This window comes from Indicator indicator, chromosome 23 (genome assembly GCF_027791375.1).
Source record: "Indicator indicator isolate 239-I01 chromosome 23, UM_Iind_1.1, whole genome shotgun sequence".
NCBI classification, from domain to species: domain Eukaryota; kingdom Metazoa; phylum Chordata; class Aves; order Piciformes; family Indicatoridae; genus Indicator; species Indicator indicator.
Genome location: NC_072032.1, coordinates 7,239,161 through 7,290,991, shown reverse-complemented (window position 1 = coordinate 7,290,991; position 51,831 = coordinate 7,239,161). Strand labels below are relative to the sequence as shown.

General features: G+C 46.6%; 2 protein-coding genes across 2 annotated transcripts; both read left to right on the top strand.

The window, feature by feature from the left end:
* The first annotated feature begins 12,880 nt into the window (after window positions 1–12,880).
* On the top strand, window positions 12,881–21,531 carry LOC128974927 (neuropeptide-like protein C4orf48 homolog). The gene is made up of 4 exons (XM_054391689.1): window positions 12,881–12,895; window positions 14,994–15,136; window positions 17,176–17,264; window positions 21,460–21,531. Exons 2-4 carry the CDS (start codon window positions 15,013–15,015, stop codon window positions 21,529–21,531), a joined length of 285 nt encoding a protein of 94 aa, XP_054247664.1. The 5' UTR covers window positions 12,881–12,895; window positions 14,994–15,012.
* Window positions 21,532–27,132: 5,601 nt separating this feature from the next.
* On the top strand, window positions 27,133–37,591 carry LOC128974730 (neuropeptide-like protein C4orf48 homolog). Its single transcript, XM_054391426.1, has 4 exons — window positions 27,133–27,197; window positions 27,385–27,536; window positions 32,432–32,520; window positions 37,526–37,591. The coding sequence occupies exons 1-4, from the start codon at window positions 27,133–27,135 to the stop codon at window positions 37,589–37,591; spliced, it is 372 nt and encodes a 123-aa protein (XP_054247401.1).
* Window positions 37,592–51,831: the final 14,240 nt, after the last annotated feature.

Here is a 51,831-nt window from a genome sequence, read left to right as displayed (position 1 = left end):
TGTGACAGAATTCCCCAAAACCTATTGATGAGGCATAGCTTAATATTTCACCATTAACTCTGCTTTCTGCTATCAGCTACTTTTGAAAATACATACTCCTTGAGATTACAAAAAGACCTACTGAAAGAAAACCAGCAGTCTTCTCAGCTTCAAAGGTGAGGAGAAAGGCAACTAACTCATTTAGAGCTAAATCAGAGAACATGTAGTGGTCTGCACAGCTGGGTTGTCTTCAAGCAGTAACTAACACAGAGAGTGAACCTGGTTTCATGAGATGGCACAAGTGGTTTTTAAGCATCAGATTTGAGAAATGCTCTACAAACTTAACAGTGCCAAGTGTGCAGCCTCACTCTCTGTCAGTTCACATGGACTGAATGTTTCTTGTATGGGATTGGGTGCTGGCTCTCTCAGGCAGTGCCAAACTGCATGCTGGTGGAAGCTAATGTTTTCTTTGCTCCTCTGCTTTCCTCAAGGCATCTATTTTTGGATTCTGTCAAGTGTTAGAGCACTGAGCTGCAGGGCCATCTCATCTGAGCGACTGTAAGTACTTCTGTGTTCTTATCTGAAGTATGACTTGAAAAGGGAGCCAATTCTGTGGTGGGGATCTGGAATGGGAGGGGGTTTTGCATAGTCAATTTGGCTCCAGTCCTATCACCTGCAAATTTGTCCCTATCAGCTGTTAAATGAATGGGTCTGCAGATGCTGTGGGGATTAAGTGCCAGCTAGCTGTCCAAGCAAACTTTTGTCCTGCCTAGTTGCTAGTACCTTAATTTCTGTTTAAATATAACAAATCTTTCTTTATTTTTAACCTGAATTTTGTTTGTCTTGATAAGTGATTGTCAGACTAATAGGGCAAAGATAAAAATGCTCATTTCTCAGGGGATTCCTGAAGCTGAGTTAACTGTCTGCAGATGTTTTCTCCTTTAAGTTGCACTCCATACTCAAAGTTGGTTGAGTATCAAGTTGTGGAGAAGAGTTGGAGCATGCTACAAAATAGCCTAGGTGGAGACACTTTAGATTCGTTTGCCCGATTGTGACAGTATTCAAAAACCAAATAAAACCTCAGCCAAACAAACAAACGAAAAAAACCCAAACCAAACCCCAAACCAAACAAACAACAAAAAAACCCAAACAAAACCACCTCAGACGTAGGTTAAGATTCATCTCTTTGAATCAGTTCTGTAACTCGTTTAAGAGAGCCCTGCCAGTATGCCAGGGGCCAGCCCAAGAAGGCAGACAAAGCAGTCTGGGTGGGTATCACCATAGAATACCCCCTCCTGCTGACCCAAACATTTCCATAAGGGTGGATAACTGAGCTTTTCTGCAGCTTTAGTTTTCCTTTCATATTTGTAACTGGAATTCTAAACACCCCAGGTTTTTTTTAGTGCATTCAGTGTTTTCAGTGTATCTCTGTACCAAAAGGAGGAGCTTAAATGGTTATGTGAAACACACAACTATGAATGCAGAGCTCAATTAGCTCCTCAATTACCTCTTAATAAGCAAGAGCACAATCCCTGGGAGCAGTACAAATATCATTAATCAGGCATAACAGTGTGCCACATTAAAAATCATTAGGGAGTTTAAAAACCCACTAGGACCTCAAAAGTGCTGCACACAAATAAACTTGTTCTTTCAAAGTCATGTAGTTGTGGATGCCTGGTGCCTCAAATCATCTCTGCTTATGATGATGTGACAGCGGCAGAGGCCTTGCTTTGCAGATAAGGGGTTCAAGGGAATCTATTCATAGAATCACAGAATGGTTTTGGTTGGAAAGGACCTTAAAGATTACCCTCCTGCTAGACCAGCTTGCTTAAGGCCTCATCCAACCTGACTTTGAACACTGCCAGACTTGGAGGCTCCACAACTTCTCTGGGCCACCTGCTCCAGTGCCTCACGACCCTCCTGGGGAAGAATTTCTTCCTCATGTCTCATCTAAATCTAGCTTCTTGTGGTTTAAAACCATTGCCCCTCATCCTGCCTTTCCATGGCTTTGTCAGATGCCCCTCCCCAGCTCTCCTGTAGCCCACCTGTGGCTTTGGTTTGTAATGATGCTGAACATGTAGGGTAAATGGCTAAAAAAAAACATGGCCTTGACAGATGGGGAAAAAAAAAGTTTGAGGCATGTGGAAGATGAATGCTGAGGGTGGGGAAAGAAATCCTGGCTGCCAAGAGTCTTAGGGGAATTTACAGGTAGGAAAAGGAGTCAGACTGACCTCTGGAAGGATGTGTGTTAGTCTTTCCCACCCCTGACCCAGATTGCTAATGGCATGTTCTGACCTGTGGAAGATAACAGGATACCCTCCACCCTGAGAGGTTAAGCATGACACTGCATGGCAAATCAATGCTCTCCTTAAAAAGAGCAAGATAAAATCAGTTCCTCTCTTCCTTTTCCTGATGGGTGATGTAGCTAAACTCCCTGAAGAAGTGATAACATGTAGGTGGGGGTTGTTTTGCCTCGAAATTCCTACCAACAGCCTTCTTGTAATTCTTCTTCAGCTTTTTGATCTTTATGTGGCAGTGTCTGTGAAGCTGTTGAGTGCTGGGACTGTCAGTGCCTAAGCAATAGAATTCTTAGTGGTTTTCTCATATCTGTGGGCCTCTGGATACTCTTCCAAATGGAACTCCTGAGGATGCAGGGGTGCTCTTTTGGAGTGTGGTTCAGCAGGGGGTGTAGGGTGGCACCATTAGCACGTTGGCCTGCAGGTCTTTCCTGAGACAGGGACATTTTGCATAAGCACCCATGTGTGAAGTGTGACAACAGTGTGGTGTGGCATAAGGCCCTGGCTCAGGTCTGCTGCACAGCTTTGCTCATGGTTGAGTGACTGAGGCTACTCCAGGTGGGAGATGCACCAGAGTGCAGCCTGCACAGGTTGCATAACCAGTGTCCTTTAAGGTGATTTCATGACCAGGCACCCTTAGGGTATGTTGCCCTGGTGTTGCACCCAAGGGACCCTCAGCACCCTATTGAGTACTCCCATAGCTATATCTTGCAGGCTGTCAAGAGCTTCAGATCTCAAGGACCAATGTGTCACTGATACAGGGCATTACAGGCATACCAACGCTGCTTCAGTGGTGGCTGGAGAATTCCTGCCCCTTCTGCAGTAGAGGCAGGCAGAATCCCCCTTTACATTACCTGTATACCAAGGGAAAAGGCTGAGACCTCAGTAGCAGCACTGAGAAACAGAAGGTGAAGTGTCTGGTGGACTTTTCTGCCCCATCCTGGAGCACACTCAGGGAATATGTATGTGCAGTAAATGTACAAAGCCTCTGGCACGTGGGAGCTGAGAGTAACAGAACATTCACAGAACTGAGGCTTCCAAAGGCTTGTCATGTGGCCCAAGTGTGTGCAGTGACTCACAGGAGCAGTGAGAAGCACATCCCTGACACAGAGAACTAAATTTTGAGGCTCTGCATCAAACTAGAAGGTGCACAAACGTTTTAACAGGACAACCTTGCATTTCTTTTATTAAGGTGGGTGCTCTTCCATCTTTTGTTCTCTTAGAGAACAAACAAGCAAACAAAACACCTCTCAGGTCCTCAGCAGTCAGCCAGCAGAGAAAAGCTCACTCCAGCGGTTAAGGTTAACAGTTGTAACATGCTGATTAATGAACCTAATAATACAAGTGCCAGGCTGCCTTCACTATGTGTGTCCATACCAAGAGCCAAACAGGAGTTATGCCATGCAGTAACTTTTTTTTTACAGCTGCTCATCCATGAGATCTTGTACCTTCTGTTTCTGCAGCTGTGTTCCTCAAATCAGTTTGGAATCATAGAATCCTGGAATCATCTAGTTCCAACTCCTCTGCCATGGGCAGGGAGATGCAAACCATTAGTTTTTCATTTTCAGTGATGCAAATCGTTAATTTTAGGTGTGAATTCAACCCTATATGTTTTAAGTGAGAGAAATGATAAATTATTGATTGATAACAAGACTGAAGAAACATGAACTGTGTGAGTTAAGCTCACAGCAACAGTTTAGAACATGAAGGGATGCACCACACACTGGATGGACTTTCACAGATTGCATCGGGTTAGAAGGGACCCTCAAAGGTCATCTTATCCCTGCAGTCAGCAGGGACATTTCGCAGAATCACAGAATGTTAGGGGCTGGAAGGGACCTCAAAACATCATCCAGTCCACCCCCCTTACCAGACTAGGATCACCTATTCCAGATCACACAGGAACACATCCAGGTGGGTTTTGAATATCTCCAGGGAGGGAGACTCCACAACCCCCCTGGGCAGCTTGTTCCAATGTTCTGTCACCCTCACAGTGAAAAAAATTTTTCTCATGTTTCCATGGAACTTCCTATGCCTCAACTTCCACCATTGCCCCTTGTGTTGTCATTGGGCATTGCCAATTCCAACCAGATCAGGCTGCCCAGGGCCAACATCAAGTCCAACCTTAAATGTCTCCAGGGACAGGGCCTCAACCCTGGGCAACCTGTTCTTTGAGGTGGTTGTGTTACAGCAGACAAGCACAGATGTCCTTTAATTGCCAGTGGACAGGGCTGTGCAGAAAATACCTGTTTTCATTGCTGTAACCAAAAGGTGGCAGCATGTTTTCTACTTTCCATCCATCCTAGCTATGAGCTCCTAAATAACCTTCCCAGCAGGGTTTGTTGGAATGCCAGCAAGTCCAGAACAATCATGCTGACTAAGGAATGCTGATGAGAACTTCTGTGATATCAACTGTTTGTCACCTTGAAATAGAAACAGGAATAGATGAAGGACTGGTGATTTTATTCCATAGTTCTAATGACAGCCTGGATGACTTCTGGAAATGTGAAGAAGGGTTAAATCTCTTGTCAGAGTATGAAAACTTTCTTCACTGTAAGGGTTGTCAGACCCTGGAACATGCTGCCTGGGGCAGTGGTTTTGAATCACCATCTTCTGGAGGTATTTAAAAGCCATGTCCAAGTGGTGCTGAGGGCCATGATTTAGCACCAGTCTTGGTGGTGTAGGAGAAACGTTGGGCTTGATTGTCTTACAGGTCTTTTCCAACCAAAACAATTCAGTGATTCTATGATTTTGTGGAGCTTTTTATTAACAGCAATGATTGTCAAGAAGCCTGAGCCAATAGCACCTGGCAGATGCTTCTGATCTGTCAGACTCTAACTCAGTTGTTGCTGCTTAGGTACTTCCTGCTTTGGTAAATAGACAAGAGGCCAGTGGGCAGCCAGTGGAGCAGCCAAGGTAGGACAGATACTTTATGCAGGGCAAACACCAAGGTGGAAAGTACATGAATGCACCAGCTGAATTTTGCTGCATGGGTGCATCAGTTCAGAGCCCTCTGGAAAGATGCCCAGAGACACCCATTTCCCATTTTGGCTGGTAAAGAGAAATAGTTCAGAGCTTGAAAGATAAAGGACTGAGAGCACCTCAGTATGTTCACTCCCTCCATCAGTGTCTGTGCAGCTTGACTAGTAAATTTCAGACCTTTTTAGACCTGGAGCAGACATTCAGCAGAGGTTCTATTCTGAAGGAAATCTCTTTTCCTCTATCCCTCCCCTTCAAAGCATCTGCAGCTCACAGCTCCACTCAAAGCTGACACGTCTGCATGTCAGATGGAAATGCCAACATAGTCTGGTGTGCCATGAGCAGCACCCAAACATTTCCTTAGGGCTTGCTTTCTGCTGGTGCAGCAAAGGTATTTTTTAACATTTGTCTGGCCAGGTGAAGCTGGGGCATTAAGACAATGGTTTTTTACCTTGATAATCATGAATTTGTTCTTGCTTCTGAGAATCATCTAGACTCAAACAAGCTTTAAATTATATAGCTCGAAGGAAGCAATCACCACATGCTGCTGCTTGTTTACAGAGGAGCTTTACTGCTTCCTTCAGGGTGCTATGATGCTGTATCTGAAGTATTCAGCTATGAGGAAGAAATTCTTCCCCAGGAGGGTGGTGAGGCACTGGAACAGGTTGCAGAAAAGCTGTGGAGACTTGAAGTCTGTTCAAAGGCAGGTTGGATGGGGCCTTGAGCAAGCTGCTCTAGTGGAAGGTGTTCCTGCCCGTGGCAGGGGGTTGGAACTAGATGGTCTTGAAGGTTCCTTCCAACCCAACCCATTCTGTGATTTTTTTAAATTCTGGAGTTACCATTTCTGAACCTTTATACCCTCCTCATTATCTCCAGTGACATTTACAATTTAACACTGATTAGAAGATGGAAAAGCCAGAATTCACTGGTTCAGAAACAGCCCACACCACAATATCCACTTTCTTTTGCATCTAGGTAAGAAGTGCTAGCAAAAAAGAGCACCTGCAGCAGCTTTAAAAGGCTGATGTCAAGATAAAAGGTGACTCATGGCATAATCAATCTTCAAAGCCCATTTTAACACAAAAGGTGCCAGCTGAATTCTCAGTTAATTTCCATGTTTGGAAAGAGGCAATTTTCAAATCCATCTTGGAAGGAATTAATTTCCAAACACAGCATTCTACAGCATGAAGATGGGATCTCTCAGCAGAGTGTTTGCTGTTGCTCTTCAAGATACTTTTACACTTAGAGCTCGGTCTGGCCAATAGAACTCCTTATTTTGGTGGTTGCTGTTAGTTAATGGTATGCAGCAGGCTTTTTGAATCGTCTTGCCTGTGCTTAATTACAGCCTTTGAACAAATCCATCTAACACTTTCTCTAATAAATTAACCAGTTGAGTGAGTAGAAACAGTCCAACTAATAACATAATTGATAGAAAAGCAGAAAATATATTTTCCTTTCTCGGTGTATTTACATTTCAGCGTATTCATATGCTTTTATTTCTTTATTTTTCCAGCAAGCCTAGAGCAGAAAAGCAGCTTTGCAGGTCTAAGTGCTAACAACGAGAGGCACTCCAGAGGTTCAGGATAAAGAGGGCTGCACACTGCTGGTCTGCAAGTGCTTCATTTTGCTCTCCTCAAAAAGGAGTGTATTCCTGCAGAAACCTGGCTGGAACCACAATCCTGCTTAACTCCCAGAGGGATGCTGAAAGATTTGACCTCAGTTTAGCATCTCATCCGAAAACCAGTAAGTAGTTCTGACAGTGCAGGTCTCCCTAAGAGCTGTGTGGAGAAGTCAGATTTGGACGTGAGCCCAGCCTCAGTGCTGCACTGAAACTCAAGACTGGAATGATTTCAGATGAGCCCTGCTCTGACAGACAGGGACTGCAGGAATTTGAGACAACAAGGAAATTAATCCTGAAATTATTGGTGAGGAGAGGTGGAAGGTGGAAAAGTGGCAATTGCTTGCTGCTACCAAGACAGGCAAGGCCTATTCAGGGAACAAAGGAAGGCTTCACTTCTTAATCTGGGCACTCTGACACTTCCCAAGAGCTTTGCATTAGAAGGAAAAGAATAAGAGGCTTGCTCCATGAATAGCTCATATATCAGAGTGGAACAATGTGATCAGCTGCAGCTAGTTTGATATTATTATTATTCACCACATATGCCTGAAGACCTCAATCAACACTTCAGCCTTGTGGTGCTGTACCAAGAAGTGCAAACACAGCCCTGCCCTCCAGCTATCACAGCCTGGGATTACGAGAGCTGGCAAGTGGGATGACAAGGGGGGGCTCAGCAGAGGTGTGAGGCAGTGAGATACTGGTCTGAGGAGCACATTTCCATAGCAGCAGCAGTCACAGCCAGCTTCTTTCCCAGGCTCTGCCAGGCAGCAGCGCTTGGCAGCATTCGTGGCAGAGGTAAAGCTTAAAAGAGGATTTGATGGAAGACAAGATGGTACCTTGTGGACATTTTTACCTTGATTTAGAGGGCAGGCTGTGAGGAAGCATAAAAGTGTCTGCAGGAGAAGTGACAGATTCTGTTCTCCTTAGTGAGGAAAGTTTTCTGCTGTGACAAGAGTATTAAATTTAAGAGCCAAGGAGAGACCAAGCAGTGAAGAGGCTTAGATGTAAAGCCTTGAGCTTTTCTCCCAGCCCCCCCAAAATATTTATAGTATCAAAATGTGCTACCAAGATGAAAAATTGGAATTTCAGAAACAGGGCTTTGGTGCTTTGTAGCTGGTGGGGATCTTGGAAAGAAATAATCCATTGTGTTTGACTTCATTGTGAAAAGAAACCATAAATTCTCTCTGTTTACCTCAGCAATGCTCTCCCAGAGCAGCTGGGGAGTCAGCATGTCGCAGCTCTCACCCAAATGTCACTTTTCATGCTCAGCCTGAGGTGCCACATGGCTACAACTGCCACTTGGGGCACATCAGTGAATTCTTGGGCTGTTGTGCCCCTTGCTGTGGAGTCCCAGTTTGTTCTGTGCTTCCAGTTTTGGGGTCTCTGGGGTTAGCATCTGTACCACCCATACTTTGTGCATGAGGGAAATATGAGAAGGAAGACATTTATTTGGTTTGTAATATTCTGGTGGGGATGTGCCCCAATACCCTTAACTTGACAGTCGCTCTCACTCTGCAGTTCCATGAGCTGAGCATGAATTTTGTTTTTACTCTATTAAGCTTAGGTTTAAAAAGGAAATAGTTTTGAAGCAGAAAGACAAAAATTATCTATTTTTAAATTGTGCTAAAATGGAGCCTTTACCTCCTTTGTGGGGTCTTCTTAGTGAACTGATATTTTCCAGCTGAGAAAATAATAGCTTCAGTGAAAAGAAAAGATGATGTTTACAGACTGGGGAGAATTGAATCAAGAGGAAATGTGGTTTAAAATGCTAAAAAGGAAGTTGTTCCTTGCAGGACAAGTAGTGTGGACACAGGGAGCTAACAGTGGCTGGTATGAGATGCTTGGAGGAAAGAATTTGCCAGCTGAGAATGGCTGGAGAGTTTTAAATTTATTTGATGGAGTCAAAAGTCAATTGCCTGGGTCTAGAGCAATGAATCAGTGCTAACACCCAAGCTAGCAGGGTTGGCTGCTTGGTGTTACTGTTGTGACAGAGAAAGGAGAGGTTTGGGAGAACAGGGTAGGATTTGGTGGGAAAACCCAAGAGCATGGGTTAATAAAATTAATATATAGAATATAGAATGTATACCCAGAGCTATGTGTGTGATACCTGTGAACATCTATGTTATTTTCCAGGAAGAGAAGCCAAGGTATCAGATCAACTGGCTGAATAAAGTTCTGCATTTGTAGTTTGGGTATGGGCAGATACTTAATGAGACCAATTCCTGTGTGGTTATCTCTGCAAGAAATGCTAAATCTTGTTTGCCCAAAAGAACAGACTCTAAAAATTATTTTCCTCTTCTTTCTATTTCTGTGATGTTTAAGGGTGGCAGTTCTATAATTAATCCTCTCTTGAGTCTGCTTGTGGATGCTGTAACTCCATACAGCAGCTTAGTTAGAATCAAGGAATCACAGAATGGTTTGGGTTGGAAGAGACCTTCAAGATCATCTAGTTCCAACCCCTCTGTCATGGGCAGGGACACCTTCCACTAGAGTAGCTTGCTCAAGGCTTCATCCAACCTGCCTTTGAACACTGCTAGGCTTGGAGCCTCCACAGCTTCACTGGACAACCTGTTCCAGTGCCTCAGCACCCTCCTGGGGAAGAATTTCCTCCTAGTGTCTCATCTAAGTGGAGTTACTTCCAGTTTGAAGCCATCACCCCTTACTGTGTCATTCCATGCCTTTGTGAAAAGTCCCTCTCCAGCTCTCCTGTAGCCACCTGTGGCTTTGGTCTGCAGTGATGCTGTGTGTAGGGTAAAGGATTAAAAAACCTTGAAAGATTCTGTTGAGTTGCACTCAGCACAAGCACTGTCAGTGATGTTTGGAGCTTAGTGGGGCGCTTAAAGGATGCAGGCTGTAAAAGGGGGGTGAAGGTGAAATTTACTCTGAGTTCAGACGCAAGTTCCCACTCAGAGTTCAGTGTCTGTACTCCTGCAGCTTTTTCTGGTGGCCCTGAGGCTGGGATCACAGAAACAGCCAGGAAAGCAGGCATGAGTGGGTATGATCCCTGTACCTCAGAACCATTCAGATGGCAGGCTGTGGGCTGAGTTAAGTCCTGGCTTTCACCCTTTGGTGTGTCCTGCAGTCCCTGAGTGCACCTCTTGCAATGTGTCCTGCAGTCACTGAGTGCATCCCTTGCAATGTGTCCTGCAGTCACTGAGTGCATCCCTTGCAATATGTCCTGCAGTCCCTGAGTGCACCTCTTGCAATGTGTCCTGCAGTCCCTGAGTGCATCCCTTGCAATGTGTCCTGCAGTCCCTGAGTGCACCTCTTGCAATGTGTCCTGCAGTCCCTGAGTGCATCCCTTGCAATGTGTCCTGCAGTCCCTGAGTGCACCTCTTGCAATGTGTCCTGCAGTCCCTGAGTGCACCTCTTGCAATGTGTCCTGCAGTCCCTGAGTGCATCCCTTGCAATGTGTCCTGCAGTCCCTGAGTGCACCTCTTGCAATGTGTCCTGCAGTCCTTGAGTGCACCTCTTGCAATGTGTCCTGCAGTCACTGAGTGCATCCCTTGCAATGTGTCCTGCAGTCCCTGAGTGCACCTCTTGCAATGTGTCCTGCAGTCCCTGAGTGCATCCCTTGCAATGTGTCCTGCAGTCCCTGAGTGCACCTCTTGCAATGTGTCCTGCAGTCCCTGAGTGCACCTCTTGCAATGTGTCCTGCAGTCCCTGAGTGCACCTCTTGCAATGTGTCCTGCAGTCCCTGAGTGCACCTCTTGCAATGTGTCCTGCAGTCCCTGAGTGCACCTCTTGCAATGTGTCCTGCAGTCCCTGAGTGCACCTCTTGCAATGTGTCCTGCAGTCCTTGAGTGCATCCCTTGCAATGTGTCCTGCAGTCCTTGAGTGCATCCCTTGCAATGTGTCCTGCAGTCCCTGAGTGCACCTCTTGCAATGTGTCCTGCAGTCCCTGAGTGCACCTCTTGCAATGTGTCCTGCAGTCCCTGAGTGCACCTCTTGCAATGTGTCCTGCAGTCCTTGAGTGCACCTCTTGCAATGTGTCCTGCAGTCCCTGAGTGCACCTCTTGCAATGTGTCCTGCAGTCCCTGAGTGCACCTCTTGCAATGTGTCCTGCAGTCCCTGAGTGCATCCCTTGCAATGTGTCCTGCAGTCCTTGAGTGCATCCCTTGCAATGTGTCCTGCAGTCCCTGAGTGCACCTCTTGCAATGTGTCCTGCAGTCCCTGAGTGCACCTCTTGCAATGTGTCCTGCAGTCCCTGAGTGCATCCCTTGCAATGTGTCCTGCAGTCCTTGAGTGCACCTCTTGCAATGTGTCCTGCAGTCCCTGAGTGCACCTCTTGCAATGTGTCCTGCAGTCCCTGAGTGCACCTCTTGCAATGTGTCCTGCAGTCCCTGAGTGCATCCCTTGCAATGTGTCCTGCAGTCCTTGAGTGCACCTCTTGCAATGTGTCCTGCAGTCCCTGAGTGCACCTCTTGCAATGTGTCCTGCAGTCCTTGAGTGCATCCCTTGCAATGTGTCCTGCAGTCCCTGAGTGCACCTCTTGCAATGTGTCCTGCAGTCCTTGAGTGCACCTCTTGCAATGTGTCCTGCAGTCCCTGAGTGCACCTCTTGCAATGTGTCCTGCAGTCCCTGAGTGCATCCCTTGCAATGTGTCCTGCAGTCCTTGAGTGCATCCCTTGCAATGTGTCCTGCAGTCCCTGAGTGCACCTCTTGCAATGTGTCCTGCAGTCCTTGAGTGCACCTCTTGCAATGTGTCCTGCAGTCCCTGAGTGCATCCCTTGCAATGTGTCCTGCAGTCCTTGAGTGCACCTCTTGCAATGTGTCCTGCAGTCCTTGAGTGCACCTCTTGCAATGTGTCCTGCAGTCCCTGAGTGCACCTCTTGCAATGTGTCCTGCAGTCCCTGAGTGCATCCCTTGCAATGTGTCCTGCAGTCCCTGAGTGCATCCCTTGCAATGTGTCCTGCAGTCCCTGAGTGCACCTCTTGCAATGTGTCCTGCAGTCCCTGAGTGCACCTCTTGCAATGTGTCCTGCAGTCCTTGAGTGCATCCCTTGCAATGTGTCCTGCAGTCCCTGAGTGCATCCCTTGCAATGTGTCCTGCAGTCCCTGAGTGCACCTCTTGCAATGTGTCCTGCAGTCCTTGAGTGCACCTCTTGCAATGTGTCCTGCAGTCCTTGAGTGCACCTCTTGCAATGTGTCCTGCAGTCCCTGAGTGCACCTCTTGCAATGTGTCCTGCAGTCCTTGAGTGCACCTCTTGCAATGTGTCCTGCAGTCCTTGAGTGCACCTCTTGCAATGTGTCCTGCAGTCCTTGAGTGCATCCCTTGCAATGTGTCCTGCAGTGCCTGAGTGCATCCCTTGCAATGTGTCCTGCAGTCCTTGAGTGCATCCCTTGCAATGTGTCCTGCAGTCCTTGAGTGCATCCCTTGCAATGTGTCCTGCAGTGCCTGAGTGCACCTCTTGCAATGTGTCCTGCAGTCCTTGAGTGCATCCCTTGCAATGTGTCCTGCAGTCCTTGAGTGCACCTCTTGCAATGTGTCCTGCAGTCCTTGAGTGCACCTCTTGCAATGTGTCCTGCAGTCCCTGAGTACATCCTTTGCAATGTGTTCCCCAGTCCCAGAGTGCAATCCCATGTTTTTTTTTCCTGGTTCTCCATAAAGCAGGTATCATTTGCAGTGGTTATTTTCAGGTGCTAGGGAAGCAAGTTGCTTGCATCAGGCTTCCTGAGCAGACTTCAGGAAAACCTTTCAGGGGACTTCAAGGGAGATGAATCAAATGGCCCAGCTGTAGAAAGCTTGCCCAGAGCAGGTAGCTTACTGCTGGAACTCACATGTCAAAGCAGAGAGATCCTTCCCCAGCCCTGGAAGAGGTAGCCTGTTCCTCTTTAAATCTGTGCTGCGTGCTGCAGTGCTCTGCATTGTTGCTATGGCAGAAATCTCCCCATAGTAATAACCTCTTTCAGAGAAGGTTAAAAAGAGACAGTGCACATGCTCAGAAATGCTGCACTTGTTCTGGGAGCAGTTTGCAGCGGCCATTTCAAAGAGACCAGCACAAAGACCAGGCAGAGATCAGGTACTGGTGTTTTTTTCCTTTGTTAGACAGGGTGACTTTTCTCTTTCGCACAAGTTGATGCATTGCTCTGTGTCTGTTCCCAGGTGCAGTGCAAGAGAGACCATCCTGGCATGGTTATTCCTCACAGGGACTGGGGGCAGTAGTTAGATGAGGTCTGAGGTGGGAGCAGTTGCTTTGTACAGGGGCTCACATCCAAGGCTGAGCTGGTGCTGGGGTGGGTGTTGTGTAAGGTGCCCTGAAAAAGTTTAACAGCAGATCTGCTTTGTTTTGGTGAGCCTTTGCAGCACTCAGAGTCAGCTGTGAGAATAGCCCCTGCTCTGCTGACCAGGAGGCTCCTGCCCTAGGTGCTTTTGAAGGAGCCTGGTTTTATCCTCATTTACTGTTACTTGGAGACACTCTGCTGCATCCTGTTGCAAAGCTGGGTGTCTGATGGTACTTGCTTTGATTGAAGATCACCATGAAGTACAGCAGAAAACCCAAGATGCTTGGTCTGATTTAAATCTCTTTATTTTAAGGATTGCAGAAAACAGCAAAAGGATTATATCAGATCACCTGTAAATAGTAGGAGGAATAGGAAACACCATTCTGAGGTTATAGGAATTACATGACCAGGGCTTTTTTTTGTTTGCTTTGATGTGGGTCCAAATATAGCTGTGGCTCTACATATGTGTGTGTGTCTTGCTTCTGCATCCTCCCCTATTCCTGTGCTTAGGTTGAGGTGCAGATTAAGTGGCTGGGTGTGTTGCTGCTCCTTTTCTGGATGAATTGCACATGATGCAAGTGCTTGTGCAGAATCTGCAGCTGTGTCTGAAATGATGGGTTGCAGATATTGAAGAGCAAGCTTGTTCTCTTCTGTGTTTGTGGCAAGATGGGGAAAACCTTTTTTATCCTGCCTCCTTCTCTTGCCCTTCAAACACAAACTGTGCTGAGCAGTGCTGTACCCTTGCATTCAGTACATAGAATGGCTTAGGTTGGAAGGGACCTTAGAGATCATCTATCTCATACAGATTTGATGTTCTTATGCAACATCCTTTGCTTACTGTGCACCAACTTAAAAATCAGGAAGAGGCAGATCATTATCCTGTCTTCCCATGTTTAACTAAAGAGATTTTTTTGTGGTGATTTTATTGTGCTGCTACAATTTAACCTTATTTGATTCTTTCTCTCTTCCATGGGAATGTCCAGGGCAGAAGGTAAACTTAGCTGAACTAAGGGCCACACTAGCAGTTTGCCAGCAAGCTTGAGGCTTGGATTGAAATCTCTAATAGACAGGTGCAGCTTGAGCCAGTCCAAGTTCCCTGTGATCTGAACAGTTTACCTGTTGGATCAAGAAAACACTTCATTTGAATCCTGTGTACTTACTCAGAAATTGTACCTCTGTGTGAAGGGGAGTTGTTGCTGGACCAGGCTATACCCACCTTCATGGTGTGGCCTGGCTTGATGTTCAAGAACAAATGGATGGCTGGTTTGAAGCCCAGATTGCAAGGGGAGACAAGGTCTAAGAATTTTGTTTTACCACAAGAAGTCCTAGTTATGAATTTTTTTGAGGTTTAACAACCTTCAGCTATTTCATGAAGTAGTAAGGGCTTATGACCAGTGTAGTGTGTGTTTACCTTTAGTTATCATACTTGTGAAAATATGTTGCATCACTAAAGAAAGCTAGAGGGTAAAAGCCTCCTTTCCAGGTTCTGGTCTAAGCTGGCCAGCTCTGTAACCCCTGCAGTTCTGATCTGAGTCTAGCAGTGGAGCAGCTGCCCAGATTCATAGGCTAGTCTGGGGCTGTGTAGTTAGAAAAAGACTGGAGACACAGAGCAGGCAAAATTGCTGGCATCCTGGTGTGCAAGTGAAACCAAAAACTGTTTAGGGACTGCCAATCTTCTGCTTCATGACCAAAGGCATTCTCTCCCAGCTGGGGTTTATGTGCACTGTTGGAAAAGTACAGAGAACTTTTGGCCATGCTCTACATCTTCTGATACATTTTCCTCTTTCAAGGGAAGACTGCCAATGCTTCAGCCAGCAAGAACATGAAGTTCTTTGTAACAAACCCCTTGTATCTGTGATGTTCCTCACTAATTTGTTTATGTCTCTTGATAAACAGAGAAGCACCCACTCCCAAGATGCTGACACCCTGCCTGCTGAGAAGAGTGGTCCTCACAGTTCCTTTAGTCCTTGTGGTTGCACTGCTTCTCGTGGAGCCTATTAGGTCTGACCAAGAAGCAGGAACAGCCATACCAGCTGAAAGTATGTACCACCCCTCTCCAGATGAAATATCTACCCTGTCCTCTCCTACAGCTTCTACTGTTCTTTCAGTGTTGCAGGAGTTCACATACTAAAGCTTGTCCAAATAACTCAAACCATTTTAGACACATCTTGCTTATGTTGTTCTAACCCCACAGCTTCATATCAGTGCTGTTTTGCTCCTGCATCCAAGGCTTTCCACTCTCTTACCCTTGTTTTCTACCTGTTGAAATCTGCCACTGCTCTGCACTTTTTCTTTTGTCCAGCCTTTTCATTGTGTTAGTCCTTTCTGTGCCAAGAATCTGTGTTTGCCTTTCAGAGACATTATTGAGATTTGCTTTTTTTTTCAGCTGCCATTGACTGTTGATGTCATCTTTCAGTCTTTGTAATATCCACAGAATTAAAATCAGTAGTTTTGACTAAAAATATTCACAGTGAAGATGCCAGGAAACACACTTTGTCAACACCTAGCCTTGCAGCCCCCAACCACCTAATTCTTCTCTGCTGGTCTGTGTTGAGTTTATTTTATATCATGAACATGAGGACAGGGCCTTGCACCAAGCTGTCCTCTCCCTTTGGCTGGTGTGAATGTGACAACAATGTTGTGGTGGTACAACAGTGAGAGAGGAGGCCTTTAATTCTGCTCAGTGTTTATTTTTAATCTCTTTGTTTTTCTTAGCCAGTTAAAGAATTTGACAGGCTCCTCTTCTCCAGCAGGCAGGATTCCTGGCTGCTGGTTAGCACATAGATGATGAGCTGGAAGTAATCAGTCAAACATCAAGTAATTGCAAAATAGGCTGACAGATACTGCAGGGTTTTCCAGCACCACTCTGGCTTTCACCCTTCCTTACCATACCTCAAAGAGCAACCTAAAGCTGTGCTCAAAAGTTCTCACTTGCCCAATATGAAGGTGTCAGACAGGCAGAGGCACCAAGGTGCAAATAAGAGCATGTGCAGAGCCTGCTGATTCGAAGGCATTCTGTCATGTCTGTATTTGTTCTGTCTCTACTGCTATTATCAGCCAGGGCACAGCTTTCTGTTAGGTGATGATCAAGGCAGAGCAAGCCTTGTGACCTTCAGTCTGGGTACCTAGATAGGCAGTACTGGCTTCAACACTGCAATTAGTCCAGCACGCAGTCCAGCTTATCAGCACTGCCTCCTAATGACAAGGCATTGTGTTTATCTGCTGCTTGCTTAGCTTTGGACAAAGCTGTCTCATAGCCAAATGCAGAGGGTAAGTGATCTGTCTGTGATATTGTGGTCAATTTTATTCCCTTAGCTTTCCATTTAGAGCTCAAGTGTGTGAGATGAGGAGACAAGATTTTGCAGGGAAACAGGTTCATGGTTTCAGAGGGGATTTTTGATAACCTGAATCACAGAATGTTAGGGGTTGGTCTCTCTCTAAAACACAATCTATCAGCACATTCAGAATTATTAAGAATCATTTTGGAAGTATCTGTTTCATAGAGTGTTAGGGGTTGGAAGGGACCTCTAGACATCATCCAGTCTAACCCCCCTGCCAGAGCAGGGTCACCCAGAGCAGGTCACACAGGAACACATCCAGGTGGGTTTTGAGGGTCTCCAGAGAAGGAGACTCCACAGCCTCTCTGGGTAGCCTGTTCCAGTTCTCCATCACTGAAGATCAAGTTGGAAATGCTCCACCAGGGTTGATAGAGCAAAATGAAAGACTTCAATTATGGGTTAAGTGTTTTCACACTATATGCTGTGACAACAGAAGAACAAGAGGAACAGCAATAAAGGAGGAAGAAGATTTTTAATGCAAATTTGTTGAAGTCATTCTTAAGTCATCGAGAGACTGAGTCTCTTTGGTTGCTGTGGTCCATCATGTTGGTTGAAACTGCAGCCATCATGATAGACCATTTACAATAACCTGGACTGTTGAAGAGTCCCTGCATCAGTACTTGCTCTGTGGGCTATTTTCAATAGCTCTTCCTCATACTCACTGTTTAGTTCTTTTACTTACTACCTGATGAAATATCGTCCTGACTGTTTACTAAATGCTCTACTAAACCCTCTCCTAGGTCGTCCCTGTGTTGACTGCCATGCTTTTGAGTTTATGCAGAGGGCTCTGCAGGATCTAAAGAAGACAGCCTATAACCTAGACACACGGGTGAGGAAACATTCCTTTTCTCTTTGTTTGTTGTTAATAAGGAAAAAAATGCTGTGCATAAAATTACAGAATCACAGAATGGAAGGTGTTAGAAGGGACCTCTGAAGATCATCAAGTCCAACCCCCATGCCAGAACAGGATCACCTGGGGCAGGTCACACAGAAACATGTCCAGATAGGTCTTGAAAGTCTTTAGAGATGGAGACTTTACCACATTTCTGGGCAGCCTGCTCCAGGGCTCTGACACCTTCAAAGTAAAAAAGTTTCTCCTCATGTTTAGATGGAACTTCCTATGTTCAAGGTTATGCTCATTACCTCTTGTGCTGTCATTGGGGAGCACTGAGAAGAATCTGTCCTCATCTTTCTGACACCCACCCTTGAGATATTTGCAAGCGTTAGTGAGATCCCCCCTCAGCCTCCTCCTCTCCAGGCTAAACAGCCCAAGCTCTCTCAGCCTTTCCCCACATGAGAGATGTTCCTGTCCCCTCAGCATGTTTGTGGCCCTGTACTGGACTCTCTCCAGTAGATCTTTGTCCTTCCTGAGCTGGGGTGCCCAGGCCTGGACCCAGTACACAAGTAAATAAGATGAATAGATTTTGCAAGAGACAGTGAACTGTGCTGTCCTCTAAGATGAGGCTGGCTAATTACATTCCATCTCTTCATGCAGTCATTTGTGGATCTTGGGGTATCAGGGGTACTAGGAAGGTTAGGGAAGTGTGGACTGAAAGTCCTCAGCCCTCTGTCCTTCTCCTGACCAGTTCCAGCCATTAGCACTGCTGTTCATTCCAAATGCTGAGCACTCACCTTTGTTTTTGTGTTAGGGAGTGGAAGGAGAGAATCATCGATATTTATGACCCAAAAAGAGACAGCCAGCTCAGATAAACCCCTCCCTGTATGTGCTTTTACCCCTGGGGAGAGGCTAAGGGAGGAAAAGTCACCTCATAGGGATTTATTACATTGCTCTGATTCTATAAGGATGAAAAATACCACAAAGTAGAGCAGCCCAGGGAACCAAACTTGTCTGGCTTGCAGTCAGCATGGAGAGTTTGCCAAGGTTTGTATCTTCCTTCTGTGAGCGAATTCGAATCTGTCTCTTGCTACTGCAACCTGCAATCTGTGCCTAGCTGTATCCCAGCTGCTGTCAGATAGTGGTGCCTGAGGGGTGGCTTTTTCCCCACCTCCTGGGTGTCCTTTAGCTGAAGACACTACATTCCTACACAGATCTGGCAACAGAAGGCACTCCAACTTCCTTTGCTTTTCTAATCTATGGTCAAGGTTGTTCACGGTTCAAAGCCTGTGATCCGACATCTTTGAAAAATGTTTTGAGGTAGCTCCAAGCAAGGCCCATGAGCACCTCACTTATGGGGACAGGCTAAAAGAGTCAGGGCTGTTCAGCCTGGAGAAAAGAAGGTTCCAGGGAGACCTTAGAGCAAGATTCCAGTACTTGAAAGGGACTGCAGGATTGCTGGGGAGGGATTTTTTTACAAGGGCTTGTAGTGATGGGATGAGGAACAATGGATTGAAACTGAAAGAGGGCAGATTCAGACTGGAGATTAGGAAGAAATTTTTTTCAGTGAGGGTGGTGAGACACTGGAACAGGTTGTCAAGGGAGATTGTGGATGCCTCCTCCCTGGAAGTGTTCAAGGCCTTGAGCAACCTGTGCTAGTGGGAAGTGTCCCTACCCATGGCAGGGGGTTGGAAGTGGATGACCTTGAAGGTCCCTTCCAACCCAACCCATTCTAGCATTCTGTGATGTTTAGGGGGAAATAGAGGTGCAGGAATGAAGATGCTTTGCATTGTGACATACTACAGCAAACAAACAAACATTCCAGCAGAGCCAGCTTGGTGGGTAGCACATTTACAGTTAAACAAAATCTGTTCAATAATTACAGGTCAAATGACTTCTTCATGAAGAAATCTTAATGAATACATCTGCTGAGCACTGTGTTGCAGCCCAGACAAGATGTGCAGATGGTGCTGTGAAGTGGTTCTAGCACAGCTTTTCCTTCTTTTACAAATCTTTAAACTTTGCCCCAGGATTTATAAATCTCGATTCAAAAATATCTCAGCCACTAAAATCTTCTCTTGTTTCCTGGCTGTGGCAGTGGCCTTTATGATAGAAGCTACCAAGAGAAGATTTATCAAATACAGCTATTCAAAGCAGGATCTCAAATAAAAGCCCAACACAGCTAAGAATTCTGCCTACATATTCCAAAGAATTCTACAGAGTTTCAATTCTTAGTTTTATTATTCAGCTGTGGCCCAGTTTGATATAAAGTGTGACTTTTAAGACAATTACTTGCAGCCACAGACATCTTTTACACTTGAGTGTTTCAGTCTGTTTTGCTGCTTAGTGGGACAAATGTTTCAGCACCTGAAAATACAATTCCCTTTATTAATATTCCCACTGGAGACACTAATTTCCTTGAAAAACTCTCTTTTGTTTGCAGGCAAGATTTTGAGGTGATGACTAAGCACTCCTAAAGTGTCTTGGAGGGGGAGGGATTCCCAAAAGCTTAGAGAGGAAATTGCCATTTAATTCCTCCTGCAGATCTTATCCTGCACTTCTGTAGAGGGGAAAACATAAGAGCTTTGGAGCTTTCACACTTCATTTGGCCCTATGTTGATCTACCTGGTGTCTCACAAAGCAAACTGACTCTAGCGTGGGTCACATACCTTTGATGGGGTCCATAAGACTGTGTCTGGTTTGGGTTAGAAGGATTCTTAAAGATCATCTAGGTCCAAATCTCTGCCATGGGCAGGAACACCTCCTACTAGACCAGGTTGCTCCAAGCCCCATCCAGCTTGGCCATTTTGTTCTTTACTGCTTTCTGCACTCCCAGTGGTTGTTTGGGATGTTAAAGCACTGTTAGGTGTGCCTATGAAGGTACCAACAGAGGCTTGAGAGTGTTATGAAAGATCTATAAAATGGTAGCAGCCCTGGGGCTTAGCTCCAAAGCACTCTGTCAGCCTCCCCTATTCAGACCATTGCAAATGTCAAGGAGATGGTTAGAGGGTGGTGATTGAGTGTCCTTTAGGTGATTAGCAAAATCTAATCAGATCTTTATAGTTTTGCAATGTGCCTGAAACAATCAAAAGTGACACCTGATTTAATAAAGAACCACAGGGCCATGCCTAGTGATTTATCATCTGGGAGAAAACATCCTGATGGCTTTTCCTGTACTGGTGAGCAGGATGCTTCAACCCAGCTCTGTTCTACCTGCTTTTAGCTGCTGTGGCTCAATGGCTAGCACAGCTTGTAAAGCACAGCTTTTGAAGCACAGCCTTAAACACATGGCAATCCCACCTCGTACAAAAAAACAGAAGGCAGGCAGAGGAAGGATGGATTTCACTGGCATTGAGAGCTGCTAGCCTTCATAATTCATAGATTCATAGAATGGGTTGGGTTGGAAGGGACCTTCGAGATCATCCACTTCCAACCCCTGTGCCATGGGCAGGGACACCTCCCACCAGCCCAGCTTGCTCAAGGCCTCATCCAACCTGGCCTTGAACACCTCCAGGGAGGGGGCATCCACAACCTCCCTGGGCAACCTGTTCCAGTGTCTCACCACCCTCACTGGAAAGAATTTCTTCCTAATCTCCGGTCTAAATCTCCCTTTCTCCATCTTCAATCTCTTCCCTCTTGTTGTGTACAAGTCCTTGTAAAAAGGCCCTTCCCAGCTCTCTTGTAGCCTCCTTCAGGTAGTGGAAGGCTTCTTTAAGGTTCTCATCTCCTGGCTGAACAGCCCCAATTCTCTCAGCCTGTCTCCATAGGGGAGGTTCTCCAGCCCTCTGATCATCTTTGTGGCCTCCTCTGGACCCGCTCCAGCAGGAGCCCTTTTTTAGTGCAGCTGGTTACACCAGTGGGGATTCATTTGGGAGAGGACTTTACACAGCTAGTGTGTCCCATGGCAATAAGGAGAAGTCCTCTCTTGGATCAGATACAACTGCAGCTCACGGTAGACAATGAAGATCTGATACTGGAGGCAAACAGCTCTGTCCTCTATCATACATCTGTTGAAGATGACCTCCTGATGTTGATGAACCCCACTTCAACTGAGGGACCTTGCTTTCACCACTTCAGTGAAAGTCCCCAAGTGCAACCAATTCCAAACCTTAGGACAAAAGGCACCTAATCATCTTTACAGTGCTCACCCTTATCACTTGCTGCTGCTTTTGCTCTCCCTCTCTTGCAGACAGAGACTCTGCTTCTTCAAGTGGAAAAGAGAAACCTTTGCGACTGTGTCACTGCAAATCTGCTGAACTGAATCCTGGAGGCCACCTGAGGAGCAGCACTGCTGAGTGGTTTTTCAAGTGCAGCTGTATAAAACACAGCCTTATGGAGTTCACATGGCAAGCATGTATGCCCTGATGTCCTGAGGGAACTGGGGGGCTGTGTCTTATGTATTTGTCTGTTGTGGTTTGGGTTTTGTTTTTTTTTTTTTTTTTAAGAGTACCCTGTTTTCACACCCACTGGAAGGGCTCAGGTCAGTGAGGCTGTTACTTGTGGGGGAAACATTTGCCTGCTTTAAGTTTATATTAGAGACAGGTGGAACCCCTAAGATAAATGCAGCCAGCAAGTGCTCTGGAGATACCTGCAGCTGATTTTTGTCTCTAATATGAACATATCTCTGTAGCAACTCAACCAGTTACACTAAGACAGGGAAGTGTGCTCTCTGTAGGCTTTGCCTGTCTATTAAAGATGATGGAAGTCCTTTCCTGTCTGTTGTCTGCACTATGACCACCTTCAACCACACTGTAGTTCTCCCAGCTCTAAAGAGGTACATCAGGACATTTAATGTCAAATCCAGACCAACTTTTGAGCAAACCAGAGTTCACTTAGGCAAACAATACTGGCAACATCTGCCCTTTGGTGTGGCTTCTGCACTGAGCCTGGTGAAATATAGCAGTTTCCTTTCCATAAATCCTAGCAGACTTTTAGGTTGCAGTGAGCTTGGAGGTCAGTCTGTTCTCCTTACTGAAACTTCTCAGCTTAATTCAGACTTGGGAGGGGGAGAGTGTCTTAGAACAAAGTAGTAGAAGATAAGGGGCTGGGTCTCTTCTCCTTAGTATCAGGTGATAAAAGGAAAGGAAATGGCCTGAAATTTTGCCAGGGGAGGGTTAGGTTGGAGGTAAGCTAAAATTTCTTTGCTTAGGAATGGTCAGGCATTGGAACAGGCTGCTCAGGGAGGTGGTGGAGTCCCCACACCTGGAGGTGTTCAAGAAATGTGTGGACATGGCACTTGGGGACGTTGTTTAGTGGCCATGGTGGTCTTAGGTCAGTGGTTGAACTCGATGATCTTAGAGGGCTTTTCCAACCCAAACAGTTCCATGATTCTGTGGTACCAGATTTAATGAGGTTGTAACTATTCAGCTCTTGATCACAACCTAAAAAGATGACCATGGTTTCACTCTGAAACTTTTCAGTTTCATATAGGGGACTTTGTTGGGACAGCAGCAGTGTCTCAAAGTCTCAGAGTCTGACCTAGACTTAGCTTATGGTTGGATTCTTGAAAGTTTTTCCAGGAAGCTCTCAGTTGAGGAACTTGTCAAGCAGTGACATGAACAAATTTGTCATTTGGTGAAGGAAACTTTTTTCCCCTACCAAACCTCTGATTCAGTGTTTAAAAAGGATACTGAACCATCAAGGAAAGGGGAACCATCATCTCATGGCATGAGGGACAAGATAAGCATAGGGTGCTTTAATTTTCACTCCTTCTCAGGATCTGAGGTGGCTGCCAAAAAGACAATACAATTTATCCTGATTATGGGCTGAAACATCTACAGTGCCTCAGCCTCTCACCAATCAATTCATCTGCAGGACTGTGAAATAATTATTTAAAGTAGGATTACTTAGATTTAGAGGGAATATTAGGGAGGAATTCTTTTACAGTGAGGGTTGTAGGACTCTGGAACAGGTTGCCCAGGGAAGCTGTTGATGTCCCCTCCCTGGAGGTGTTCAAGGCCGGGCTGAACGAGGCCTTGAGCAACCTGGGCTAGTGGAAGGTGTCCCTGCCCATGGCATGAGGTTGGAACTAGGTGATCTGGAAGGTCCCTTTGAGCCCAACCATTCTAGGATTCCATGATTCAGAAGCTGTGGACCCTGGCAGCTGCCCTGCAGCCCAATATTGCTGACACATCCTAAACCAAGAATATTCTCTAGCCTTAATGTTTGTTTAGACCAGAAAAACATTGCCTTTGCCCTGATGGCTGGGAAAGGAGGAACAGTCCGAGCTTCAGATGCTGCACAAGGGCAATGCATTTCTCCCAGGGGTGTCTGTGTTTATACTGGAATTACAACAGAGAGCTGGGAAGGGACTGCTTGGGAAGCAGAATAAGTCTTGTGATCAGGCAGTCATGAAAACCAGGAAGGGAAAGGTATCCCTAAGACATCACCCAGCCCGTCCCTTGTGTTTATGAAGGGCAAACTATTCCACTGCCATTCCCAAATCATGTCTAAAAGGTACAGTCTTAGAATACTTTTGATTGGAAGCCTTTAAGTCCAACCATTCTCTAACTCTACCAAGGCTGCTGCTAAACTGTGGCTCTCAGCACCACATCTCTGCCTCTTTGAAATACCTCCAGGCATGGGGATTCAGCCACCTCCCTGGGCAGCCTGTTCCACAATTTGAGAACTTTTTCAGGGAAGAATTTTCTTCTGATATTCAGCCTAAACCTGCCCTGGTGCAACTTGAGGCCATTTCCTCTCCTCTTATCAGGGGCTTTGGTGGTGCTGCCTTGATGCAATTTAGATCTCTGGTTATTTCTGCTGCTGTTGATGCCTCAGCCAGTTCCTACTATTTCAATGACCAAACCAGATGCAGTCCTACAGCTCAGACCTTCTGTTGAAGGCACTCTAAGTTCTTGCACTGTTTAAATCCCAGGATGATTACATTTCTTTTGGCAATGAGAGAACACTGGGGACTGGTTTCAGCTCGTGACTCCTTAGCATTTTCCTAGAAGTGCCACTTACCCTGCTGTTCCCAGTTCTAAATATGAGCTGTTGATTATTCCTGATGAAGTGGAGCACCTTGTTCTTATCCTTCTAACATTTTATTCCATTTTTAGACCCTTTTTTTCCTTTTTTTTCCCAACCTGTCTGTGTGATTTAGAATTCTAGTCCTCTTCTCTGGCATTGCTTTTCACCTCCAGGCTGATGTTACATCTTAATCAGAGAATGGTAGGGGTTGGAAGGGACCTCTGCAGATCATCCAGTCCAACCCCCCTGCCAAGGCAGGTTCACCTAGAGAAGGTCAAACAGGAACACATCCAGACAGGTTTGGAATGTCCCCAGAGATGGAGACTCCACCGCCACGCTGGGCAGCCTGCTCCAGTGCTCCATCACCCTTAAACTAAAAAGTCTCCTCCTCATGTTTAGATGGAAGTTCTGATGTTCAAGTTTGTGCCTGTCACCCCGTGGAACAACCAAGGAATAACCCCTTTGCCTAGTCATTATCCAGGTGACCAGTGAAATGTGGAACAACCCTTGAACTGACTAAGTCTCTGCAGACCTGGTGTGATACATCTGTGCATGGTGACAGTGACCCATTGCTAACTCTCAGCAGTGTTGCTGGCCTCAGAGAAGTTTCCTTAGTTTGCTTCTGACACAGCATCAGAAATCTTCCTGGAGTTGATTACATTTGGCTTTCCCTACCTGCAAGGCCTGTTACCATGTCACAGAAGGAAACTAAATTGGTCTGACTTGGCTCTTGACAAATACCTCTTGTTTGCAACTCCAGGTCTTGTTTTCCCAGTGCTCACAAACTGCTGGTGGGGTTCAAAGGCTTTGCAGAGATTGACATTAAACTGCTTTGTGTGGCATTTTCTACTTTCTCTTCCTCCTTTTAAGGACAATCACTGCATTTACCCTTTCCATGGCTGGTATAACTCACATCTCCCCTGAGCTGTCTCAATAGTTGCTGAGTGAGATGATTTTCACCCTCTGCTCTCATAAGACCCCACCTGGAGTCCTGTGTCCAGTTCTGGTGCCACCAACAGAAGAAGGACACCTTATCAGGGGCTGCTGCATTTGTAATCTCCTTTCTGTCCTCTTCTTGAAGCTTTTGTGTGAGAAGTATGACATAGCTGGAGGACCATAATAAGGGTGAGCACAAGAAACATATGTCAGGGGGAATGGAAGTGCAAGGTTTGGATTTTGTGCCAGAATTTCCATTTGGTGTTATTTAAAACTGCAGTTCAGGGCTCGACAGTGTGACCAGCCCTGGATGAGTGTACACTCAGTTGTTGTTCCACATATCCCAACTATTATGGAGCTGCTCCTTTAACAGGCATCTAGGGCCTGCAAAGAGACAAACAATGTTAACTTGGGACATCTCACTTCATGCATCAGAGCTTGGATTGGGAGTCACAGCTCCTCAGAGCCATTTTGGTGCACGTTTGCCCTGACTCACCTTATGGTTGGACTCAGTGATCTTAAGGTCTTTTCCATTCAGGCAGTTCTATGATTCTATGAAGACCTCATTCACTGAGACCTTCATTTGGACCTTCCACACGAGGGAAGTGGAGTTTCAGTAGCACTTTGGGCTAAAGGTTTGCTCAGTATGTCACTCTTGTAGGAACTGCTTCCACAGTTTTGGGCTGTCCCCCTGCAAAGTCCTTTGCTGCATGCACAAGATAATTCTGCTTGGCCAGAAAACGGTCAAGAGCCTGGAGTTTTATAAAATGACTTTTTAACTAATCTGGTCCAAAAGCATAAGCATTGAAATGCTTGAGAAACCTGGTCTAGTGGACAGTGTCCCTGCCCGTGGCTGGGGGGGTTGGAACTAGATGATATTGAAGGTCCCTTCTGATCCAAAGCATTCCAGGATTCCATGAAATGAGGCACGTAAGAGGTGATTCTGAAGACACCACAGAAACAAGTGAAATAGAAGCAGAGTATGCTGCTGGGGACAGTCCCAGGGCTGAAGAAAGCCTGGGATAATTATGTCTCAGCCCAGCAGGCTGATGCCTCCACAGCCTGGCAGGTTACTTGTTCTGTACAGAGCAGGATGGCTTGGAGCCCGCTCCCTGCTGAGAGGAGGCAGAGTGTTCTCCTGTGACAGAAGGACATGACTTGAACAGGTACGTTGCAAGACGAGTCTCTGCTCACACTCTGGGACAAGCAGGTTCTGAGAGAGTGTCCCTTTCTTTTCCAAGGTATCCCTTCCACTTTCTGAAGGCTTGATTTCAGCCAGGTCCTTGCAGAGATCCCCCATCCAGGAGGACTCACACTCGAGCCGGGTCAGGACACAGCCTGTCAGAAACACCCTGGATCAAGAGCTGAGTGTGAAGTGAGCATCCTTTAACTTTTGTGGTGGGCATGTTTTGGCTGGGCTGTTCTCTTGGTTACCCAGTGTGATGCTGTGCAGGATCCATGTTCTCAGCTGGTTTGTGTGCAAGTGGGGGCTGTTGTCCACAAGGCTTTGTTTTCAAGTTAAAAAAAGCCTGTGGAGTCGTCCCCAGAGTGCAGGGTGCCATTAGCAGGCCCTGCATCTTTGTTTTTCCAAGTGTACTTTTGAATTTTCATTTAGTTTGAAACCTCCTGGAATAAAAGTTCACTCTGAGTTACAGCTTAAGGGCAATGGCTAGGGGTGGCATGTTTTAGCCCAGGCCCATTGGGAACAAAAGCAACAAACACAAAAATTGCCTAAGAGCCTCTTCTGTGGGTGTCAGCAGCCAGTGTTCACCAAGGAGAGGACGCAGCCCTCGAGGAGCAGAGGTGGAGGAGGTGACCATCCACCACATTGTGGCCCCTTTAAATCTTTTTCTCCACTTGGCAGCTCCAATTTTTCAGTGTTGCTATAGCAAATCTCCATGGCAATGACCCTCATCAGGGAAAGGGGAGGGAAGGGGGGATTCAGAGGGGACGCATGCTCAGAGTGATTGCTGGAGCCTCTCCTGCTTGCTACAGCTTCTCCAAGGCTCTGGCACACCGGTGAGGAGAAAGAAAAGGTACTTGGCAAACTGCGCCTGGGGGACCCCAGCGAGCCCGGGGTGCGGGGTGGCAGCTCTGTGTGCGTGGGGGTTTGCACGGACATGTGGGGCTGTGCTTAGCACACCTCCCCCACGTCTGTGTGGGGAGCGAAGGGCTGGTGGTGACTGTTTCTCCTTGTTGCAGGCAGGGAAGAGCCTGAGCTGCTGCTGAGAGCCGTGGCGTGGCCGCCTGCCCGCAGCGCCATGCGTGTGGCCATCCCCTTCATCTGGCTGCTCGGCCTGCTCAGCATCAAGCTTCTGGGGGCTGCCCAGGACTCTGGCACTGTCATCCCAGCAGAAAGTACGTACCTGCCCTGGCACTCGTGCCCTCCTGCTGCACCACAGCTGGCTTGCTATCCTCCTCCTACCCCACGGCAGCCACACAGACCTCCTCTCCAGGAGAGGGTTGCATCGCCTGCTTGGCGAGGGAGCAGTGATGGATTTGTGAGGTGTCAGCAGTGCAGGTGAAAAAAATGCCTATAAACCAGCACGCAAGAAAAGGATTAGCTGTTGTTGAGGGAGAAAAAAAAATACTAAGTGCAGGCTAGAATTTTCACAGGAGCTTGTTTTAAAGCTCTGTGGTTGTAGGTCTTTTACATCTGCTTCTCAAGAGTGTCCTTCCCAGGTTTGCCACTCTCTAAACGACACCCCTGCCAGGCTGGATATTAGGAGGAAATTTCTGTTATTTCTGCTAGCTCATAAGTCTTTATGTTAGTGTTTGGAACAATAGGTCAAGTTCAACCTTCTTGTAACTGCTACAGCTAGAGGGGGGAGTTTACACAAACAGGATGTTTGTAAAGCAGATGTAGGTTTGTGAAATCCTCTTACTCTGCAAAGCTAGAAGTTAATAAATCTAACCACCTGGCTGGGGAGAGCTGGGAGCCCTTGAATTTGGATCTCTGCTCTAGCTTAGCTTCTGTCATTTTGAGCAAGTCTCTAGTTAAACTTGCTCAGCTCCAAAATGAGGCAAAAGTTTAAAGATACCAGGGGATGGAGTCAATGTTCTCAGGATGCTTTGGTGACAGCAAGTTGCAAGTAGCCACTCATTAGAAACTTAAAACATCCTCTGGGAGAAAAAAGAAAAGGAAATAATTGCACACAAACCAATCTCTAGTTCTTAGTCATGCTCACCTTGTATCACAGCATGACAACCTAAATATTTAATCCAAGACCTAATTTAGTCATTGCATTTCATCCTCCTGGAATTCCATTACTAGCTTTCAAACACATCTCTGTGTAGCTGCCTCTGCAGGATTTTAATGCTGAATTCTCTTCTTTTTCCATCCTTTTCTTTCTTTGTTTGTGCTATGTTTTGGTCTGTTCTCAACCATCCCTCATCTCTATTTTAATCTGTTTGTTTTCTAGGCATGAATTGATTTTAATAAGTTTTGTGACAAATGGTTCATTTTGTCTCCTCAAGGAGAAAATCATGCTGGAAAAATGAATTACACCATGGCCTTTCTATGTGAGCAGAGGCAAGTCAACATGTTTGGGGCAAAAAGTACATGCTGGTTTCTTCTGCTTCTGTTGTGGAAACTTCCTTTTCATCTGCAGAACAAAACTCTTGGCCAGGTTCTCTGACTCCAGTCTCAGGAGTTATCTTTTGGATATCCTCTGGCCCAGCTGAGCGCCCTGAAGAGCCCTTGAGGAAGATTCCTTCTCTTGTCTTGCTCCTGCTTGTGAGAATGAGGAATAAAGGGCAGGTCAGAGTGGTTGAGGCCAGGCTTGCTGCAGAGACATGCTGCTCTGTCCTGAGTAAGGGAGCAGTGCCACCAGTGTTTATGTCTGAGGCCAGGTCAGCAGGAAGTTTCCCAGATGATTTTTTGAGCTGTAAATTGTTTTGTGCTGCTGCAGGGGCAGAAATTTAAGGCAGCAAGGAACTCAGGATGCTTCACTTGTTGGGAAAGTGCTGCACAGCACAGAGATGTGGTGCTGAGGGCTGTGGGTTAGCACCAGCTTTGGTGGAAGTAGAGAATGGCTGGACTGCATGATCTGAAAGGGCTTTTCCAACCAAACTCTAGCACACATTGCTGACAGGAATATATGATGTACATGGACCTTCTACAGGGCAGACCAGTGTGGTGCTCCATGCTTTTCTTTGTTCCTAGGTGTGTGACATGGGACTGGGAACATGCCCTTAGCAGGATCAATCCCTCACAGACCACACAGCACTACAGCTTCTCTCTCCCACTTGGTGGGAGGAACAAGTACCTCCCGCAGCATCACAGGCAGGAGAGGGGCAGCAGTGCTCTTGTACAAGTGTGGGACGTGCAGAAGTCACAAGAGAAATGCATGAGAGTGAGTCAGAGTTCTTCCTAGCCTGGCAGAGAGACCTTGCCCTGCATGTGGCACCAGTATCTGGCTTGGTGTACCATCACCAGCTCTCCACTTGGCAATCTTTCTGCCAGCCAGGGAGCCAGGCCCAGCTTTTTATGAATAATGCTGATTAGCAGGCATTAATCATGTCCTTGCACTCCACACACAGCACTTTGCATGCACAAAAAAAAGACTGTTCAGGTCTGAAGTGATGTTACCAGTGTTTGCAGATTATTTAAATTCAGTGTAATCCACTTAAAAAAAAAATCAAATAATTTCCCTAGCTTCCTGTTGCATTTACAGCCTGGATCACCCCCTGTGAAAGCTGAAATGTGGAATGTGAAGAACAGAAGCTGGTCAGTCTGTTTCCATCAGCCAAGGTGCATGAAATACAAAGAGTAAACACCACGTGCATGTGGTGGAACATAAATTAGACTTCCACAGTGCTTTCAGTTCCAGCTTTTCACCAAGAAGCCAAGGAGCATATTTTAAGCTCTCCTCCCCCACTTCTCCACACTCACAAAGACATGCAGTCAGTCTCTGTGCTGACAGGGCCCATTTAAAGAATTATAGCTGACTCCTGATAATTCTCATTATGTTAATCCACAAACCTGTTAAGTCTCCCTATGAATGATAGTCTGTTCCCAGCTGTCATCAAGGAATTAATAGCACTCTGCTGTACTTTGCTAAGATGTGACTTAAAGTTTGGTTTCACAATTGCTTTAAGCTGCCCTAAGCCTGCTGCTGCCTCTGCCCTTCTCCTCCCCAGAACCTGTCCTCCTCTTCTTGCCCTATTTCTTGTTATTGCTGCAGAACTGGAGCATTTAGGATCTAATCTGGAGGAGGAAAACAAATAAAAATGAGTGATCCAGCTGATTAAGCAACTGCATGGTCACTCCTGTGAGCTAGGGGGACGGTGTGGGAACACAAAGCCAAGGACAGAGGGCAGGGTGGGATTGCTCCTGTTGGCAACAGCATCTTTAACCTTTGGTTAAAAACTTTGTGAAAACAGACCCTTAGATACCATTAAACTGGGGAAATGTCCACAAGCATCCTACTGAGAACACTGAGCATGAGGAGAGATGAAGCCCAGGTAGGTAGGCCATCTTACCATCTTCAGCCTGGAGGCAGGGAGTGATGGAGAGTGGCAAAGTCATAAGTGGGACAAAGGTGGTGAATATTTAATAACTGTCCCTTCCACTGCAGAAATTAGAGGCAGGAGATGAAAGCAGCAGATGTTAACTGCAGAGCAGACAGGGATGGTACTTTGTTCACTTACTGAAAGATGAGTTGTGGACCTTATTGCCACAGGGTGCTGTAGACACCAGAAGTTTATGTGGATTCAGGAAGCAGTAGGGCACATTCATGTGAGAAAAATTAATGGAGGGCTTGTCAGACATAGAAACAGCAGCCAGACCCAGCACATGCTTCAGTCTCTTGGCAGCCTAGAAGGACATTGCTAGAGGCTTATTCTTGGATCTTCCTTAAGCATCTGCTAGTGGCTGCAACTGCTGCCATAGGCTTCCTGGGAAGCCTGTTCCCGTCTCCCCACATTCCTGGAATTAGATCCCTGGCTTGATCCCTGGGTCTCCCTGAGATGCCTGCTTTGTGGGAATGGAGATGAAGCATGTGTTGGAAGGAAATACCTCCTTTAGGTCAAAGTCCCCAGCCGGTTTGCTGGGGACCAAGAAGCATTCTGGCTGCTCCCTTCCATCAGGCCCAAGCCAGAAGTCCCTGTTGACAGCAGGGTGCCAGGCACAGGGTGCTGCAGTGCTGCACAGGAGGTCCCTGGCTCTGGGCAGCTCCCCAACTGTCTTGGCAGGATGTTACAGTGTGGAGAGCTGGAATCCCCCTCCCACACTGACAACAACCAGGCTAACTCAGTTTGGAAGCAAATGCAGCTTTGTGAGAAGAAATTAAAGGTTTAGATTTAAAACCATCACACAGGAGCTTTGCACCCTCTTTGCTTTCTCAGGTGGCTGCCTGTGGACAAGGATTTTGGCACCCTCATCAACATGGTGGGGGGGTCTGTGATCAGTGTGAATTGTCCTCTCTCCCCATTCTTCCTCCAGTACTGACATTTCTTCATCTTGAAACCTCACCCTTCATTGACTCTGTGACTGAATGAAAGGGCCTGAGATCAGTGCAGGGTGACTCCTGGCCACACAGCAATGCCCAGGTCCAGCAGTGAGCCATTTTAATTGTTGTCAAGTCCTCTTCTCCTCTGCTCTGCCTTTTCCCTGCCCTGCCTCGCTCTGCACGCACACTGGCACCAGCTGCAGAGCCAGTGGGATGCTTTGCATTCCTGGCAGAGGAAAAATACAGCAGCAGGTGAAAGGAAGCAAAGACAGAGCTGGCACTGTCCCCTGCCAAGCTTCTCTGTAAGAGCTGCTGTGAAAACAGCCCTGCCTGTCTGATTCCTGAACCACTGCAAACTGCTGTTTTTGGTCTGAATGAGCCTGTGTCTGAGGAGGGGTGAGGATTGCAGTTCTGAGGGGAGAGGCTGGGGTCTGAGGGCACACAGCACCTAGCAGAATCAAGCCAGGGCTATGTTCAGAAGAGAACACACAGCAAAATCATAGAATTCTAGAACAGTTTGGTTTGGAAGGGACCTTAAAGATCATCTAGTTCCAAAAGCAGAGACAACTTCCACTAGACCAGGTTGCTCAAAGCCTTGTCCAGCCTGGTCTTGAACACCTTCTGTGTCTTTGTGGTTTTGCTGATCCTCACACATTTGCACAAGGATAGCTGCATCCCTGTGCACAGGCAGCCCAAACTCCGGGAAAAACGAGCTTTCTCCTGGCATTAGGAGTTCTCTGAGTATTCCCCTTCCACATTTCATCCCGTGACAGCGATGTCTTCCTCTGTGCTGCTTTGCAGGTCGCCCGTGCGTTGACTGCCACGCGTTTGAGTTCATGCAGAGGGCGTTGCAGGACTTGAAGAAGACAGCCTACAGCCTAGACGCTCGGGTACGTGCTGCTCCGGAGGGCTTGCACCCAGCCCTCGTCGCTGCCTGCCTGTGTGCAGCAGGCGTGACATCTCTGCTGACTCACTGCCAGGGCAGCAAATAGGATTGTGCCCAACACAGATTATTTCTCACAGGCTGGAGAGGTTCATTAGAGATAATCTAGCCTGACTCCTTGCATAACAGGCTGAAGAATTACCCCAGACAGTCCCTGCATCAAGCTGAGAAGGAAAGGAGATGGATGAAGGGAGAGGAGAACAAGAAATATGATTTACTCTTTATCTCACAGCATTGCTTCTGAGCTGTGGGCTGAGTGTTGAGTGGGCAGGAGAAGAAAGAGAACTGGAGAGCAAGAAAGTGGCAGGCAGGGCTGGCAGAGAGGAAAGGGAAGCACATATATTCATTGCTTCCTCATGGATCAATAGTCTGTGAGAAAGGGGGAAGCACATCTGCTGGGGCAGCTGGTGTAGCACACAGGGCATTTTGCAGCTGCACATGCTGGTCTTGTGCCACAGAGGTCCCCTGGACAAAAAAATGAGGGTGAGATGCCCTGATGTTAGCAGGGCACACTTATGTGGGTTCATAAATACATAGGGACTCTGACTGGGGTAGGACTTGCTCCAGTGGTTCCCATGCTGGCTGAAGTTTGGAAGGGGCAGGAGGTCCCTCATGTCTAATAATGCAGCTCTCAAGTATGTCTTGGTCTACCTCTCCTTCACTAACAGCACCATGACAATTAATGGGGACTGAAACCAGTTCATAGCCGTATCTCCCAGTTCCTTCAGATGCCCACTCAGTGCCTGTGGCCAGTGCTGTCTCTGCTGGTAGGTGAGGAGGCCTTCTTGTTCCTCTAAAGTCACACTCTGCTCAAATTGTCATTCACAGCAGGGTCAACTAAAGAGCCATAAATCAATTCTGTGCCTCAAAGGGCAATTATGTTGCTTTGTCTTTGGTTCCTTCTGACCTTGGGCAATCATGCAGGGCCCCACACGATAATGCTGGAGTGACTTTATAGCTTTCTTGTGAGCTATCAATAGCAAACTGATTAGGGCAGAGCTCTGGGTTGCATTGCAGAACTTTCCCATACTCAGTAACTGTGAAGTGTCAGAGTGGGAGCAGAGGAGCTTTACCTCCAGCAGCTGTGCTGAGCTGTGCTGCTGCACAGTGAGATTTCACCTGTGTACATCAGGTTCAGCTGAAGTTTTGTGCCTACAGATGGCATGGCAAGACCATGTGTGATCACAGCTGTGGTGGGTCTTACACTCTCACCAGGCTTTTCGTGGGAGGTTCAAGGAGGTAGTCATCTACTGGGCTGCACTGGGAAGAGTGTTGTGAATGCAACAGAGGCAGCAGAATTCCTTAATCCCACTGGCAGAGCTGTTTAGAGGTATCTCTGTTGGCTATTCTGTTTGGAAAGTGGAGTGAGAATGCAACCCACCAGAGAGCAGAGGCAGGAGATAGGTGAAGAAGCTGGTGCCAGAGCACTGCCAGGTGAGCTGCTGCTCCTCTGAGGACCTGGGCAGGCTGGGGATGCCCAGGCAGTAATTCAGAGAGCTCTCAGCATTGCAGAGCAAAGGGCAGAGGAGCAGTGCATGACCAAACCAAACATAACCAGTTACCTGGAACATCAGCCACCCTTTGACAGCTGACACAGGGTCTATCCCTGTCCAACTTTTCCTGCCTTTGGGTTGAGACTCCAGAGCCCTTTCTGGATGAGATGCTTTAGTTCAATACAAATTATTGAATGATGCAGAGATACTGAAGTGAAATGCAGTGGCCAGAGCCCTACGAATGGCACGCTGTGGCCTTCTGTGCTCTGAAAGACAGAGTCTCTGTAGCCTTACCCAACCACTGGTGCTTGGCTCACACTGACCAACTCCAGTTTCTCAAGTCTTGCACACAAATAACTTCATTCAACAACTCCTGAGTCTTGGAAGTTGTTGTTACAAGGGCAAGCCCCATGCAGGACTGTTCCTATCAGGAACTGCCTAAGCCAACAGGACCACAATTAACTTTTGTAGTTGATGCTACTCTGTCGGTCTTTCAGTTTGTAACTGAGTGCTCCCAGAGCTGCTCTTCCTGCCTGTAAATAGTCATGAGTGAGGTCTAGGCAGGGTTTGTGGTACCAGTGACAGCTTGTTTGAAATCCAATAAGCCTGTTTGATGTTAAGATGATTCTGTGACTTCTGCTGGGCTCCCAACAGTGAGAACATTCACTCATCCAAGATTTCATTCCAGGAGCAAGGAGCAGTGTTTAATAACCCCTGCTCTAAGCTGATAAGTGAGAGCAGACAAGGGAGGTGAACAAGCCCTCTTTAATGCAAAGATGGATGTCAAAAGTTGGGAGATGAAAAGGATAGAGGGCTGTGAAGGGAAGGAAGAGCAGTTCTGAAACAGCCTCTTCCTGCAAAAGCTTACTTCTGAGAACAAGAAATGAGTTAGAGGGAGTGGGAGTTGCTGGAGGACAGAAGTACTGCTGGCCAAGTAAGGCAGAGCTTGGGGGAGCTGGTCCCCATGTGGGTGCGTCCAGCTACTCCTTTGGAAACTGTGTCTTTGTAAATTAGGCCTTTGCTGTTACTAATTTGTCAGGAGATGTCATGTCAGAGAAACACCAGCAGGCCGAAGACCTTATTGTTTTACAGAGCTTGGAGATAATTTGTTAACAAGTGCTTTGCAAGCTTTAATGTTTTTTTGGTTTTTTTTTTTTTTTCCAGTGCAGATGGGAAACTTACTCATGGGGAAATTAGGCCTGGAAACATTTTTTTCCCCCACTCAAAAAGCTCTTCAAAGTCAGTTTACAAACTGCTGGAGGGACCACAGGGTGAAAACCACAGGATGTGCTCAGGAAAAAAATTCTCTTCAGTCACTGTTGCACTTGCTAATGTGAGCTGCTTGCACCAACAGCTTTATTTTGAGTCCTGCAGCAGACTCAGCTTCTGAAATGCTGGTGCCATTTGAGAAATTCAGCTTTTGTTTCTCAAAAAGTGAGACCAAGACCCACAAAATGTCGTTGTTTGATCACAACGAAATAAATGATACTGAAGATTTTTTTTTTTACCCCTGGATACAAAGAAAACAAAACAAAACCAACAACTTGGAAATGCTTTTCCACTAAGGCACTCCAAAAGCCAAGTCACTTTAAATGATGTACATAGAGAATGTATTTGAAGATTTGGATGGAGTTCTGGAGGCATGGCTCCAAATGGAGATGATAATAAGGCAACTATCAGTAAATTAAATCATGTTGAAGTAGGAGCCACAAACTTCAGTCTAGAACTAGCCTGAAAGCTTCTGAGTTTCAGACAGCGAGGTTAGACTTGTTGGATTCAAGACAGCTGGATTCAGGCCAGAGTTACTCTAGAGAGTCCCTCAGGGGTTGGTTGTGTCCCTTGGGGGTTGGTAATGGGACGAGTGCTGTTTAACATCTGTCAGCAGCATGGACAGTGGGATTGAGGTACCCCTCAGCAAGTGACACCAAGCTGTATGGTCCAGTTGACACAATGAAGGAAGGGATCCATCCAGTAGTGCTTGGACAGGCTTGAAAGTTGGGCCCAAGCCAGCCTCATGAAGTTCAACAAGGCCAAGTGCAAGGTCTGAGATGGGGGCTGATGTCAGCCTCTTAGTGTCTTTACCTTGGCCCCTTTCAAGTTTTGGGTCGCTGTCTCTTCTTTCACTCAAGGCCTCACCATTATGTATGTCTGGAAGTGCAGAAGCTAATCTCTTAGACGTTGGGAAAGTTTTCTATCAGTCAGAAAATCTAACAGAAAGAAAAACATCTCATAAAAAACAACCAGGGAATTTCCCCACTTCAGGTCCTACATCCGGGTCAGGGCAATCCCAAGTACAAATCCAGGCTGGGCGAGCAGTGGCTTGAGAGCAGCCTTGAGGTGAAGGACTTGGGGGTGTCAGTTGATGACAAACTCCCCATGAGCCAGCAATGGTCACTGGTAGCCCAGAAGGCAACCATGTGCTGGGCTGCATCCAAAGCAGTGAGAACAACAGGACAGGGAGGGGATTCTGCCCCTCTGCTCTGCTGAGACCCCACCTGCAGCACTTCTGGTGCCCCCAGCATAAAAGGGACATGGAGCTGCTGGAGTGGATCCAGAGGAGGCCACAAAGGTGATCAGAGGGCTGAAGAACCACCCTGTGGACAGGCTGAGAGAGTTGGGGTTATTCAGCTTGGAGAAAAGAAGGCTCTGGGGAGACCTTAGGGAGGCCTTACAGAACCTGAAGGGGGCTACAGGAGAGCTGGGGAGGGACCATTGACAAGGGCTTGTAGTGACAAGATGAGGGGCAGTGGATTGAAGCTGGAAGAGGACATATTTGGACTGGAGATTAGGAAGAAGTTCTTTCCAGTGAGGGTGGTGAGACACTGGAACAGGTTGCCCAGGGAGGTTGTGGATGCCCCCTCCCTGGAGGTGTTCAAGGCCAAGTTGGATGAGGCCTTCAGCAAGTTGGTCTAGTGGGGAGGTGATCCTGCCTATGGCAGGGGGTTGGAAGTGGATGATCTTGAAGTTCCCTTCCCACCCAAACCATTCTATGAACCTATGACTCTGTGAAGTAGCAATGCAACTGGGAGCACCACTGGCTCCTCAGCACTTGCTGTGTGGTGCAGTTAAATGACACAGCACCAAAGACATTGTCACCAGGAAGCTCTCAGTCACTGTGAAGGAATGAAGAGGAAGGCAGTTGAAGGTGGAATTCTTCTCAGCCTTTATAAAGGACACTTTACGAATTTTGACAGCCTACCCCCTGGAAGTTAACAGGGAAAATGAAAACAGGCTATAAAAATACTCCCCATGCCTCTCTCTTCTGAAGAGACTTATTTCATCACTTTTTCTGGATGAAAACCAGCATTAATAACTATGATTTGTTTTACTCAGCAAAGAAGCCTGGCTACAGCTGTGTGGAGGGATTAGGTCTAATCAAATCTACATACTTTTGAAGTGATAGATTAATTTCTTTGATTTCAGGTTTGGTTTGTTTGCTTTTTTTTTATTATTTTGCAGACAGACACCCTCCTCCTGAGAGCAGAAAAGAGAGCCCTGTGCGATTGCTTTCCTGCAGTACACTGAAACCAGCACTGGGATCTGGCCAGTGGACATTTCTCCAGTTTTAAAATGCTGTTCAATAAATTGCAGGGAGATACAAAAGTGCCAATTGTGCTCCACTTTCTTATCCAAGCAGGTACAACTCAGCTTTAACTTTTGCTTTGATGTGTTTGATCGTTGCTGTAGGCTGTATTGCATCTGCTGAAATGTCAACAGAAGAAACAGTGCCAAAGCCTCACTCATGGGTTTTATGCAAGGATAGAATCTCACTTTTCTGGTACTTTAAGCCAAAAGTTGTTCTTGGACTCTCAGGCCAACTCCTCAGCACATGTGAGCTGCCATAGTGCTGTGAAGGTCAGTGGAGCTAAGTTCTTTAATAGCTTTGTGGCAGACTGTATCCCTAACATGAAAAGGAAGCCACTACAAAGATGATCTAAGGGCTGGAGCACCTCTGCTACGGGGGCAGGATGAGAGAGTTGGGGTTGTTCAGCCTGGAGAAGAGAAGGCTCCAGGGAGACCTTGGAGCAGGTTTCCAGTACCTGAAGGGGGCTACAGGAGAGTCAGAGAGGAACCTTTTGACAAAGGCATGGAGTGACAGGACGAGGGTGATGGCTTCAAACTGGAAGAACCTGGATTGAGATGAGACATGAGGGAGAAATTCTTTGCCATAAGGGTGGTGAGGCACTGAAACAGGTTGCCCAGAGAAGCCTTGGAGTGTTCAAAGTCAGGCTGGATAAGGCCTTGAGCAAGCTGGTCTGGTAGGAGGTGTCCCTGCCCCCCCATGGCAGGGGGTTGGAATTGGGTGATCTTGAAGGTCCCTTCCAACCCAAACCACTCTGTGATTCTCTGATGATTCTTTGCAGTGATGCATAGTGAAACATTTACAAACAAGCAGTCGTGGCTTTATACAGAAATTAGTAGTTGTCACTGCCTGCTTGGCAGGCCAGGGAGGGTCTTTGTTCCCAATTGGTATCCACAGTCCAGTGCACAGCAAACACAGCAATCTGTATCACCATTCTAATTTCTTCAGAACCACAGAGCAACTATGATCTTTTTGGAGAGATTTATTAAGTATCTAATGTGATCAGTAACATTTGTAATCACATGAATACTGCCTGGCAATTGAACTGATTGCATCTGCCAAACTCTTCTGGAGAAGTGTCTTTCATTAAGCAAATCACAGACTGGATTGAACCACTCAAACTGGCCTCCACTGAGAGTTTTGGCAGAGAGCCTGCAGAATGCCTGCCTGTCCTGCAAGCTGTGTTTTGAGCTATTTCAGTGCTTCCAAAATGGGCCACAGCTCTTGCATGGACTTTGCACTCCATAGCAGTGCCTCACCCTGCTGCAGTCAGTGTGAGACAAGAGAGGACAAAATAATTCAGGCAGTGTAGTAGTGGTAGACAGGTTTGCTCCTTGTTGCTCTTCAGAAAAGAATCCTTCCTCGTTGTTTATTTCCTCTTTGTTTTGAGGAGGAGAGCAGAAAATGGTCTCCAGATCTGTAAGTGGAAAGTTCTTGTGGCTATTAATAATGGATTTCTCTTTTTTGTAGGGCTTAAAATACCAAAGTGTGATGACTAGGGATTTATCTGTCAGCAGGAGCATCTAGGCACAGAAACTTTCATTCAAACAGGACCATGGAAGCAGCATCAACAGCAGTGGTTTTCAAACTCAGGTTAACAATTCTTACTAATTAATGTGTCTGACTTCCTCTAAGTGGCTGATATTTGTGTCAGGCTGCTCAGTAAGTTATGATGGGACCTATCTGTAAGTTTCCAAACGGCTTCTCTCCCATTTTATCTACTGCATCAGGAAATAGAGAACTGTGACCCACTGCCAACTTATTTTGTGTGCTGTCATAATAACACAAAGGAATGTGTTGCTGTGTGCTCTGCCAAAGCTGGTTGTCAGGCATGTGGTTCTCAGCAAGGAAAAGCTTCCTTGCACCTGCATTTGAAGCAGGAAATTTGCTTTATCCTTTGTAGCATTCTAGAAAAACCCTTCACAGGTCATCAAGACCCATTCTGTATAGAAGAGAAGCAGCATGACACAGCAATACATTGCCTCTGGTAGCATTACACTCCTCTGAGCACTGCTAACTGGCTGGTAGGAATCAACAGAGGTTCTTATCACAGAGTGGAATCCTAGCATCCTTTTGGTTGGAAAAGCCCTTTGGGATCATCCAATCCAACCATTCTCTAACTCTACCAAGGCTGGTGCTAAACCATGGCCCTCAGCACCACATCTCTGCCTCTTTGAAACACCTCCAGGGATGGGGATTCAACCAGAACAGGGCAGCCTGTTCCAGTCTTTTGAGAAGCCTTTCAGAGGTTTCTTCTAATGTCCAACCTAAACCTGCCCTGGGGCAACTTGAAGCTGTTTCCTCTCCTCCTACCACTTGTAACTAGGGAGAAGAGACCAACCCCCACCTCACTCCAACCTCCTTTTCAGGTAGTTGTAGAGATCAATGAGGTCTCCCCTCACCCTCCTCTTCTCTACGCTAAACACCCCCAGTTCCCTCCACTGCTCCTCACCAGCCCTGTTCTCCAGACCCTTCATCAGCTTCATTGCCCTTCTCTGGACCTGTTCCAGCACTTCAAAGTGTTTCTTGTAGTGAGGGCCCCAAAACCTGAATGCAGTACTCCTAGCCCATATTTGCTTTTGCAGAGACGTGTTTAACACAACTCCTTTGCAAAACACCAACGTTTAGGTTCTTTCACTGTCACGTAGATTTGAACCAAAGTGATGCAGAGATTATGAGTTGGCTTTTTGCAGGAGATGGAGTTGCAGCACTGAAGCTGTGAGGTTTTCAGCATAGCTCACCTCTTTCAGGGGCCTGTGGGTTTGTATTGCTCTTGTGCATGCTTATTCTGCTGGTCTTGCAAAGTCCTGTTGGCAAGCACCGGGTTTGGGCTGTGTTTTTACCTAGAAGCTTGGTTCCTCACAGCTGAGTTTTGATTCACACAGCTTGCTGGGATCAAAAGGTGGAATGAATGACAAGTGGATGTTCTCTGAGTCCCAAAGGGAGCAGAGTGACACTGCAGCTTTATGGTTGTGATGACAGTGCTTACTCTGTGTGTACTCTTTGTCTATAATTCAGCACAATAAAAGGGCAAGATGCAGTCTTCGGTGTGCTTGCTTCCTGACTTGAAAAATGCTTATGCATTAATAAATATCTGGTCTTTAATTGGGTGGAAAATCCACAGAGAGGAAAAGAAATGTAATTCTCTTTGGAATAGGAAAACAAAGAAATCTTATATTTGGGCTAAATTTATGAATGCATTATTTGCTGAAGTATAAAAGTGAGCCTCAGTCTTATTTGAAATTGGAAGTACTGCAGTGATTTTTGTGAGCTTTTTGGAGGATCCTCTGTACTTGGTAGTTGTGATAAAGCTCCTTATAATTGTTGGATGGCATGAAGGATAAAAAATTAAGCTAGCTAGTTATCTTATTGCTCTTAAAGTAACTTAAATTCAGAACCCTCTTGATTCTCCACTTACTAGAAGAAACTGTATTTTGCAAAAGGATTGCAAGAGGCCTTACAGCAGAACAGCTGTTTCCCCACACAGTGCTTGCAGTACATTTTTGCTGTGGAGCAAGGCAGTTCTCGTGACCTTTTGAAACCCAGCTGAGTCTTTTCTTTTGGTGCAGTGCTGCTGAAGGGAACCCTGGGCACATGGGGTTTGTACACAAGGTGGTAGGCTGGAAAGATTCAGAGATTCAGAGAGTGGTTTGGGTGGGAAGGAACCTTCAAGATCATCTAGTTCCAACCCCCCTGCCATGGGCAGGGACACCTCCCACTAGATCAGCTTGCTGAAGGCCTCCTCTGACCTAGACTTGGAACACCTCCAGGCAGGGGGCATCCACAGCCTCCCTGGGCAACCTGTTCCAGTGTCTCACCACCCTCACTCTGAAGAATTTCTCCCTAATCTCCAGTCTAAACCTGCCCTCCTCAAGCTTCATTCCATTGCCCCTTGTTCTTTCACTACAAACCCTTATAAAAAGTCACTTCCCAGCTTTCTTGTAGCCCCCTTCAAGTACTGAAAGACTGCTTTAAGGTCTCCCTAGCACCTTCTCTTCTCCAGGCTGAACAGCTCCAACTCTCTCAGCCTGTTCCCAGAGGGGAGGTGATGCACAGCTAAGTCCTCCCTTTAAGAGAAGTGGTATAATCATGTTAGCATGGTGTTATCTCTGGGTAGGCAAGGTGATGGATAAATCCTGGTAACGATCTCCACATCTCCAGAGCTCCCCATACCTGAGCTAATTACTTCTTTGGCTGTAATTCTGTGTGTATTCTAAGTTGGCAGTTTTGAGCTGAGCCTCAAGACAGCTCTCTAAAGATATGGCTCTGGAATGCATTCTGGAAAATGGGAATTCATTTTATCTTGCTTGTAGTGAAGATTCCTGCTGGGTAACATAAAAAAAAAAAACAACAACTAACCTAAGTAGTGTTATTGCTAACTGAGTCTGGCTAGTGTATGGGCTGGTGTTCCTAGCCCATATTTTTGTGTAGAATACTCCAAAAGCCCCATGGAATACCCTCTCCAGATGGAAATCTCCTATGTAGAAATCAGTTCTTTCTTTGTACCCAGAAGCAGTCTGTAGGTAACTCCTGGGTTACCTGAGCAGTGCATATACATTCCCCCTTCTCTCAGCAAGAGTTATCAAATGTGTTGGTAATTCCCTTAAGAGTCACCACGTGGTTTCTCTTCCCCATCCTTCACCTGCCCTAGGCTGGTACCTGGAGACAAGACCTCCTCCTGTATCTGTGGGACTTGTGGAGGGAGCTGATGCTGGCTGTTTGCTACTAGAAGACAGATCTCAGCCTGCAGAGAGAAGGCACTGAAGGAGGCTAGCAGAGTTCCAGGTTAGTTCAGAGGTAGTGTAAAAGAAGAAAGGCTCTGAGGCTGTGGTGTCTTTCCTGAGGCAGAGAAGCATAAAGGATGTTTTTTCCTTTGGAGCTGGCACAAAGTTTGCCTTTGCCTCTCTTGGCAGACAGGAAAGAGATCCCCTTACCTAAACTATGTTCTGCATAGCCCTTTCCTGGCCTGGCCTCAGGAAGTGAGAGAAAGGGGGAGCAAGTGTGGAGAGGGAGAAAGAGAAACCTGCTGAGTTCCTGGCAAATCAGTGCTCCTGAGTGAGAGAGCTGAGCTGAGGCCTCCCACGGCTTTGCACGCTGTGCAGGGTGAGTGGAGGCTGCAATCCCTTGCAATGAGGGCAGTGCTGCAGACACAGCCAGCTGCAAACACAGGCAGGAGCTGAGTTGGGCAGTGCAGGGATGTACTGTGCACTCATGCAAGAGAAGAGGTTATTTTCCCCGCTCTCATCAAGCACGGCAGGGGAATTTTGCAGGCTCTCCAGAATCTGCTTTAGAGAGCTGTGCCATGAGATGTCGATGGGAGAGGTGATTGTGAATAATCACTGTGCTCCTCAGCTGGAGCTGTGCAGAACATGGAAAGGCAGGGAAGCTTTCTGCTCTGCTTGTTCCCAAAGAAAATGCAGAAGAGCTGGAGGCATCTCCTGCAAACATACTTGCTGATCTGAAAATTAAGGGGAAACTTATTTGCAGGTGCTTTCACCAGCCAAAGAGAAAGGCAGCACTTACTGAAAGAGTGTTCTTGGCAGCAGAAGTTAAGCAGAGGTAGAAAACTAATGTAAATTGCAAATATATACACATATATATGTGTGTGTAGACGTATGAAATATTTAGCCTCAATTTTCCTCCAGTAAACTTCTGACAGTGATGGATGAAGCAAGCTGGGCCTGTCTGCTGAGCTTTGGAAAAGACACGGTGATTTCCTAAACTGTGATTCTGCCTCTGCCTTGAACAGGCTGTGGGGCTCTGTTCAGAGCATACACTCAGCATCTCCGCATCCCTACATGGGCAGAGGAAGGAAAGAATTCCCTCCCTCCCCCCATATGCTCATGATGATTTGTTGTATTAAATCTGAAAGTCTGATAAATCCAGAGAGCTGAGATTTTTAATGTTTTCCTTTGGTTGTTACAGTAGATAGAGCATGAATCTTTGCAGCAGAAATGCTTCTGCAAAGTCCCCTGCAGCATGGAGACAAAGAACTCCTTCCACTTTCTCAGAGTTCAGCTACTGATGAATTTGTGCTGGTGAATCCACATCAAGTCATCCAGTACATTTTGATGCAGGCTTAGAATCATGGAAGTGTTGAGGTTGGAAGAGACCTCTGAGGTTGGAGGAGACCTCTGCCTGCAGGGAGGTCAGACTAGATGACCTTTGGAGATCCCTTCTTGCCTGGACCATTCTATGATTCTATGATCATCAAATCCTACTGCTCACCCGGAGCTCACAATCCCACCACTGCTGCTAAGCTGCAACCACTAAACCACATCCCTCAGCACCACATCCATGCCTCTTTTAAACACCTTCAGGGATGGTGACTCCATCAGCTAAGAGATTAGTTGTAATTCACAAAACTGTGCATGTGACTTGGACACAGTTTGTTGTGTTGCCTTTTGCTGTGCCTTAAAAAGCAAAAGCAGATGTGGGTTTGGCCACACAGCTTCTGAAACCGTTTTCTGGAGGGTGTGAGCTCAGAATCAGTTCCATTTTGAGGTGCTTTAACAAGCTTTGCTTGAAAAACAAGACAGGATGGGATACTGATGAATAAAGGTAGAGAGAATGGCTAGGTGGCCTGGATGGAACAGTGAGCCAGGGTGCAGTACCCCAGGTCTAATACTCTAGATGCACTTTCTGCAGCAGCTGTTCCAGTTCTGCATGTCCCAGGAATTGATATGAGCCTTCAGAGTACAAACAATAAATCTTACAAGGTGCTACAATAGCAGCTTGCTTACAACCACACACAGCCATGGTTAACAGCTTCACAAAATTGGGCCTGGAGGGCTCAGCACTCTTTGGGATTCATCACCTGGTGAGTTCTGCTCTCTGTTTGATGGTGCCATTATTCAAGCCATGAGAGTTTTGTTTTTTTTTTTTTTTCACTGTGTCTCAATGTGTTTGGAACTGCTGAAAAAGAGATGCTCCAGATGGAAATGCAGCATGCAGATTATCCAAGTACTACTTCTGCAAACAGCATTTCAAGTACAATTGGGTAGGACTTTACAATATGGGCTCTAACCAGAACTGGTGATTTGAATGTGGTTTCTAGCAGCTTCTTCCCACTTAAAGACAGTATCATGGGGCACTTCGCTTTATGTTGTCATTGGGCTGCAGAGTTAGGATGGCTAAAGCCAGGGAACAGTTCTAGCAAGTCCTCTTTCATGGATAGTCCCACAGGACAAGAGCCAGAAGAACATAAAGTTCAGCCTCTCTATGTGGTGAACTGGGAACCCCAGCAGGAATGTATTAGGAAACCCTGCTCCAAGTCAGAAGGATTTGAATCACAGAATCATAGAATGGTCTGGGTTGGAAGGGACCTCCAAAGGTCACCTAGTCCAATCCCCTCTGCAGTATGCAGGGGCATCCTCAAATAGATCAGGTTGCCCAGAGCCCTGTCAAGCCTCACACAGAGGCTCCAGGTCCTGCTGAAAAAGGGAATGCTTTGGCTAGGAAAGTTTGAAAGAAACAGAAAAGGCTCCAGCCCATTTTTTTGGGGTTGGAGTTCCTAACTTGGAGGTTTTTAAGGCCAGGCTGGATGTGGCTGATCAGGAGCAACCTGATCTAGTGCAAGGTATCCTTGACTGTGGCAGGGGGGTTGGAACTAGATGATCCTTCAAGTCGCTTCCAACCCAAACCATTCTGTGCTTCTATGAATTTTAATAAATGAAGAGATAAGTAGATGTTGCTATGCTGAGCAGCTCACATTTCTACATCAGGTGATGGAGGTGTGAAGGGGCAGGGCTGCTGTCTGACCACCATCAAACCCAGGATGCAGGACTGGAAACAGAGCCTGGGGAAGTTGTGGTGAGAAGCTGAACAAGCCAAGGTCTGACTGCAGATTTCATAGCTGGAAGAGACATTCCATAAAATGCTCTACTTTGAGAGCACAGAAAAGATTGTGGATGAGGAAAAAAAAGGATCCAAGCAGATCACAGTGGGATTTAAGCTGTGTTAAGCTGGTAGGTTTTCTTGGGAAAGAAGTGCTTTTTATATTATTGAAAGTTGAAGTGCTGGCATTTGTAGCTCTGCAAGAATTTAAGCCATTTATTTCCTTTATTGGCTGGAAAAGCGTGTCTAGGCCAGCACCATTTTAGACTGCTTTGGGATGCTGGGAGTGGTCTGGGATGGATTAAACTGTGCTGTGAATCAATTCCTTCACCTTCCTTTTAAGATAATTGTAAAGGAGTAAGCTCCTTGGAGACATCCCTGAAACATTAGGAGCTTCTAGCCAAAGCACAGACACATGTGATTGCCCCAGCCTACAGCACATGTAAGATCACTCAGGAATTTGAGCTACAGGAGAAGGCCTTGAGGCTGTAAATGCATAAATTATATGTTATCAGTCATGGAGAGGCTTAGTTTTGTTTTGCAAAGATTCATTTTGTCACTGTCTTGAATATACTTGGGCCTCCAAGTCTTTCCGGTACCTGCTGGCTCTTTGCCTGCCACATATGTGCAGAGAACCAAGATGAAATTTCACATTTGGTGACTATTTTTTTGGTTGTTTCTGTGCATCTGTTAACTTTCTGCAGTTCCACATTTCCCTGTGAGTTTTTGCCACAATAAAGTTAGAAGTTGCTTCCCACTTAGGGAGTTTGGAAACCTAATTCTTACTAATTTCTGACAGAAAATAAGCAACTAAATCTTTTACCTGTGTTCCCTTTTCCTATCCATTTAACTGATCTACAGGAACTCATCACTGGGTGAAACCTGAGAATTGTTTGCTTTCATTATGTGCTGGTTTGGGGCCAGACAGATCGTCTCTTGCCCCGAAAGGGACAAAAGAATGAGACTCACACAAACGGATTGGAGAGTGATGGAAAGTTTAAATGGAAAAGCAATTGGTGAAGCTACAGAGAACTACAAGCTACAAAGCATAGTGACAAAGAGTATCCCAAAGCGTACAGAACCCCTCACAGAATTCCCAAAGCTTCCCAATCCTTCCCTTCTTCCCACCTGAGGGTAAACCCAAACCCCCCAGGGCTCTTTCTTCCCCCTCCCGCTGCTAGGCAAGTCTCAGGCTGGCCAGGTCTGAGACTGCCCCCCCCTCCATTCTCCTCCTGGCATTAGGCCTAGACAGGCCTAAGAGGCCTTGAGGATACTCCCCCGGCATTACCCGATAAGAGAGGACATCTCCCAGGGGAGCAGAGAGGGAAGAAAGAGGAAGAGAATGACTTTGCAGATGGCTTTATAGGGCGCAGGATTTATGGGTAGAAATACGTCGTTTCCTGTGTCCACCTCTGTGGGTGGGCACCCAGGACACCAGAGGTGTATCTCATGCGGCAGTGGCAGGGGGCACCCAGCCTAAACTGCCACACATTAATAGCAGCTTCTTGATCAGTTCTCCTTGCCAGATTTCAGCAGAAATCACAGAATGATGGCTCAGGTTGGAAGGGACCTCAGAGATCATCTACTCCAACCTTCCTGCCACGGTCAGGGACACCTCTAAACTAGACTCAGCTGCTCAAAGCCTCATCGAATCTGGCCTTGAACACCCCCAGAGAGGAGGTATCCACAACCTCCCTGGGCAGCCTGTTCTACCACCCTCATACTGAAGAACTTCTTCCTAGGATCCAGTCTAACCCTGCTATCCCTCAGCTCCAAACCATTCCCCCTTATCCTGTCTCCAGACACCCTCATGAAAAGTCCCTCTGCAGCCTTCCTGTAGGATCCCTTCAGGTGTTGGAAGGCAGCTCTAAGGTCCCCCCAGAGTCTTCTCTTCTCTAGGCTGAACATCCCCAGCTCCCTCAGCCTATGCTTGTAGGAGAGGTACTCCAGCCCTTGGATTATCTTTGTGGCCTCCTCTGGACTTGCTCTAACAGCTCTGTGTTCTTCTCATGCTGTGGAAGTGTGAGCTGAGGCAGTGAAGTCTCTGTCAGTTGTTCAAGGCTAGTTTTTCCCTTTGGATATTTTCTAGAACATGTCCTTATACATAATGCATCTCTTTTGTCTGTAGGCTTCTCTTTCATAGTCCTCCAAAGCCTTGGTTCTTCCTTGTCAATAAAACTTGGCACACTTTCAATCCCAGTGCTTTGGAGCTAGAAGAGTCACTGCTAGGAAATGCCTGAGGAAAGCACAGCTCTAAGTGATAATGAAGGTTTATGTCATTACAAAGGGAAGCTTATCTTAAATAGTTTCCCCTACAATTCCAATAATTAGTTTTTATTAGGTTTTCACATTTCTTTTTAGGAAGAAATGGTGCTAGGGACTGAGTTAAGAGCAGAAATGGAAGTGTAGCAAGGAAGTCACAGGGGTCTGCTCCTTGCTGGTGGATGGAGAACCTGAAGAAGAAAACTTGGTTGGAGGTTTTAATGTGCTTTTGCATAAATGATAGTTAATAATCACAGTAACAGAGTCATTAATGACCCAGAGTGATGGAGAGGGAATAGACATGTCAAGTGAGGAGCAGGCTGAAGCAATTGCCCCCACATAATCCAGGTACCAACCTGTTCCTGGGGAGAAGCTAACATTCAGGGGTCAAAATACCAGGAGGTAGTGAAAGTGTTAGAAATTACTAAGAACATGGACTGGAATGAAGCCTAGGGTGGTTTGGGTTGGAAGGGACCTTGAAGATGCTGGGGAACAGAACAGCAGCAATGGGGCTGGTGAAGTCAAGCCCTTCAAGACGTTAAAGCAGACATGATCTGTCAACCACATCACCTCTATATGTCACTGTGGTAGTGTAGAGGCTGGAGCCTCTAAGATATCCACTGCACAGACTGCACAGATGGCAGTGCCAGCCTGCAACACAGCAAAATCCAGGGACAGGGAGGTGGAGAAGAAAGCACGCAGACATCACCACTGTCCCCGGGTTGCCAGTGCTCCCAGCACTGGGAAGCCTGAAGAGGAAGAAGGCCACTCCAAGAGCCATGGGGCTGCCACCAGGGCACAGCAGTCAGCCAGTGCTACTCTGGACTCTCTATCCTGCTCCCTCCATGGCCAACACTGTCCCTACAAAAGCAGAAGAAAGGAAAAGGGCGAGCTCAGCAATCCAGAGCATTTCTCCCTCTGAGCTGTTGCTTTGCAGCAACCTGAGAAAAAGAAGAGAGCAGCTTCTACAGTTTTAGGAGGGACAGCATCTCACATGCTGGTAGGTTGGGTTGTTCCAGTGCTTCCTGCTGTTTATTGCAATTGCAGAAGGTGCACATCAGCTAAGCACTGCTCCATCTGTTGCTATCTGAGAACTGAACTACTTTTATGACTCTGGCATCCAAAAAGATGGGCCCTTATGGACCCTGAGGAACAACTGCAGGGCTCAGTCCTGCTATCTCAAGGCAGAACAGGGGGTAGGAAAAGAAGAAAAGGAGTGAATCTCTTTAGCCAGTGGTGACCTCTATGGACTTTTGAGGTGGGGAGTGCCTTGGCTTGCTTCTGTGCTCAGCCTTCAGAGAGCCAGCAGGAGCAAAGTGGTGGGTAGGAGGAGGTGACAGTAAGGACTCCTCGGGGTGCTTTTGGATCTGGTGAGCGTCTTTATATCAATATCACTCAGCTGGTGGAGATTCATGGGGCATTATTTTTAAACCTATTATCTCCTCTGCTTTTATTGTCTCCTCCTGTTTTCCTGCAGAAGGATGGGTGCTTTCTCCTCTGCTTAGACTCTGCTTCAGGGCCATTAGCACACTTGATACAGTTGTAAATGCACTGAGCCACAGTTCAGACTTTATGATAAGCTGTTTATTTCTTTCACTCTGGGGACCTTTCAGACATGGAAGTGCAATATTCAGCTTCACATTTGAACTCTTGAAGTAATCACCTCTTTTTTTCCCATAGCTGGAATGACACTTTCAGCAGGCTCCCTGTCTCAGAGGGCAAAGCAAACAAATCAATGGGCTGATAGCTCTTAAATTTATAAACCTTACACTTTTGTGTTTGTTTTAATGAAGAGAAGTACCCAAACAGGTATCTCAGCCAATCATTCACACCTCACTGTACTGTTGTAGCTGCTATCTCCAAGTTAGGAATTGCAGGTTATTAGATTTTGGCTTCTAGGAAAATGTTTTATTTGATCTTTGAATTTCTACTTCTGACTTGCCAATATTTGAAAGCCTTTGGGGTTTTTTGCCTTTTGAAGTGGAAAAATGGATGGTCAAGGTCAGGCTTTTCTTGGTTGCAGTCCTGTTTACTTACAAAACCTGTCTTTTATGTGCTTCCTCACTTAGCACTGCTGCACTGCTACAATCAAGGCCTCTTCTCTGCTGTTGTCTTTGAGCACCACCAGCTCCACCTCTGCCTGTTCCCTGGCAAAGGAGATCTGCTCATCTGTGAAGCTAGGCAGTAGCTTCACAGCCATTCAGTGGGTTGATGAACCCTTAGAAAAAAGGGCACACTTCAAGTCTGCTCCTTACCTGACTTTAATGCTGGGAAGGTTGCAGGAAAGCTGCAGCAGAAGGCAGGACTGGCAAAGACAAAACTGTTGATGATACAGGAGCAAAATTCATCACTACAAAAGATCCCCCATGCATTATTTATAGGGCAGGCTGGCACTACTGCTTTGAAATCACTCTGCCTGCATGTTTTGGCTGCTCTCCTGTGAGTCTGCAGAGAAGTGGGAGACAAGATGATGCAGTGGAAGGAATGTGTGAAGGCCTGGGCAGAAGGCCATTTAGATGGGTTATGTGAATCAAAAGAAATAAATCTTGGATGTTCCTTGTGCACTTCACTGAAAGGATTTTCTTGAGGTTTAGATGAGGTTAGCTAGAAATCTTCTGGTTCCTTCGAATGAGGCTACAGCAGAGCTGGAAAGCTGCTTTGCTCTTCTGAGCAGTGAGGAGCTGTGCCTGGCCCCACAGGCCTGGCTACATCTCACAAGTTCTTCACACAAGAAGGCAAATGCAGGTTGCCCAGGGAGGTTGTGGATGCTCCAGTGAGATGAGACATGAGGAAGGAATTCTTCCCTCCAAGGGTGGATACCCCTTCCTGGAGGTGTTCAAAGGCAGGTTGAGCAACCTGATCTAGGGGAAGGTGTCCCTTGCCAATGGCAGGGGTTTGGAACTAGATGATCTTGAAGGTCCTTTCCAACCCAAACCATTCTAGGATTCTATGATTCTCATTTCCTAACCTAACCATTCCATGCCATGAGTTGAGTATGTGCTGAACTCCCTGCCCATCCATGTTTTCCCTGAGCTTAGTCCATTTACAACAATCTGTTAGGAACTTGCTGTGCAGCTCACTTGTGCAGAGAGGCACAGCCTTTGGCTCTCTTGCCAGCAGCATGTACCTACCATGCACAGCCCTTCCACTTGCCCCCCTGTCTGATTTCTCAGTTGAGCTCTTGGTGTTGTTGACTTGGAGTTTTCTGCCAATTAGAGAGTGGAGATGGTCAGTGATGGGCTCCCGAAGTGGCATCCAGAGGCTCTGGCTGCTCTGTGCACTGCTGAGCTGCCGCAGGCTAGTGCAGAGCTGTTGGCACTGGCATTTTTCTTCTGCTTTGCTGAGGGCTTTTGGGTCAGCCTGCAGCCTCACAAAATCTATTCCAGGAAAAAAAAAAAATGAAATGAAGTTCTTGCATAAGAGTACCAGGGAGCGGTGAGGGGAAAGGCAAGAGCCTGAAATTCTCTGTAGCAATTGTTTGGGTTAACAGCTGTCCTGTGGGATGCAGAGCTCTGCAGATGCAGGGTGACTAATTTCAGCTGGTGGTCAAGACTTTTTTTCAGTAATAACACATGAATTGAAGTGTGGGCAGCAGGCTGAGGGAAGGCATTCTGCCCCTCTACTCTGCTCTTCTGAGACTCCACCTGGAGTCCTGTGTCCAGCTCTGGAGTCCTCAAAACAAGCAGAACAAAGAACTGTTGGAGTGGGTCCAGAGGAGGTCACAAAGATGACCAAAGGGCTGGAGCAGCTCTGCTATGAAGACAGGCTGAGAGAGTTGGGGTTGTTCAGCCTGGAAAAGAGAAGGCTCAAGGGAAGACCTGAGAGCAGCCTTCCAGGACCTGAAGGGGGCTACAGGAGAGTCAGAGAGGGACTTTGTACAAAGGCATGGAATGACAGGATGAGGGGTAATGGCTTCAAACTGGAAGCAGTTGGATTGAGATGAGATGTGAGGGAGAAATTCTTCCACAGTAGGTTGGTGAGGCACTGAAGCAGGTTGCCCAAAGAAGCTGTGGAGGCTTCAAGCCTGGCAGTGTTCAGCGTCAGGCTGGATGAGGCCTTGGGCAAGCTGCTCTAGCAGGAGGTG

What these genes read in the sequence shown, in the direction of transcription:
- LOC128974927 (XM_054391689.1), top strand. Translation starts at nt 15,013, where the DNA reads ATGCTGACACCCTGCCTGCTGAGAAGAGTGGTCCTCACAGTTCCTTTA. An exon ending in AACAGCCATACCAGCTGAAA is followed by an intron (nt 15,137 to 17,175) that starts GTATGTACCACC and finishes ACCCTCTCCTAG; the next exon opens with GTCGTCCCTGTGTTGACTGC. An exon ending in CCTATAACCTAGACACACGG is followed by an intron (nt 17,265 to 21,459) that starts GTGAGGAAACAT and finishes CCTCTCTTGCAG; the next exon opens with ACAGAGACTCTGCTTCTTCA.
- LOC128974730 (XM_054391426.1), top strand. Translation starts at nt 27,133, where the DNA reads ATGCTCAGAGTGATTGCTGGAGCCTCTCCTGCTTGCTACAGCTTCTCC. An exon ending in TCCAAGGCTCTGGCACACCG is followed by an intron (nt 27,198 to 27,384) that starts GTGAGGAGAAAG and finishes TGTTGCAGGCAG; the next exon opens with GGAAGAGCCTGAGCTGCTGC. An exon ending in CCTACAGCCTAGACGCTCGG is followed by an intron (nt 32,521 to 37,525) that starts GTACGTGCTGCT and finishes ATTATTTTGCAG; the next exon opens with ACAGACACCCTCCTCCTGAG.